Source organism: Schistocerca serialis, chromosome 3 (genome assembly GCF_023864345.2).
Source record: "Schistocerca serialis cubense isolate TAMUIC-IGC-003099 chromosome 3, iqSchSeri2.2, whole genome shotgun sequence".
NCBI lineage: Eukaryota > Metazoa > Arthropoda > Insecta > Orthoptera > Acrididae > Schistocerca > Schistocerca serialis.
This window is the reverse complement of record NC_064640.1, coordinates 1,058,913,303-1,058,985,391: the sequence shown is the minus strand read 5'-3', so window position 1 is coordinate 1,058,985,391 and position 72,089 is coordinate 1,058,913,303. Positions and strand designations below refer to the sequence as shown.

The 72,089-nt window shown below is 45.3% G+C and overlaps 1 protein-coding gene across 1 annotated transcript; it reads left to right on the top strand.

The window, feature by feature from the left end:
* Positions 1-28,699: 28,699 nt before the first annotated feature.
* Positions 28,700-70,350, top strand: LOC126471388 (uncharacterized). Its single transcript, XM_050099512.1, has 3 exons — positions 28,700-28,742; positions 40,206-41,168; positions 70,259-70,350. The coding sequence occupies exons 1-3, from the start codon at positions 28,700-28,702 to the stop codon at positions 70,348-70,350; spliced, it is 1,098 nt and encodes a 365-aa protein (XP_049955469.1).
* The last annotated feature ends 1,739 nt before the right edge of the window (positions 70,351-72,089 follow it).

Genomic DNA, 72,089 nt, shown 5'->3' with positions numbered 1-72,089 from the left:
CAGGTTACACAAAACATTCCCACCTCTGAAGAGAACCTAATGAATACTGCCCCTCTATAATAGTTGCTTCTGACATTTACAACCCGAGGCAAATAAAATGAAGCACTACAAAGTAATTATCTAAATGGGACAGAAATTCATGGATCTGATGTAAATATACAGATAAACAACAATTTTAGAAAAAATTGGATGATTTTTCCCAGAAAAAGAGCTTCACAAATTCATCAAGTCCGTAATGATTTGGTCCAACTCTGGCCCTTTTGCAAGCAATTTTCAGCCTGTTTTTGGCTGTTGTTATTGTTGTGGTCTTCAGTCCTGAGACTGGTTTGATGCAGCTCTCCATGCTACTCTATCCTGTGCAAGCTTCTTCATCTCCCAGTATCTACTGCAACCTACATCCTTCTGAATCTGCTTAGTGTATTCATCTCTTGGTCTCCCTCTACGATTTTTACCCTCCACACTGCCCTCCAATGCTAAATTTGTGATCCCTTGATGCCTCAAAACATGTCCTACCAACCGATCCCTTCTTCTAGTCAAGTTCTGCCTCAAACGTCTCTTCTCCCCAATCCTATTCAATACCTCCTCATTAGTTATGTGATCTACCCACCTAATCTTCAGCATTCTTCTGTAGCACCCCATTTCGAAAGCTTCTATTCTCTTCTTGTCCAAACTAGTTATCGTCCATGTTTCACTTCCATACATGGCTACACTCCATACAAATACTTTCAGAAACGATTTCCTGACACTTAAATCTATACTCGATGTTAACAAATTCCTCTTCTTGAGAAACGCTTTCCTTGTCATTGCCAGTCTACATTTTATATCCTCTCTACTTCGACCATCATCGGTTATTTTACTCCCTAAATAGCAAAACTCCTTTACTACTTTAAGTGTCTCATTTCCTAATCTAATTCCCTCAGCATCACCCGACTTAATTTGACTACATTCCATTATCCTCGTTTTGCTTTTGTTGATGTTCATCTTATATCCTCCTTTCAAGACACTGTCCATTCCGTTCAACTGCTCTTCCAAGTCCTTTGCTGTCTCTGACAGAATTACAATGTCATCGGCAAACCTCAAAGTTTTTACTTCTTCTCCATGAATTTTAATACCTACTCCGAATTTTTCTTTCATTTCATTTACTGCTTGCTCAATATACAGATTGAATAACATCGGGGAGAGGCTACAACGTAGGTTTGCCTTTTCTTAATCTTTCTTCTGAGATAAGTCGTAAGGTCAGTATTGCCTCAAGTGTTCCAACATTTCTACGGAATCCAAACTGATCCTCCCCGAGGTCGGCTTCTAAAAGTTTTTCCATTCGTCTGTAAAGAATTCGCGTTAGTATTTTGCAGCTGTGACTTATTAAACTGATAGTTTGGTAATTTTCACATCTGTCAACACCTGCTTTCTTTGGGATTGGAATTATTATATTCTTCTTGAAGTCAGAGGGTATTTCCCCTGTCTCGTACATCGTGCTCATCAGATGGTAGAGTTTTGTCATGACTGGCTCTCCTGAGGCCATCAGTAGTTCAAATGGAATGTTGTCTACTCCCGGGGCCTTGTTTTGACTCAGGTCTTTCAGTGCTCTGTCAAACTCTTCACGCAGTATCTTATCTCCCATTTTGTCTTCATCTACATCCTCTTCCATTTCCATAATATTGTCCTCAAGTACATCGCCCTTGTATAAACCCTCTATATACTCCTTCCACCTTTCTGCCTTCCCTTCTTTGCTTAGAACTGGGTTTCCATCTGAGGTCTTGATATTCATACAAGTGGTTCTCTTCTCTCCAAAGGTCTCTTTAATTTTCCTGTAGGCAGTATCTATCTTACGCCTAGTGAGACAAGCCTCTACATCCTTACATTTGTCCTCTAGCCATCCCTGCTTAGCCATTTTGCACTTCCTGTCGATCTCGTTTTTGAGACGTTTGTACTCCATTTTGCCTGCTTCATTTACTGCATTTTTATATTTTCTCCTTTCATCAATTAAATTCAATATTTCTTCTGTTACCCAAGGATTTCTATTAGCCCTCGTCTTTTTACCTACTTGATCCTCTGCTGCCTTCACAACTTCATCCCTCAGAGCTACCCATTATTCTTCTACTGTATTTCTTTCCCCCATTCCTGTCAATTGTTACCTGATGCTCTCCCTGAAACTCTCTACAACCTCTGGTTCTTTCAGTTTATCCAGGTCCTATCTCCTTAAATTCCCGCCTTATTGCAATTTCTTCAGTTTCAATCTGCAGTTCATAACCAATAGATTGTGGTCAGAATCCACATCTGCCCCAGGAAATGTCTTAATTTAAAACCTGGTTCCTAAATCTCTGTCTTACCATTATATAATCTATCTGATACCTTTTAGTATCTCCAGGATTCTTCCAGGTATACAACCTTCTTTTATGATTCTTGAACCAAGTGTTGGCTATGATAAAGTTATGCTCTGTGCAAAATTTTACAAGGCGGCTTCCTCTTTCATTCCTTCCCCCCAATCCATATTCACCTACTATGTTTCCTTCTCTCCCTTTTCCTACTGACGAATTCCAGTCACCCATGACTATTAAATTTTCGTCTCCTTTCACTACCTGAATAATTTCTTTTACCTCGTCATACATTTCATCTAATTCTTCATCATCTGCAGAGGTAGTTGGCATATAAACTTGTACTACTGTAGTAGGCATGGGCTTTGTGTCTATCTTGGCCACAATATTGCGTTCACTATGCTGTTTGTAGTAGCTAACCCGCACTCCTATTTTTTTATTCATTATTAAACCTACTCCTGCATTACCCCTATTTGATTTTGTATTTATAACCCTGTAATCACCTGACCAAAAGTCTTGTTCCTCCTGCCACCGAACTTCACTAATTCCCACTATATCTAACTTTAACCTATCCATTTCCCTTTTTAAATTTTCTAACCTACCTGCCCGATTAAGGGATCTGACATTCCACGCTCCGATCTGTAGAACGCCAGTTTTCTTTCTCCTGATAACGACGTCCTCCTGAGTAGTCCCCGCCCGGAGATCCGAATGGGGGACTATTTTACCTACGGAATATTTTACCCAAGAGGACGCCATCATCATTTAATCATACAGTAGAGCTGCATGTCCTCGGGAAAAATTACGGCTGTAGTTTCCCCTTGCTTTCAGCCGTTCGCAGTACCAGCACAGCAAGGCCGTTTTGGTTAATGTTACAAGGCCAGATCAGTCAATCATCCAGACTGTTGCCCCTGCAACTACTGAAATGGCTGCTGCCCCTCTTCAGGAACCACATGTTTGTCTGGCCTCTCAACAGATACCCCTCCGTTGTGGTTGCACCTACGATACAGCCATCTGTATCGCTGAGGCATGCAAGCCTCCCCACCAACGGCAAGGTTCATGGTTCATGGGGGGGGGGGGGGGGGGGGGGGTTTTGGCTGACAGATTCAAATGGGTCAAATGGCTCTGAGCACTATGGGACTTAACATTGGAGGTCATCAGTCCGCTAGAACTAAGAACTACTTATACCTAACTAATCTAAGGACATCACACACATCCATGCCACAGGCAGGATTTGAACCTGTGACCATACCGGTCGCTCGGTTCCAGACTGAAGTGCCTAGAACCATTCGGCCACCATATCCAGCTTGGCTGACAGAGATGTTTAATATCCTCCTGAGGGATACCATGCCAAATTATGGCCAAATGGTGTGCTTTCTCATCAAAATCCCAAGACAGTTCAAGCGCTGTGTCCATAATGCTCCAAACATTCTTCGTCAGAAGAGATCCACTGATATTGCTGGCCAAGGTAACATTTGCCAAGCATGAAGACAAGCAGTAGAACGCCTTGCCATGTAAGAGTGGATATTATTTTGATTCAATGTAAGCCCAGAATGCAATGAATGGCAACAAAATGGGGCATAGAATATAGTTGTCTACCACTGTGCTGAGAGGATGCCATGGATGATAACCAAAGTGGGTCCTGCTATGAATATAAATAGCACATCAGACCACTACTGGTTGTTGGGCTATATGGCTAGTGAAAGTCAGGTTGGTATCTCATTGCTGCCTGCACTGTCTCCTGACATGTCTTCAACCTAGAATCTCATTGACTGGAGAAGAATTTTCTTCAGTGATGAGTACTGCTTTGAAGTGAGCCCCTATGACCAGAGTGTATTATGATACACATGATCTGCAAACACACTGAGTTTGGTTTATATTTCAACACAGACTGCTTCCATTATTTTGAGAAGACTTCCACCAAACAGGCCAAGAATGAATGCCATTCTCTGAGCTTCAACTGTCACCATTAAGCTCTTATAATGGACAGTATCTTCAGGTACATGAATCACACCAAATCATATAAAAAGAAGAAGAAGAAGAAGAAGAAGTAGAAGAAGAAGTAGTAGTAGTAGTAGTAGTAGTAGTAGTAGAAGAAGAAGAAGAAGAAGAAGAAGAGAAACAGCTGCAGTCTCAGTGGGTCCATGGTTAATAATATCAAAAGTGAAACATTGAGGACCTGTCCATCCCACATGGCATACTAAGGGGGAACCTACTGCACAGTCTTCACTTGAAGCCATGCTTGTTTCTGGCTAAACTTAAAGTATCATTTAGAGCTGTGACATGTGTTGCCTTTAATTTCAAGGATTTGGAAACCAATGCTTGTGCACATTCCTCAGATCCCATAACATACAACTGCAAGTGACATTCTGTAGATACCAGTTTGGAGGACATGCCAAAAACTGAGAAGTTACCAACAAATTCCAAGCAATAGTTTGGACACCTTTATGTGCATGAATCCTGTTTACTACAAAAGCAATTGGTGCCACACTAGATCCACTACCCATGTGGGCACAATTTTTCTGGACAAAATTGTCTGAAAAGTATTTTATGAAAAGATATTGACAGCCAAAAGATTCTGTATAATACTCATAACTGCTCATAACTGCTCATAAAAACCTATTTGTGGTATTAGCTTCAAATATCTCTCTCTGAGTAACACTGCAAGTTATCTGAATGTCTAAAAAGACTTGTCAGAACTTGTGCGAGTAGGCACAATACATTTAGACAATTTTTGTTTTGCCAGAAGAAGATACTCTTTGTATGTCAATAGTCACCACTAGTTCATGCTGTGCACTAAGAGGGGTTTTATCTCCTTTTCTTTTAGCGGTTTCAGCTTTTTTAATGATAAAATAAAGAAAGATCTCCTATCTACTTACAGAATGGCAAACATTAAAACAATCAAAAGGGGCCTCAAATACCTGAGCAAGACTAATACAACATGTGTACTGCAGATTAAGATAGCTCACAATCAACTGCTTTAACTCTGAAGTTCACCTCATCAACACACGTAAGGTTGACAAGTCTTTTAAACAGGTTTCAGATGTAGTACTGCTGGTTAAGCTATCGTTCTCTGTCACTGTTCTACAAAACTTGACCACTAATTAGTACAAAGAGAGCACATTAGGGTCAGCACCAACATCCTATTGTTGCTACTGAAGCGTCACTTTAGAATATATTATTCTGTGTGTTGTATTTGAAATTATGATTGGCAGTGATTCATCTGTGTTGTCAGAGGAGCTATACTGGATACATAATTGATAAAATGTGAATGGTTTCAGTACCATGGAGCTGACCATAGAATAACTGTCTCTGGGGCTCTAAGGGAACTTCATGGGAAACAATTAAGATCGACTGCTTGACAACCTGCACTACTGAAGCAAAGTGAGGAACCCTCATCTGTATGAGGAGCCATTGTCTGTATACCTCTGCACTTAAATGTGGTACAGCCAACACAAAGACAAGCAGGCTGGCAGGCAGGCCTTCACATGACAACACTGACTTGAAAGTTTTGCCAGCTCTTGATCAGCATGTTGACTGGTCATGTTGACCTTTGGGGCTGAGATTTAGAAGCACTGCTATCTGGACTGAGAGTCCTTCTAAGAAGACTCAATTGACGCTCAGCACTGCTCACATACTCGCTAAATATCGTATGTCACTGCGGACTAGTGTATTACACACAGAGTTACCAGTGTCCCTACCATCCTGCGACAACTCCTCTGGTGTAAGTCTTTCACCCATGGGAAAGAACAGAGTGAGGCAACTCAGGTAACAGCTATAAATCTCCAAACATATCCGGCTCCTGCCCTACCTAAACTTAACTACACTATGTTCAGTTAGATAGTGATAAGCTGGACCTTAAACCCAACAGCTTCTACTACTTCTCATCTGGTGGCAATAAATTCCTGAATTTAAGTATCTGAAGGTACATCAGTGGGAGAGGGAGATGAGCTATACAACATCAAACAGGACAGTGTTTAATAACTGAGATGCTCCCAACAATGCTCCTTTATACAGGGTGGAGAAAAATTGTGTTGCCAAATTTTATCCCAGGATAGCTGATGCCAGAAGGAACCAAAATTACTGATGTCACACAGGTCAAAAAAATACCATTTTAAAACTATGGAAACTTGGTGCCACTTGTTCCATTTGGCAATGAGATTGCCATGTTGCCATTTGTTATTTGTCTGGCAATGCTATGACAGTCGGTTCACACACACAAATGTCCCTTGCCCATCACTGCTCGAATGCGATATGCATACGTGTCGAATAGGTCTTGCTGTTTGTCTCTACCTCATGTAAGAGGCATTCACATGTAAGCTTCACTTCAGAGCACACACACGTCACCTAGGATTTAGTCATACAGTAAGTATGGTGGCACAGTATTTGTTTGAAGAACGGCAAGATATGGTTTTTGTTTACGAACTAGCTGACGATAATGCACATGAAGCTCAATGGTTGTATGATGAACAGTACCCAGCAAGACATCAGCCACACCTGCAAACATTTACAGCAATTCACCCATGACTTGGTGAAACAGGTTTGTTAGCAGGATATCATGGTGATGCTGGAAGACCTCGAACATTAGGGGATGCAGCATTTGAAGAGACTGTTCTCAAGTGCATTGAGGAAACACCTATGACCTGTACTCGAGCAACCAGACATAACATTGTGGTCACTCATCAGTCTGGGAGGTTTTGAGGAATGATGGCCAGCATCTATTTACTTTACACCTTGCTGAAGACCTAAATCCTGTCACAGACTATGAGCACAGGCTAGAGTTTCGCTGGTGTTTTCTGCGATGTGTTGCACGAGATCCTGACTTCCCTGTTGTCGTGTTGTTTACTGTATGAATGCACCTTCCATTGGGATGGCCTTTGCAACACTCAAAACGTTCATTACTGGGCAAGGGGAAATCCTCACGACATGTACGTCCACACACACCAGGAACAATTTTTGCTCAACATTTGGGCAGGCATTGTGGTTGACCATCTTATTGGGCCGGTACACCAACCTCCTCAACTTGCCATGGCAAATTACCTTCACTTTTTGCACAAAACGCTACCCGGCCTGCTGGAAGGTGTTCCCCTGGAAATTCGGCTATGCATGTGGTTGCAGCACGAGTCGCCTGCACCTAACAGTCATGCTGTGTGTGGACATTTAGATGAACTCTTCAATGACCAGGTAACTGGCAGACATGCTCATAGGACATGGTCCCCGTAGTCTCAGACCTCACACCACCGGTAGTTTCCTGTGGGAATTCTTCAAGGTTGCAGTTCATCCACCCAGGTGCAAATCACCTAGAGACAAAGATGAATTAATGCAGGTCATTCAACATGCCGCAAATCACATTAAGGCATTGCCAGTAAACTTTGAAAGAGTTCAGCAAAACACCTTTCGACACTACCAACCTTGTGTTGCATGCAGGGTCACCAGGTCCAGCACCTGCTTTAAGTAAACAATGTCCTAGTCACAAAAAAGGCCCTTTTCAGGGCTGTCACGATTTGTAAAAGACTTTCTGTATGCTAACTAACAGCTGTTGAAGGGTTTGTTTCCAGTACGTCTTATCATGAAACAACAATGGATGTGTTGGGTTGGTTGGTTCACCTCCAGCCCCCAGAGTGGAAGGCTGGCGCTACCACTGAGTGTGTAGGCTGCCCTGGATACATCACAAATTCTGGCAGGCAAAGCATGCAAGGTCATGCATTGTCCAGAGTATCTGGCAACAGGGCAATCCCGCAGTCAATTGGAGCACATGACACCAAGTTTTCATAGTTTTTAAAGTTGTGTTTTGTTGCCCTACACAGCATTAGTAATTTTCATTCCTACTGGCATCAGCTATCCAGGGTTAAAATTCGTGATACAATTTTACTGCACCCTGTACGTGGATGAGAACCATCACATAGGCCAAATTCAGAAACTGACCCCAAGAACTACCCACCTCAGGGACACCTGGCATGCAGTTGCTGGAGGAGTTTAGTGGCACCTATGGGTCATCTGGATGCCTCAGACCAAGCCCTTTTTAGATAACCTGCTCTTCAGCACGTAGTCTCATCCCACTACCGTTCTAAATTTAGCCATCCATCAGCATGACCTCCCTTTTCCTACGTAATACATTTCACTGAAAGTACAGTGCACACGACTATTACAAAAATATGAGAAAATAGCTGACTAGTTCTTAAATTAAGGAGTGGAATTATTACTACTGGAAATAGACACATATTACTATCGTAGCTTTCAGAACTGTTACACCTTTCCTCAAGTATGGGACTTGCGCAGGTTGGGAAACTTGGAAATGTGGGTTAATCAAATGGGGATAATCTTTTGTGAGAATGAGGAAACGAAAAGAGGGTAAGAAAAGCAAGGGGGACATTGCCAGGGAAAGTGCATCATAGGTAGTACATTAGTAACCAATATGCCTGGTTCACTACAGAGATGATGACAGAGTAAGAAGTAGTAATGGATATGGAGAGACAGAGTAGTGCTTACACAAATGAGGAGAGAAAGAGATACAGAGAGTGGGGAGGGAGAAGAACAATACAGAATATAATGAGCAATAATAAATTTTAAAAATGTGTCAAATATAATTAAAAGATGATAATGCAAATGATGGCTCAATTATGTTAACAGAGGTTAAGCTTTTTAAGATATTGGTATGTGGACATGTGTTGGAGGATAAGTTCCCACCTCCAGCAACCAGGGAAACTTATCAGGTAGGATGATCTCTGTACTCAAAAGACCTCAGTGCCAGTGACTACACATTAGATATTTTTGTTTTTTTTTTGTTTTGGTTTTAGGGCGCAAAACTGCTATGGTCATTAGCGCCCGGTCTGTGACTTAGGAAACAGTAAAAACCGAAAATCGAAACCAGCAGCAATGGGAACGAAACCCAAAAAATTGGAGAAACTAAAAGCAGAAGGAAGGCTTAAAAATCCACTACACAAAGGGCTTGGGTGTCCCCAAAAAAAGATTCAAATGACTGACGTCATTTCACTGGCACTAATAAACTCGAGAACGTGATCGGCCAAGCACGTGTCATCTGCTAAAATTGACGATGTATCAGGCGACAGCTGTAGACAAGCACATGACGGAGTAAAATAGGGGCACTCAATTAAAAGGTGTCTTACCGTCCACAGCTGAGAGCAGTGGGGACAGAGTGGGGGAGGATTGCCGCTTAAAAGATGTCGATGGCTAAGAAGACAGTGCCCTATCCGGAGTCTAGTTAAAATTACCTCCACCCAACGACGCGTTCGGGAGGAAGAGGTCCAAGCACAGGGAAGAGCTTTCACCTTCTGCAATTTATTAGGGAGAAGTGTCGACCAATGTGCATGCCATAAAAGAACAACACGACGACATAAAACACTCCGTAGATCGGCGAAGGGAATCGATTAAATAGCTGGCCGAAGAAGAAAGACTGCAGCCTTGGCTGCTATACTGGCCGCCTCATTTCCACAGATACCAACATGTCCCGGGAGCCAGAGGAACGCCACCGAGACACCCTCCAGGTGGAGCAAACGCAGACAGTCCTGAATCCAGTGGACCAGAGAGTCGACAGGTTAGAGAGCTTGGAGACTGAGGAGAGAGCTGAGTGAATCTGAACAGATAACATACTGTATCCGCTGATGGTGGCAGATATAGTGGACAGCCTGGAGAACAGCGTAGAGCTCCGCAGTATAAACCGAACACTGGTCGGGAAGGCGAAATTGATTTGGGGTGTCGCCAACAACATAGGCACTCCCTACACCTAACGATGTTTTCGAGCCATCAGTGTAAATGAATGTGGCTGGCTTCATTTGTGCACATAGGGCAGCAAATGCCCAATGATAAACAAGTGAAGGGGTAGCATCCTTGGTATATTGACAAAGGTCACGGAGCAGGTAAATCCGGGGACGGAGTCAAGGCGGTGCTGTACCCCAACTTGTCAAGAAGGTTTTAGGAAAGCGGAAGGAAAGAGAATGGAGCAGTTGATGGAAGTGGACTCCTGGTGGTAGTAGGGAGGAGGGGCAGTCTGCATACCCTACATCAAAGGAGGCGTCGAAAAAAAATGTCATGGGCTGGATTAGCAGGCATGGAAGACAGATGGCTAGCATAAAGACTCAGAAGGACTGCTCGCCGATTGGACAGCGGAGGTTCAGCAGTCTCAGCGTAAAGGCTTTCCACAGGGCTGGTGTAAAAAGCTCCAGACACTAAACGTAATCCACGGTGCTGGATAGAGTCGAGACGACGAAGAATAGATGGCCGTGCAGAGGAGTAAACTATTCTTCCATAGTTCAATTTCAAGCCCACTAAGGCGCGATACAGGCAGAGAAAGACCACTCAGTCCGCTCCCCAGGAGGTACCATTCAGGACATGGAGGGTGTTGAGGTATCGCCAACAGGGAGCCGAAAGATAGAAAACGTGGGAGGACCAGCACAGTTTTCTGTCAAACATAAGACCCAAGAATTTAGCGACGTCCGAAAATGGAAGGTTGACAGGTCCTAGATGTAAGGAGGGTAGAAGAAACTCCATACGACGCCAAAAATTAACACAAACGGTCTTACTGGGAGAAAAGCGAAAGCCTGTTTAGATGCTCCAAGAGTGCAGGCGTTCGAGACATCCTTCAAAATGTCGTTCAGGAAGGCTTGTCTGTTGAGAGCTGTAGTAGATCGCAAAATCGCCCACAAAGCGGGTACCCGAGACATCAGGAAGGAGACATTCCATAATACAATTTATGGCAATGGCAAACAGTACAACCATCAGCACGGAGCCCTGGGGTACCCTGTTTTCTTGGGAGAAAATATGGGAGAGAGTAGTGTTCACCCGCACTCTAAATACGCGCTCTGCCATAAATTCGCGAAGAAAAAGGGGCAGACGGCATCGAAAGCCCCAAGAGAACAGTGTGCGGAGAATGCCTATCTTCCAACAGGTATCGTATGCTCTCTCCAGATCAAAAAATATTGCTACTGTTTGGCGTTTCTGGAGAAAACTGTTCTTGATATAAGTGGAGAGAGCAACAAGATGGTCAACTGCAGAAAAATGCTTTCAGAAACCGCATTTGGGCAGGTGTTTAAAGGCTGCGGGCCTCCAGCCACCAAGCTAAACGGCAATTTACCATACGCTCCAAAACCTTACATACACTACTCTCGAGAGAAATGGGGCGATAGCTAGAGGGGAGATGTTAGTCCTTTCCAGGTTTCAGAACAGGAACGACGATAGCTCCCCGCCATCGTCTGGGAAAAGTACTGTCGGTCCAAATTCGATTACAAAGGTGAAGGAGGTAACGCAGACTATGCAGCAACATTTGGACGTGGATACCATCTGGTCCTGGAGCGAGAGGAAGGGAGTGCATGTTGCAGTTCCCGCATGGAGAAAACAGTATTATACCTTTCGCAATTTTGAGAGGAGAAAACAAGAGGTTGCACTTCCGCTGCACATTTCTTTGGGAGAAATGCTGGCGGGTAATTTGAAGAGCTCGAAATCCCAGCATAGTGTTGACCCAATGAGTTAGAAATTGCGACGGGATCCACTAATGTATCATGCGCGACTGTGAGCCCAGAGACCGGTGAGAAAATGGGCGCACCTGATAACCACCGAATCCGACTCCAAACTTCCGAGGAGGGAGTGAAGGTGTTAAATGAGCTAATAAAGAATTTCCAGCTTGCCTTCTTGCTATCGTGAATGACGCGACGGAATCGCGAACGGAACTGCTTATAGCGGACACAGTTGGCCAAAGTAGGATGGTGGCGGAAAACACGAAGAGCACGTCGCCGCTCATGTATTGTGTCACAGCATTCCTCGTTCCACCAAGGAACTGGGGGGCGCTGGTGCAATTCTGAGGTGCGTGGTATTGAACGTTACGCAGCTTTAAGAATAACATCTGTAATGTGTGAGACCTCATCATCGACGCTAGGAAAGTGACGGTCATCGAATGTCGCTAGAGACGAAAAAAGTGTCCAATCGGCTTCGCCAAACTTCCAGCGCCGTGGACGCATATATGGCAGTTGAGGCTGCAGTCTAAGCACACATGGAAAGTGGTCACTCTAGTCCATATCATCAAGGGCGAACCATTCGAAGCGTCGAGCCAGTGGAACAGTACCGACCGAAAGGTCCAAATCAGAGAAATTTGTCATGGAGGCAGTAAAAAATGTAGGGTCCCCAGTGTTGAGGCAAACTAGATCCGCTTGGAGGAAGACGTCTAGCAATAGTGAGCCACGCGGACAAGGATTTTTTTTTTTTTTTTTTTTTTTTGTGGTTTTAAGGCGCAAAACTTCTATGGTCATTAGCGCCCAGCCCGTGACATAGAAAACAGGAAAAAAACGAAATTTAAAATCAGCAGCAATGGGAACAAAATCATAAAATTTGAGTAACTAAAGGCAGAAGGAATGCTTAAAAATCCACTATAGAAAGGGGTTGGTTGTCCCCCAAAAAAAAGCTTCAAATGACTGACGTCATTTCACTGTCACTAATAAACTGTAGAACGCGGTCAGCTGAGCACGTGTCATCTGCTAAAATCGACGATAGATCAGGCGATAGCTGTAGACGGGAGCGTAACGGATTAAAATAGGGGCATTCAATTAAAAGGTGTCTGACCGTCCACAGCTGAGAGCAGTGGGGACAGAGTGGGGGAGGATCACCGCTTAAAAGATGTCGATGACTGAAAAGACAGTGCCCTATCCGGAGTCGAGCTAAAATTACCTCCTCCCGACGACGCGTTCGGGAGGAAGAGGTCCAAGCGCAAGGAAGGGCTTTCACTTCCCGCAATTTATTGTGGGGAAGTGTTGACCAATGCACATGCCATAAATGAGTAACTTGGCGACATAAACCGCTCCGTAGATCGGTAAACGGAAGAGACTGAAGAGCAGGCCGAGGAAGAGAGACTGCAGCCTTGGCCGCTATATCGGCCGCCTCATTTCCACAGATACCAGCGTGTCCCGGGAGCCAGAGGAACGCCACTGAGACGCCCCCCAGGTGGAGCAAGCGCAGACAGTCCTGAATCCGGTGGACCAGAGGGTGCACAGGGTAAAGAGCTTGGAGACTTAGGAGAGAGCTGAGAGAATCTGAGCAGATTACGTACTGTATCCGCTGATGGCGGCGGATGTAGTGGACAGCCTGGAGAACAGCATAAAGCTCCGCAGTATAAACCGAACACTGGTCAGGAAGCCGAAAGTGATTTGGGGTGTCGCCAACAATATAGGCACTCCCTACACCTAACGATGTTTTCGAGCCATCGGTGTAAATAAATGTGGCTTCCGTCATTTGTGCACATAGAGCAGCAAATGCCCGACGGTAAACAAGTGTGGGGGTACCATCCTTGGGAAATTGACATAGGTCTCTGAGCAAGTCGATCCGGGGACGGAGCCAAGGCGGTGCTGTACCCCAAGTTGTCAAGAAGGTTTTAGGAAAGCGGAAGGAAAGAGAATGGAGCAGTTGACGGAAGCAGACTCCCGGGGGTAGTAGGGAGGAGGAGCGGCCTGCATACCCGACATCAAAGGAGGCATCGAAAAAAGGTTATGGGCTGGATTAGCAGGCATGGAAGACAGATGGCTAGCATAACGACTCAGAAGGACTGCCCGCCGATTGGACAGCGGAGATTCAGCAGTCTCAGCATAAAGGCTTTCCACAGGGCTGGTGTAAAAAGCTCCAGACACTAAACGTAATCCACGGTGGTGGATAGAGTCGAGACGCCGAAGAATAGACGGCCGAGCAGAAAGGCGCGATAGAGGCGGAGAAGGACCACTCGGTCCGCTCCCCAAGAGGTACCATTCAGGACACGGAGGGTGTTAAGGGAACGCAGACAGCGAGCCGAAAGATAGGAAACGTGGGAGGACCAGCACAGTTTTCTGTCAAACATAAGACCCAAGAATTTAGCGACGTCGGAAAACGGAAGGTTGACAGGACCTAGATGTAAGGAGGGCGGAAGAAACTCCTTACGTCGCCAAAAATTAACGCAAACGGTCTTACTGGGTGAGAAACGGAAGCCGGTTTCGATGCTCCACGAGTGGAGGCGATCGAGACATCCTTGAAGACGTCTTTCAAGAAGGCTGGTCCGTTGAGAGCTGTAGTAGATCGCAAAATCGTCCACAAAGAGGGAGCCCGAGACATCAGGAAGGAGACAATCCATAATTGGATTAATGGCGATGGCAAACAGTACAACACTCAGCACGGAGCCCTGGGGTACCCCGTTTTCTTGGGAGAAAGTACGGGAGAGAGTAGTGTTCACCCGCACCCTAAATGTGCGCTCTGCCATAAATTCGCGAAGAAAAAGGGGCAGCCGGCCTCTAAAGCCCCAAGAGAACAGTGTGCGGAGGATGCCTGTCCTCCAACAGGTATCGTACGCTCTCTCCAGATCAAAAAATATTGCTACCGTTTGACGTTTCCGGAGAAAATTGTTCATGATATAAGTGGAGAGAGCAACAAGATGGTCAACTGCAGAACGATGCTTTCGGAATCCGCATTGGGCTGGTGTTAAAAGACTGCGGGACTCCAGCCACCAAGCTAAACGGTAATTCACCATACGCTCCAAAACCTTACAGACACTACTCGTGAGAGAAATGGGGCGATAGCTAGAGGGGAGATGTTTGTCCTTTCCAGGTTTCGGAACGGGAACGACAATAGCTTCCCGCCATCGCCTGGGAAAGGTACTGTCGGTCCAAATTCGATTATAAAGGCGAAGGAGGTAACGCAGGCTATGGGTTGATAAATGCAGCAACATTTGGACATGGATACCATCCGGTCCTGGGGCGGAGGAGCGAGAAGAAGAGAGTGCATGTTGGAGTTCGCGCATGGAGAAAACAGTATTGTAGCTTTCGCGATTTTGAGAGGAGAAAGCAAGATGTCGCACTTCCGCTGCACGTTTCTTCGGGAGAAACGCCGGCGGGTAATTTGAAGAGCTCGAAATCTCAGCAAAGTGCTGACCCAATGAGTTAGAAATTGCGACGGGGTCCACTAAGGTATCATGCGCGACAGTGAGCCCAGAGACCGGGGAGAAACTAGGCGCGCCTGAGAACCGTCGAAGCCGACTCCAAACTTCCGAGGAGGGAGTGAAGTTGTTAAATGAGCTAGTAAAGAATATCCAGCTTGCCTTCTTGCTATCGCGGATGACGCGACGGCATCGCGCACGGAGCTGCTTATATCGGATACAGTTGGACAAAGTTGGATGGTGACGGAAAATGCGAAGAGCACGTCGCCGCTCACGTATTGCGTCACGGTATGCCTCGTTCCACCAAGGGACTGGAGGGCGCCGGGGCAATTCGAAGGTGCGTGGTATTGAACGTTCCGCAGCTGTGAGAATAACGTCGGTAAAATGTGTGACCTCATCGTCGACGCTGGGAAAGCGACGGTCATCGAAAGTCGCTAGAGACGAAAAAAGTGTCCAATCGGCTTGGGCAAACTTCCAGCGTCGCGAGCGCATATATGGCAGTTGAGGCTGCAGTCGAAGAACACATGGAAAGTGGTCACTCGAGTGTGTATCATCAAGGGCGAACCATTCGAAGCGCCGAGCTAGCGGAACAGTACCGACCGCAAGGTCCAAATGAGATAAATTTGCCGTGGAGGCAGACAAAAATGTGGGGACCCCAGTGTTGAGGCAGACTAAATCCGCTTGGTGGAAGACGTCTAGCAATAGTGAGCCACGTGGACAAGGATGTGGAGATCCCCAAAGCGGGTGGTGGGCATTGAAGTCCCCAACCAGCAAATAGGGGGGTGGAAGCTGATCAAGAAGATGAAGGAGATCAGCTCGTGCCATTGGTGTGGACGATGGAATTTATACCGTACAAAGAGAGAACGTGTATCCAGAAAGGGAAAGACGGACGGCGACAGCTTGGAAGGAAGTGTTTAAGGGGATTGGGTGATAATGGAGAGTATCATGGAGCAGAATCATGAGTCCTCCATGGGCTGGAGAGCCTTCAACAGAGGGGAGGTCATATCGGACGGACTGAAAATGAGGGAGAACAAAGCGGTCATGGGTACGCAGCTTTGTTTCCTGAAGACAGAAGATGACCGGCGAGTAGGATCGTAAGAGGATCGACAATTCCTCCCGATTGGCGCGAATTCCGCGGATATTCCAGTGGATAATGGACATAGGGTGAACAGAAAATGGAGGAACGTGACCAAGGGTGCTGTCAACTCAACGACTGCTCAGAGCTTGCGACCGACAGCATGGAATGGCATTCAGTCGAAGGCAGAAGATCCTGATCCATAGGTTGGTCAGGAGCAGCTCCTGCCACCAACGATCGGCCAGTTGACCGGCCACCAACAGTGCGCCTCGGCGACACAGAAGATGGCCGAGGGCGATTTCCGCCAGGTGGTGCTGTAGATGGGACACGCCTTGGCGGAGAAGGAGAGGAACTGTGTTTCTTCGTAGCCTTCTTGGAGGTATGTTTAGATGATTGAGGAACCGATGGTTGTGAAGTTGCAGTACGTAAAAACTCTTCACGAGAATGCTCTTTTTTTGAAGACTTGGCGTCTGACTTTTGGGCTCGAGATTTAGCAGAACCCGACGAAGGGTGAGCCATAGAGTGGGCAGGCGAAAGGGGTGAGGTTGAACGGGCGATCTTTGCGCTGGCCGATCTGACGACCGTGGTACTAAAGGTGAAGTCGCAAGTCTGCGTGGCCGCCTCCTTTGTTGGTCGAGGAGAAGCAAGGACAGCGCTGTATTTACCTTTCTGAGGCACGGTGGGCTGTCGACTGGCGAGTAACTTTCGAGCAGCAAAGGTCGACACCTTTTCCTTCACTCTTATTTCCTGGATGAGCTTTTCATCCTTAAAAACGGGGCAATCTCGAGAGGAGGCAGCGTGGTCACCCATACAGTTGATGCAGCGAGGGGATGGAGGTGGACAAGCACCCTCATGGGCATCCTTGCCACAAGTAACACATTTGGCCGGATTGGAACAGGACTGGCTGGTATGATTGAACCGCTGACATCGATAGCAACGCGTAGGGTTTGGGACATAAGGGCGAACGGAAATTATCTCATAGCCTGCTTTGATTTTTGATGGGAGTTGAACTTTGTCAAATGTCAAGAAGACAGTGCGGGTTGGAATGATGTTCGAATCAACCCTTTTCATAACCCGATGAACAGCTGTGACGCCCTGGTCAGACAGGTAATGCTGAATTTCTTCGTCAGACAATCCATCGAGGGAGCGCGTATAGACGACTCCACGCGAGGAATTTAAGGTACGGTGCGGTTCCACCCGGACAGGGAAGGTGTGGAGCAGAGAAGTACGCAGCAATTTTTGAGCCTGGAGGGCACTGTGTGTTTCTAACAACAGGGTGCCGTTCCGTAATCTGGAACAAGACTTTACAGGACCCGCAATTGCGTCGACACCTTTCTGTATAATGAAAGGGTTGACCGTGGAAAAGTCGTGACCTTCGTCAGACCGAGAAACAACAAGGAACTGTGGCAACGATGGAAGAACAGTCTGTGGCTGAGACTCAGTGAACTTACGTTTGTGAGCAGACATAGTGGAAGGTGAGGAAACCATTGCGGAAGAATCCCCCATGATTACCGGCGTCTCCGATGGCGCGCTGCTCCCTTGTGGGGGCCCTCGCCGAGGGCACACTCGCCTTAGGTGACTGTTCACACCTCAGGTCACACCTCCCGACAAACGGACGGAGGGACCAATCGGCACTTTCGGAAGGTATCAGCTCGGGTAATCACCCCTCCCTGGGCCTGGCCGTTACCAGGGGGTACGTACGTGTCCTACCTGTCTACCCGGGGCGGGGAATTACGCGTTACCCCGTCACCGGCTACGCATGGAAGTGCGTGGGTCGGCCTTCAGACACGCACAGGGAGGAAAGAAGAGAAAGGGAAAGGAAAGAAGAGGGGGTCTCAAACGCCGCAGCGGAGAAAAAGGTAAAGAGAAGAGGTAAGGAAAAGAGAAGGACAAAGGAAGGAAGAAGACATACAAGCAAGGAAGAAGACATACAAGCAAGGAAGAAGACATACAAGCAAGGAAGAAGAAGAATGCGGTACATTTACAAGCGTCCGTCTCCGGACGTAGGCGCAAACCATACTCCCAGAGGGGGAGAAAGTGAAGGAAAGAGCCAGAGGCGAGGGGGGGGGCGAAGACGGGGGATGGGGAAGGATGCGGAAAGGGAAGGTATGCAGCCCGGAAAGGAAGGAAGGCCACATTAGCTCGGGGCACCGTGCTCGCTACGCACGTATCCACAAAAGAGTTGTGGATCCCCTGGGGGGGCGGACAAGGATGTGGAGATCCCCAAAGCGGGTGGTGGGCATTGAAGTCCCCAATCAGCGAATAGGGTGGTGGAAGCTGACCAAGAAGATGAAGGAGATCAGATCGTGCCATTGGTGTGGACGATGGAATGTATACAGTACAAAGAGAGAACGTGTATCCAGAAAGGTAAAGACGGACAGTGACAGCTTGGAAGGAAGTGTTTAAGGGGATTGACTGATAATGGAATCATGGAGAAGAATCACGAGTCCTCCATGGGCTGGAGTGCCTTCAACAGAGGGGAGATCAATTTGGATGGAATGAAAAAGGGGGAGAACAAAGCGGTCATGAGGACGTAGCTTTGTTTCCTGAAGACAGAAGATGACCGGCGAGTAGGATCGTAAGAGAATCGACAATTCGTCCTGATTGGCTCGAATGCTGCGGATATTCCAGTGGATAATGCACATAGGGTGAACAGAAAATGGAGGAATGTGACCAAGGTTGCCATCAACTAAGCGACTGCTCAGAGCTTGCGACCAACAACATGGAATGGCATTCACCCGAAGGCAGAATATCCTGATCCATAGGTTGTTCAGGAGCAGCTCCTGCCTCCAGCAATCGGCCGGTTGATCAGCCGCCAGTAGTGCGCCTCGGCGACACAGAAGACGGCCGCGGGCGATTACCACCAGGTGGCGCAGTAGATGAGACATGCCTTGGCAGAGAAGGAGATGAACTGGGTTTCTTTGTTGCCTTCTTGGAATTATGATGTTTAGAAGAAGGAGGAACCGATGGTTGTGAAGTTGGGGTACGTAAAAAATCTTCACGAGTATGCTCGTTTTTTGAAGTCTTGGTGTCTGACTTTTGGGCTCGTGATTTGGCAGAACCCGATGAAGGGTGAGCCATAGAGTGAGCAGGCGAAAGTGGGGAGGTTGAACGGGCGATCCCTGCACTGGCCGATCTGACAACCGTGGAACTAAAGGCGAGATCGCAAGTCTGCGTGGCTGCCTCCTTTGTTGGCTGAGGAGAGGCAAGGACAGTACTGTATTTTCCTGTCAGAGGCACGGTGGGCAGTCGACTGGCGAATAATTTTCGAGCAGCAAAGGTTGACGCCTTTTCCTTCGCCCTGATTTCCTGAATGAGCTTTTCATCTTTAACAATGGGGCAATCTCGAGAGGAAGCAGCGTGGTCACCCATACAGTTGATGCAACGAGGGGATGGAGGTGGACAAGCACCCTCGTGGGCATCCTTGCCACACGTAACACATTTGGCCAGATTGGAACAGTACTGGCTGGTATGACTGAACCGCTGACATCGATAGCAACGCTTAGGGTTTGGGATGTAAGGGCGAACGGAAATTATCTCATAGCCTGCTTTGATTTTCGATGGGAGTTGAACTTTGTCAAATGTCAAGAAGACAGTGCAGGTTGGAATGAGGTTCATGTCAACCCTTTTCATGACTATGAACGGCCGTTACACCCTGGTCAGACAGGTGCGTGAGGGAGCGTGTATAAACGACCCCACATGATGAATTTAAAGTACGGTGCAGTTCCACCCAGACAGGGAAGGTGTGTAGCAGTGAAGTATGCAGCAATTTTTGTGCCTGGAGGGCACTGACTGTTTACTACAACAAGGTGGCATTTCGTAATCTGGAACAAAACTTTACAGGAGCTGCAATTGCATCGACACCTTTCTGAATAATGAAAGGGTTGACCGTGGAGAAGTTGTGACCATCGTCAGACCGAGAAACAACAAGGAACTTTGGCAATGATGGAAGGACTGTCTGTGGCTGAAACTCATTGAACTTACACTTGTGAGCTGACATAGTAGAAGATGGTGAAACCATTGTGAAAGTATCCCCCATGATTACCGGCTTCTCCGATGGAGTGCTCCTTCTTTGTAAGGGCCCTCTCTGAGGGCACTCCCACCTCATGTGATTGTTCACACCTCAGGTCACACCTCCCGACAAACGGATGGAGGGACCAATCAGCACTTTTGGAAGGTATCAGCTCGGTAATCACCCCTCCCTGGGCCTGGCCATTACCAGGGGGTACGTATGTGTCCTACCTGTCTACCCGGGGCGGGGAATTACCCGTTACCCCATCACCGACTACGTATGGAAAAGCATGGGTCGGCCTTCAGACATGCACAGGGAGGGAAAAAGAGAAAGGGAAAGGAAAGAAGAGAGGTCTCAAACACTGCAGTGGAGAAAAGGGCGAAGAGAAGAGGTAAGCAAAAGAGAAGGATAAAGGAAGGACAAATACTTGCAAGTGGAGAAAGCAAAGAATATGTTACAGTTTCGACTTTCCGACTCCGGACATAGGCACAAAACATTCTCCCAGAGGGGGAGAAAGGGAATGAAAGAGGCGATGGAGAGGGGTGAGGGGGGGGGGGGGGCAAGAAGGGGGATGGGGAAGGATGCGGAAAGGGAAGTGTTGCAGCCCGGAAAGGAAGGATGGCCCCATTAGCTCGGGGTCCCGTGCTCACTATGCACGTATCCACAACAGAGTTGTGGACCCCCTGGGGTAACAACAACACATTAGATGTTTGGGTATCTGGTTAGGTACTGGTTTTTATGGAATCCAGAGATGGGAACTCTTCCTCACACACATCTTTGCATCCCAACAACCTTATGAACTTAGCTTCCAGTAACACCTCCCCTTTTATCATCGTCATCATCTCTATTGCATCTCATTATTTGCTTTACTGTTCTAACCTTCTTATTTTCAGCATGCCCTCCCTTTCTCTAACTAAATCTTTTTCATCTTCTCTCCCCCCTCCTCCCCTTCCCTTCCATTTCGTAACTGTATTACTCATTTTTCTTTTTCCTCTTAATCTGTTTCCTTTTTCTAAGCAGAGGACCTCATATCACTAAGTATACACAGAAGGATACAAAATGCAAAATTTACAGCAGTGACACTTTTACGGGTAAATCTGGCCTATCCAGAGGATAAGACAATGAAGAATGCAGGTATTGCATTTTCTATCTACCATAAAGATCACACATTGAGTTGCAGACAAGCACAATGAAGAATGTTACTCATTTTCAGTTTGGCCAAAGTCTTTTTTCAGAAAAGAAAACACACATCAACACAAGCAAGCACACATCACCCACATATAACCACTGTCTCGGACTGCTCCAGCGACAATTCAACACTCACACTGATTGAAAGTAGCAATCCTTAATGGGGCACAAAAGGGGTAGGTATAGCAGGGTACAGGTGTGGTGAGGGAACATCACTGTCTGACAGAGCACGCAGGGTCTAGATGGCAGCAGGACAATGCTGCCTGGCACAGCATCTGAAAGCTGTGGGGCACCAAGTGGGGATAAATTGGGGAGAAAAGGGGAATGGGTAAGGAGAGGAGCAGAGAGGGGAAGAAAGACCGGTGGGTTCATTGGAAGAGAGAAGCACAGAGTGAAGGTGAGGGAACATAAGTAGGGAGGTGATGTGGGACAGATGCAGCAGAAGCTGTTGGGTAGATTGTGTGGGAACAACAGGTTATAGAAGACAAAGGACACAATAATTTTGAAATTGGAGAAAGTATTGAAAGTATAACTACCATCTGTACTGTTCAAGAAAGCTGGTGGAGGAGAGGATGATCCAGATGGACCAGGTTATGATTCAGGTATATAATTGAAACATGTTATATAATTCAGTTTTATTTGCTGTTGACACATCAGTACTGGTAGAAAACAAAAACACAGAAAAGATTCCTGAAAAGGTCATAGAAACCTCGATGTTTGGTTCCATGTAAATGGCTTAAAGATAATATTTCAAAAACAGGGCTGATGCAATTTAAGACAAAACAGTCTCAAATAAATGATATTCACATTATGCGCAGAAGCTAGGAGCTAAATGAAGCAGGAATGCAATTAGACAGAAACATATCATGGTCCTCACACATAGATTATCTAAAAAATAAAGTAAACAGCCCGGCATTTGCTATGACAATCTTAGTCAATGTCACTAGTATAGACACACAAAAAATATTATACCATAGTTACTTTGAGTCAGTAGTGAGATATGATATTGTCTTCTGGGGGAATGCTAGCAACACGACAAGAATATTAGTTTTGCAGAAAAAAATTATCAGAAACATATGTTGTGCAATGCCAAAGGATCTAGTTGGCCATTATTAAGAGATCTTAAGATACTAAGCATTCCCTCATTATATCTATATGGAATAATTATTTTCACAAGTAATAACCCTAAGCTCTTTTTTCAATTTCCAGCATACTTACGACACTAGAACCAAAGAAAGCTTCATGTTGCTGCATATAGGCTTAAACTTTCTGCACAGACTCCACAATATATGGGAATGAAAGTATACAATAAATGGAAAGGCACAAATTTTAGAAATGTCCAAACTGAGGCAGTAAAAAGAGAATAGAATAGCACCCTGGTGCAGGAAAGTTAATACTCTGTTGATGAATTTTTTAATGATCTGACCATCTGAGCAGGATATAATACATAGAATTCAGATTTTATTGTGATTATATAAAAATATTGTACTCCACACATAATTTATCATAGTTATCAGCCTCTTGGGTAAAATATTCCAGACGTAAGACAGTCCCCCATTTAGATCTCCGGGCGGGGACTACTCAAGAGAACGTCGTTATCAGAAGCTAGAAAACTGGCGTTCTATGGATCGGAGCGTGGAAAGCCAGATCCCTTAATTGGGCAGGTAGGTTAGAAGATTTAAAAAAGGATCTGCACAGGTTAAAGTTAGATATAGTGGGAATTAGTGAAGTTCGGTGGCAGGACGAACAAGACTTCTGGTCTGGTGAATACAGGGTTATAAATACAAAATAGGGGTAATGCAGGAGTCAGTTTAATAATGAATAGAAAAACAGGAGTGCGAGTAAGCTACAACAAACAGCATAGTGAATGCATTGTTTTGTGGCCAAGACAGACACGAAGCCCATGCCCACTACAGTAGTACAATTTTATATGCCAACTAACTCTGCAGATGATGAAGAAATTGAAGAAATATATGATGAAATAAAAGAAATTATTCATATAGTGAAGGGTGACGAAAATTTAATAGTCATGGGTGACTGGAATTCGGTGGTAGGAAAAGGGAGAGAAGGAAATGTAATAGGTGAATATGGATTGGGGCTAAGAAATCAAAGAGGCAGGCGCCTGGTAGAATTTTGCACAGAGCACAACTTAATCGTAGCTAACACTTGGTTCAAGAATCATAAAAGAAGGTTGTATACATGGAAGAAGCCTGGAGATACTGACAGGTTTCAGCTAACCCAGTTCTAAGCAGAGAAGGGAAAGCAGAAAGGTGGAGGGAGTATATAGAGGGCCTATATAAGGGCAATGTACTTGAGGACAATATTATAGAAATGGAAGAGGATGTAGATGAAGATGAAATGGGAGATATGATACAGCGTGAAGAGTTTGACAGAGCACTGAAAGACCTGAGTCGAAACAAGGCCCCGGGAGTAGACAACATTCCATTTGAACTACTGATGGCCTTGGGAGAGCCAGTCATGACAAAACTCTACCATCTGGTGAGCAAGATGTATGAGACAGGCGAAATACCCTCCGACTTCAAGAAGAATATAGCAATTCTGATCCCAAAGGAAGCAGGTGAAAATTACTGAACAATCAGTTTAATAAATCACGGATGCAAAATACTAACGCGTATTCTCTACAGACGAATGGAAAAACTGGTAGAAGCTGATCTCGGGGAAGATCAGTTTGGATTCTGTTGAAATATTGGAACACGTGAGGCAATACTGACCCTATGACTTATCTTAAAAATTCCGATTAGGTATTAAAATCCATGGAGAAGAAACAAAAACATTGAGGTTTGCCGATGACATTGTAATTCTGTCAGAGACAGCAAAGGACTTGGCAGAGCAGTTGAACGGAATGGAGAGGGTCATGAAAGGAGGGTATAAGATGAACATCAACAGAAGCAAAATGAGGATAATGGAATGTAGTCGAATTAAGTCGGGAGATGCTGAGGGAATTAGATTAGGAAATGGGACACTTAAAGTAGTGAAGGAGTTTTGCTATTTGGGTGGCAAAATAACTGATGATGGTCAAAGTAGAGGGGATATCAAATGTAGACTGGCAATGGCAAGTTAACATCGAGTATTGATTTAAGTGTCAGGAAGTCGTTTCTGAAAGTATTTGTATGGGGCATAGCCATGTATGGTAGTGAAACATGGACGATAACTAGTTTAGACAAGAAGAGAACAGAAGCTTTCGAAATGTGGTGGTGCAGAAGAATACTGAAGATTAGATGGGTAGATCATATAACTAATGAGGAGGTATTGAATAGGACTGGGGAGAAGAGATGTTTGTAGCACAACTTAACTAGAAGAAGGGATCGGTTGGTAGGACATGTTCTGAGGCATCAAGGGATCACCAATTTAGTATTGGAGGGCAGCATGGAGGGTAAAAAGCGTAGAGGGAGACTAAGAGATGAATGCACTAAACAGATTCAGAAGGATGTAAGTTGTAGTTTGTAGTAGGTACTGGGAGATGATGAAGCTTGCACAGAATAGAGTAGCATGGAGAGCTGTATCAAACCAGTCTCAGGACTGAAGACTTCAACAACAACAACAACAACAACAACAACATCAGCTGATGAGTCTCCTGAACATAAAATCAATGATTTAACTTGTGCATTATGAGACAATAAGATTCAGATTCTGATTACAAAGCTGTTTCCACATGTGGCCTATCCTCTGATAGGTTGGAATAATCCTGTGACAAGACTGGGACTGGAAGCACTGTTTTGGTGGATTGGACAGGTTTTGCACATATGTCTCCAATGGAGATAATATGTGGAGAGTTGAGGGATTGGAAGTATCAAAGGGATGAACTAGGATGTTGTGTGGGCATGGAATAATACTTTGGGAGGGATGGGAAGAACCTCTGTTAAGATGTCCCTTGTTTCAGGACACAATGATATAGTGTCAAAGCCCTATCAAAGGATGCCCTGAAATGAGATATTCTTACTTCCTACCAAATATACTTCCCACCCATCCTAAAATGGTGTTCCATTGCCCACCCTACCTCTGCAATATCTTAGACCATCGCTATGCCTTCCCCCCAATCCGAAATCGTTGCCACAGCGATCATAACCCTGCGGGAGGCCTAGGTCCCGGTGCCAAACCTGCCCTATCCAAGCACCAAGCACTTCTGATTCCAGTCCTGACGGCTTATGATGCCTGCCCGCCCGCCAGCCGCTGCCCCCCCCCCCCCTCCCCCCCCCCCTGCCCCCTCCATTGGAGTGCAGCCCCAAGTGCAAATAGCCATATTACATACCAGCTCTGATGCAATCTTTGCTCAGATTTTTATATTGTTAAGATTACCAACTAGCTGTCAACCAAGATGAATGGCCACTGTCAAACTGTGACAGAGAGCTATGTCTACCATCCTGTGGAAAATCATACAGCTCAACTCTGAGGTATACTTGTTTGAATCTTCAGTGTGGAGAAAATTTTCAATGTTAGTGTCTGGCCAGCAAGGACAGAAGAGCTGGTGGCATGAATGTTATGCACACCCATATTTGTGCTAAATTCCTGCATTAAATTCCAAACACTGCCACCACCAGCACCACCACCATGCAACACAAACATGACACTATACATGCTTTCATTACACTCACCTACATACTATAAATCCAATACTGACACAGATCCCACCTACCAATGAAGATAGATGCCAGTATGATGGAGGAAAAACACCCTTTCATACAGGTAACTGAATCCACTCCATGAGATATCTCAGCCAACAATGCAATATGACATTCTCATTTAAATCTCATGGCAATCCATGAATTTTGGGCAGGCATTGTTTAAAAATTTGGTTGACTAACAAAAGCTTCACAACCCATTTATTCTTATGAAGTCTGTTGTGCAGAGTTAGGTACAATTTTTAGAAGAGTACTACTACTCATGAATAGTTTGCTAGTAAGAAGAATGTCCTCCACTACCTACAATTTAACCTTAATCCACCACAGAAAGAAAAAAGTATGCATCCATAAAAGTGTTTTATCATCTCTTTTATGAATTAAAGATACTGGTAAAAAATGAATGTTTTAAAACAAAGTGAAATAATTTCTACTCAAATACTTCTATTCCATAGGTGAAATTCTGAAGTAATAGTATCTGGGGGTGGTCAGTAGGGATACATTTATGACATTTTGTTAATAATTTAAAAAATTCCAGCATGTAGCCACAATTCCAAAACAAAAATGCATCTCATTTCAAATTTACTGACACATACATCATGGCAAGCTCTCAGAAAACTGATCCACATAAGCAAATATAACCAAACTGAGCTTTGCACAAGTTTCTCCTCACAACACACAGGTCCTCTCAGTCTGATCTGTGTGAGTTGCCCCATTTTTGCAATCTTCCCTAGCCAATCTCTCCTTCCCCAAGGAAGAAGAAACATACAGTTCCAAACCCTACGTTTTTCGAGTATGGTATTACTAGCAGTACTAATACTACAGTATGCTGTCAGAAAATCATACAGTGGATAAGCTAACTATATAAATCAAACCCCAATGTGTCATTCGCAGTTGATACATCAGTCGAAAATTGCTGGGGAGCCATATCTGCAGCCATCTTACACCAGCACAGAAGAGACCTGAAATTTTCATCACCACCTTGAAAAAATAAAATTATGTAACAGTTATTTGATTGTTTGTAGGCAAACCTCTGCATTCCTGATAAACAGGAACAGTGTGGCATTTTCTGCACTTAGAGGAGGACAATTACCCTACAATCCAAAATGAAGTGGAAGTGTAAGGTAACAATTCATCACTCAATAGTTAAATGCCTCTGACACTTTGCGTCATTAAACAAAAGAATTATCTGGGCAACCACAGCCATGAGAAACCATATTGAGAAATGAAACCATATCAGCTGTAAAATCCTTCTATTCTTTGGAACTACCAATTTTGCAACACTTACAGCTGCATCTTTGGGTGCAAAACTGTATATAAGCAGAAAAAGAATCCTGTAGAAAATAAATAATCCCAAAGCTAAGATCAAACTGTAATGAAGCATATACTGAGGATGTCGTCAATTCACAATTTAAATAATTATTATAGGAAGACGTAGCATTCATTGTCAGTCCCATTAAATAGATTATTCCCAAAAATGCGTGTGTCCTAGAAGTAATAAAATATGGTGGAAAACACTTGCATAATAGCAGCGAAGACGATAAAAACATTAAGGAGGAATTTACATAACACCATAGTGGATAAGGATATTTAAGAGGCACTCGCCGATGTTACCACATGAATGTTCACACACTTTAATATGCCACCTAGGTAACAACCTATTGGCTAAAAACTTTGACTGCTATAATATTAGTATGTCAAGGAATGTATGCTATGTATGGGGTCCCATTAAAACCTAGAATACAACATGATACTATAATAAGCAGGTGTACTCCATCTCCTGAATGTTGAGCAAGCAACCCAGATGACTTTCACACACCATGAAAATTAGAATGATGGAAAGAGAGAATACTAACTTTTATGCAACAACAACATCAAGTAAAGTAAATCATTCCCAGGAACAGAGCTATTTGCTGCAAATGTGAAAGTTAAACTGTACCCAGAAACATGATAATATGCTACATATTTGCAACTTATTTTCCTGTTTTGAGGTATGATTTAGTTTACTTATTTTCATTCCAGCACTACACATTGAAATATTCTCTCTCTCTCTCTCTATATACACACACACACACACACACACACACACACACACACACACACACACACACACACACACACACACACACACACACACAACTGTCAAATGTTTTAGCCTACAGTCTGCCACCCAGATAACATTCACCTCCACACACTGATATTCAGTGAGTGCCTCTTACATTTCCCCTTGTCCATTATAACATTACATAAATTCATCCTCATTGTTTCTTAATCTTTCTTCATAGGTTTTAGTACTTTTACAGCAGACACACTTTTGTGGGTAATTATTTCATTGGACTAACAATGCAAGCTGAGTCATGACTCTTCCAGTGATTACGTGTTTCGATTCCAGGGACTACATGTTTCATTACAGCTTCATCATAGCTTTCAGAATATTGGTTTTCTACACGATTGATTGTCCACTTATATACAGATTTGTACCTGAAATGCAGCTGTAAGTGCTCTGAAATTGGTAGTGCCTAATATTTTTACAGCTGAAGCAATTTTGTTTCTCAACTTGCTAAAACATGTTCAAAGATGAAGAATGGTGTAGCAGCCCATCTGCCTGAAGGACCACAAAGTGAGTAACCTGGTGCTCAACAATTGATGCAATAGTGGAAAAAATGGAAATCACTAAGAGGTCAGTTTCCAAAATGTTGCATGATGTTATGAATACGACAACAACTGACATCGACAGGATGTGTCTACTACTCACACCCACTTGAGAAACCCACTGAAACTGAAGCAGCAGTGTATGTATTGATTCTGTGTTTGGCTAACTCAGATGGCTTCTTTAGCCATTTAATCACAGTTAATGAGACAGCACACATTTACATACATCTACTTACACAACACCACTAAAGCAGGCAAAGATCCCAACATCATCAGATAATTTGGTGCTGTGTGTTCTTTGGAACAATCTGTTGTACCAACAGACTATAATGTTAAGGGGAAAATCTCCACAGCAATGTACTGGAAAAATCTCCAGGTGAGATAATTAGAGGAGGCTGTCAACGTGAAGTGTCACAAGAGGCAGTGTGAAGGCATATTTTTGATCCACGACAGTGTCCCAGCTCATTCTGTACAGGACAGACATGCTGCTTCTTTCGCCTATAAATTCTTGCCACACACATTCTCCATCCAGTGATATTTTCCTCTGACAAAGAATCCATTGGGTGGCAGCCATTTTCCAAATGAAATTTAAATTTTTAATGTGGAACACTTTCTGAACAATCAAAAGGCAGGCTTCTACAACCGAGATATCTGTCATCATCTGTAACTGGCATCATCCTATTCTAACCTCTTCATGCGCCATCTTGAGGAATCTTTCCTAAAAACCCAGACTCCTAAACCCCTCACCTGGTTCAGTTTCATTGATGACATCTATGCTATCTGGATTGAAGGTGAGGACACACTATTCACATTCCTCCAGAACCTCAACAACTTCTCCCCCATTTACTTCACCTGGTCTTGCTCAACACAACAAGCCACCTTCCTAGATGTTGACCTCCACCTCAGAGGTGGCTGCATCAGCACCTCCATCCATATCAAACCTACAAACCACCAGAAATACCTGAACTTCAACAGCTGCCACCCATTCCATACCAAGAAGTCCCTTCCATACAGCCTAGCCACCCGTGGTCATTGCATCTGCAGTGACAAGCAGTCCCTCTCTAAATATACCGAGGGTCTCACTGAAGCCGTCACTGGCCATAATTGTCTTCCCAACCTTGTACAAAAACAAATTTCCCGTGTCTTATCTTTCCAGTCTTCCACCATCTCCCGAAGTCCCACAGTCCAGCCACAGAGGAGCATTCTCTTCTTAATGCAGTAAAATCTGGGACTAGAGCAACTGAATTACATTCTTTGCCAGGGTTTTCATTACCTCTTGTCATGCCCTGAAATGAGAAATGTACTGCCCACTATCCTTCCCACCCCTCCTACAGTGTACTTCCACCTTCCACCGAGCCTACACAACATACTCGTCAATCCTCACACAACCCCTGCTCCCAGTCCCTTACCCTCATGGCTCATACCCCTGTAATAGACGTAGATGCAAGACCTGTCCCATATATTCTCCTACCACCACCTATTCCAGTCCTGTAATTAACGTCAACTATGCCATCAAAGGCTGAACTATCTGTGAAACCAGTCATGTGATTTACAAGCTAAGCTGCAACCACTGTGCTGCATTCTATGTAGGCATGACAACCAACAAGCTGTCTGTCCACATGAATCGCCACCAAAAAACTGTGGCCAAAAAGTAAGTGGACCACCCTGTTGCTAAACACTGCCAAATATGATATCCCTCATCTCAATTACTGCGTCACAGCCTGTGCCATATGGATCCTTCCCACCAACGCCAGCTTTTCTCAATTGCACAGGTGGGAACTTTCCCTGCAATATACCCTATGTGCCCATGACCCTCCTGGCCTCAACCTTCACTAGTCACTGTCCTCATCCATCCAACCCCCTCCCTGTTCCCCATTCCAGCACTACAGAGCCATCATTTCACTGCCACACGCAGTATTTTAATTTATTTTTATTTCTCTCCTTTCCACTACTTACCCCCCTCCCACCTTCTCTCTTGCCCTCCACCCAAACTGCAACACTTCACTGTCCATCACCCCCACCATACTATCCCCACCCCAGCCTCTTTCTTACTTACACACCCAGTCGTCACTCCCATCAAGTACTGGTGATGCTGCTCGCAGTGTGGTTCCAGTTCTCTGAGACTGTGTGTGTGTGTGTGTGTGTACTGCTGACAAAGGCTTAAATGGCTGAAAGCTATAATTGTGCGACTCTTTTTGTTGTGCCTATCACGAGTTATCATCTCTGCTATATGGTGAGACACATACATCAGGAACGGTTTTTTTTTTTTTTTGTGGTTTTAGGGCACACAATTTCAATGGTCATTAGCGCCCTGACAACGTTAAGAATGCACTGTGAGGCACAAGTTTAAAACAACAACTAAAAGGGAAAACATGATAAAAGACTGACAGGCATAGGATTAAAAAACAGCATCATCAAATGTCCTTAGAGAGGTTGGTCAAATTGATAAAACGAAGAACACGAGCAACTGCTTGTGGGTCATCCGCTAAAATGGCATCGAAAGTACTTGGCAGGTTAAGATCTAGACGCAGTGTGTTAAAATCTGGACAGGACATTAAAATGTGTCGAACCGTCAGCAAGTGCCCACATGGGAAGAACGATGCCGGCGCAGCCGTCAGCAGATGGCGATGGCTGACCCGGCAGTGTCCAATTCTTAACCGGGCCAAAACTACCTCCTCCCACTGAGAAGGGCGTGAGGAGGACGTCCAAGCCACGGGAAGAGGTTTTATGGCCCGAAGCTTGTTGTCTGTAAGTGCAGCCCAATCGGCATGCCACAGCGATAAAATGCGCTGACAAATGACCCTGCTATAATCGGACGAAGGGACACAACAAGAGGCTGTCCGAGGCTGGAGGACCGCAGCCTTGGCCGCGGCATCTGCAGCTACGTTCCCGGGGATACCGACATGGCCAGGAACCCACATAAAGCTAACCGGAGAACCGACGTCCACCAGCTGCTGAAGAGAGCATTGGATCCGGTGTACAAAACGGTGAACCGGGTACGGATCACTGAGGCTCTGGATGGCGCTCAGGGAGTCGGAGCAGATGACATAAGCAGAATGTCGGTGGCGGCAGATGTAAAGAACAGCCTGGTAGAGGGCAAAGAGCTCAGCTGTGAAGACCGAACAAAGTCCATGGAGCTGGTATTTGAAACTTAGTGCCCCGACCCCGTCATTGGTCTTAGAGCCATCTGTATAAATGAAAGTCATGTTGATGAACTTCGAACGAAGTTCCAAAAAACGGGAGTGGTAGACCGAACCGGGGGTAACCTTTTTCGGGAGCGAGCTGAGGTCAAGGTGAACGCGGACCTGAGCCTGGAGCCAAGGTGGCGTGTGACTCTCGCCCACTCGAAAGGTTGCAGGGAGTGAAAAATTAAGGTGTTGAAGGAGGCGACGAAAGCGAACTCCAGGTGGTAACAGGGCAGAGACATACAACCCGTATTGACGGTCGAGAGAGTCGTCAAAAAAGGAACAATAAGACGGATGGTCGGGCATTGACAGTAGCCGACAGGCATACCGACAAAGCAGTATATCGCGCCGGTAGGTGAGTGGCAATTCGCCAGCGTCAGCATGAAGACTCTCTACGGGACTAGTATAAAATGCTCCAATCGCAAGTCGTAAACCCCGATGTTGTATGGAGTTGAGGCGGCGTAAGATGGATGGCCGTGCAGAGGAGTATACGAAGCTCCCATAATCCAGCTTGGAGCGGACGATCGACCGATATAGACGAAGTAGGACGGTTCGATCCGCTCCCCACGACATACCACTGAGAACACTGAGGACATTTAAAGAACGGATACAACGGGCGGCCAAATATGACACATGTGGAGACCAGCTAAGTTTCCTGTCAAATGTAAGGCCTAAAAATTTGGTTGTCTCCACGATTGGGAGAGCAACGGGACCGAGTCGTAAGGACGGTGGGAGAAACTCTTTGTAGCGCCAGAAGTTAATACAGACCGTCTTCTCGGCAGAAAAACGGAAGCCATTGGCGACACTCCAGGAGTAAAGACGGTCAAGAGAATGCTGAAGACAGTGCTCCAGGACACGTGTACACTGCGCGCTGCAATAGATGGTAAAATCGTCCACGAAAAGGGAGCCTGATACATCAGCTGGGAGGCAATCCATTATTGGATTGATCGTGATGGCGAAGAGAGCAACGCTCAAAACTGAGCCCTGTGGCACCCCATTCTCCTGGCGAAAGGTGTCTCACAGTACAGAACCCACACATACCCTGAACTGTCGATCCATTAAAAAGGAACGAATAAAAAGAGGGAGGCGACCGCGAAGGCCCCATGTACGCATGGTGCGGAGAATACCCGCCCTCCAACAGGTGTCGTAAGCCTTCTCCAAATCGAAGAACACAGCCGCGGTCGGGCGCTTCCGCAAGAAGTTATTCATAATGAAGGTCGACAAGGTAACCAGATGGTCAACAGCAGAGCGGCGCCTACGAAATCCACATTGTACATTGGTAAGTAGGCGTCGAGACTCGAGCAGCCAAACCAATCGAGAGCTAACCATTCGCTCCATCACTTTACAGACACAGCTGGTAAGCGAGATAGGTCGATAACTGGAAGGCAAGTGCTTGTCCTTCCCCGGCTTAGGAATCGGGACAACAATAGACTCGTGCCAGCATGCGGGAACATGTCCCTCAATCCAGATGCGATTGTATGTACGAAGAAGAAAACCTTTACCCGCAGGAGAAAGGTTCTTCGGCATCTGAATATGAATAGAATCAGGCCCTGGAGCAGAGGACCGTGATTGGCCAAGTGCATTTTCGAGTTCCCACATGATGAATGGGGCATTATAACTTTCACAATTCGAGGAGCGGAAGTTAGGTGGCCTAGCCTCCTCTGCCTGTTTGCGGGGGAGGAAGGCAGGGTGGTAATGAGCGGAGCTCGAAACCTCTGCGAAAAAGCGGCCGAAGGCATTGGAGACAGCCTCCGGGGCCACAAGGACGTCATTTGCGACCTTCAAGCCAGAAACTGGGGAGTGGGCCTTAGTGCCAGATAGCCGGCGCAGGCTACCCCAGACAACAGAAGAAGGAGTAAAACTGTTGAAGGTGCTTGTGAAAGCAGCCCAGCTGGCTTTCTTGCTTTCTGTAATAATACGACAACACTGAGCACGTAATCGTTTATAATTGATACAATTCGCCACTGTAGGGTGGCGTTTAAAGGTGCGTAAAGCACGTCGACGAGCACGTAAAGCATCTCTACATGCTGCGGACCACCAGGGGACCGGTACGCGACGTGGAGAAGAAGTAGGGTGAGGGATGGAATATTCAGCAGCAGCGAGAATGACTTCCGTGAGGTGGGCAACCTGACGATCGCAGCTTGGGAAGGTTTGATCCTTAAAGGTCGCCCTGGAAGAGAAGAGCCCCCAGTCTGCCTTGGAGATGGTCCAACTAGAGGAGCACGGAGAGGGGGTATGCTGCAGGAGATGGATAACACACGGGAAGAGGTCGCTCGAATATGTATCAGAAAGTGCATACCACTCAAACCAGCGTGCAAGTTGGGGAGTACATATAGAGAGGTCTAAATGGGAATAGGTGTGAGATGTGTCCGAAAGAAAAGTAGGGGCGCCAGTATTGAGGCAGACAAGATTGAGCTGATTGAAAAGGTCTGCTAACAAGGAGCCCCTCGGGCAGGATGCTGGAGAGCCCCAAAGGGGATGGTGGGCATTGAAGTCTCCAGTTAACAAAAATGGTGCAGGTAGCTGAGAAATAAGTTGCATCATGTCTGCCCTGGTAACGGCAGATGACGATGGAGTGTAAACGGTACAAAAGGAAAACGTAAAAGTGGGGAGAGTAATGCGGATGGCAACTGCCTGCAGGCCGGTGTGCAACGTGATGGGATCGTAGTAAATATCATCCCGGGCCAGCAACATAACCCCTCCATTAGCTGGGATATCTACCATAGGGGGTAGGTCAAAATGCACAGAGGTGTAGTGTGCCAAGGCAATTTGATCGCATGGGCGTAGCTTCGTTTCCTGGAGGGCTACGACGAGCGGACGGTGCAAGCGGAGCAGCAACTTCAGGTCCTCTTGGTTGGAGCGAATGCTGCGAATATTCCAGTGAATAAGTGCCATCGTAAGAAAAGGAAGATGAAAGAAGGGGTCACCTCGAAGGCCGCTGAGGGCCTGGCTTCGAGCGAGCACTGCCGCCGCGATCAGTAGGCGGACAGTCATCGTCCATTGGGTCGATAGGTTCATCGTCCATCTCGGGAGGATGGCCGGGAGGGGGAGCTTCCTCCGCCGGTGAACGGCCAGATGTTCGGCTACCAGCGGTGTGGCCAGGCGAAACGGATGACGGCCTGGGGCAGCAACCGCTGGGTGGCGCAGGAGAAGAAATGCGCCGTGGCGGAGAAGGAGAACTGTGCTTCCTATGAGCCTTTTTGGAAGGACGTTTGGTGGAAGTACTGGTCGAAGGCTGGGAGGTCGAGGTACGTAGACAGTCTGCATGGGAGGGTTATTTCTTGAAGGCCCGTGCATCTGACTTCGGGGTCTTCGTCTTAGCAGAAGCTGATGAAGGGGCTGGTGTCTGTGGGGTGATGGGAGGAAGAGGAGGCGTCAACCGCGCGATCTTAGCACTGGCCGAACGGACGACCGTGGTGCTGAAGGTCAGATCAGATGTCTGGGTTGCTACCTCCCTGGTAGTTCGAGGAGAGGCGAGGACAGTACTGTATTTCCCCGCTGGGAGCAGCGCGGGCTTCCTACTAGCCAATAGCTTGCGAGCAGCCGAGGTGGACACTTTCTCTTTGAGCCGAATTTCTTGGATACAGCGTTCTTCCTTATAGACAGGACAGTCGCGGGAGGATGCGGCATGGTCACCCTGACAGTTAACACAACGAGGAGACGGAGGTGGACAGTCACCCTCATGGGCATCCCTGCCACAAGTGACACATTTAGCCGCATTGGAACAAGACTGTCGAGTGTGATTGAAACGCTGACACTGGTAGCAGCGCGTAGGTGTCGGGACATAGGGGCGAACAGAAATAACCTCGTAGCCCGCCTTGATGCGCGATGGCAGCTTAACACTATCGAAGGTCAAGAAAAGTGTCCGGGTCGGTACAAGGTCATTGTTGACCTTTTTCATGACCCTATGGACAGCCGTCACGCCCTGCTCAGCGAGGAAAGATTGAATCTCCTCGTCAGTCAATCCGTCGAGGGAGCTAGTATAGACTACACCACGAGACGAATTCAAAGTTCGGTGGGCCTCCACCCGGACAGGGAACGTGTACAGGAGTGTGGCCCGAAGCAGTTTGTGCGCCTGAAAGGCACTCTCAGTTTCCAGTAATAAGGTACCGTTACGCAACCTGGTACAAGATTTGACAGATCTGGCTATGGCATATACGCCCTTCTGGATAACGAAAGGGTTGACAGAGGAAAAATCCTTTCCGTCCTCAGATCGAGAAACGACGAGGAACTGTGGGGCAGGTGGTAGTACTTTTGTCACTGGTGGCTGGTCACGTTTCCGTTTTTGGGCAGAAGTCGAAAGCGATGGAGTAGAATCCATTGCGAAGGAATCCCCCATGATTGCCAGCGTCTCCGATGGTGTGCTCCTTCCTTGTGGGGACCCTCTCAGAGGGCACTCCCGCCTTAGGTGAATGTTTACAAATCAGGTCACACCTCCCGAGAAACAGACGGAGGGACCAATCGGCATGGTCAGAAGGTATCAGCTCAGGCAATCACCCCTCCCCGGGCCTGGCCTTTACCAGGTGGTACGCACGTGCCTTACATGTCTACCCAGGGCGGGGACTTACGCGTTACCCCGTCACCGGCTACGTGTGCGAACGCGTGGGTCGGCCTTCAGGCACGCACAGGGAGGAAGGAAGAAGAGGAAAAAGAAGACAGACAGGGAGAAAGAGGACAGACTGTCTCAAAAGCCGAGGCGGATACCAGAGAAGGCAAGGAGAAGAAGGCAATGAGAAGGCAAGGAGAAGAAGGCAATGAGAAGAAGGCAATGAGAAGGCAAGGGAAATAGTAATGAAGACAGTGAGGTGGAGAAGAGCAAAGAAAGGAATCAACAAAAGGAAGGAAGAAACGAGAAGTGAAAAACCAAAAAGACCACAATAATAGGTCGTGTAACCGTCCGTCTCCAGACGCAGGCGCTAACTACCCCCGTGAGGGGGATGGACTTCTTTTAGTCGCCTCTTACGACAGGCAGGAATACCTCGGGCCTATTCTAATCCCCGGACCCGCAGGGGGGACATCAGGAATGTGTACATAAAATATAAAAAATCGATAATCCAATATATAATTGCTGTGAAACTAAGAAAATTCCAATCACTATTTGATCATCTCTTGTGCAGTCAGTACGCTGCTGCCTCATGGGATTAATCCCAATTTCTTATTTTAAAAGACAGCTACATGGTGATATAATTAACCTTTTAAATACTTACGATTATTATCATCACGCAAACAGCCGAGCAGATGGCAAGTGTTGCCATCGGTGAGCCTGACGTGACTGCCGCTCTGGCCCTGGCCGACTCTAGCCTTCACTGCTGCTGTTGTGTATCTCGTTATGGTGCCTTGGAAATACCTAATGAACACAGAAAATTAATTAGATCTGTAAATTACTTTACATTAAACTGCATGCAATAAAAGAAAATAATTTAAGAAAATTTCACTAAAATTTAATAGTTACAAATTTTGGTTTGATGACTGCAGCAGTTTCAAATCTCCTGCTTTAGGGTACACAAACAGTAGAAAAAATTACCTCTGACCTATTGGTCAAGAAGGACCCCAAGGCACAGACAATGTTCCCTTCTGAATGGAGGAGGTCATACTCTCAAATGGTACACCTTCAGATATGGATTCATTATCAAACTTTTATCTGCGAAGTCCCCTCCTCAACTCTTAGGAGCCCATTATAGGAATTTTAGAACACCTCTGCATAATGTGTGGTTAATGTTATAAATGTAAACAAGCCGACAGTAAAATATCAGTACAACTTTGTTTTGGATTTCCAGATCCTGCATTTTCCCAATATTTTCATTATTTTCCATCGGTACCATCATAAACCCTATTCTATCCCTTTCATTAAAATTTTTGCGCTTTTCAACCACTACCACAACCTTGAACATCAATTTTCAAACTGATTTACATGGTAACTAAATTGTGTTATTGCTCTATCTCACATTGTAGGGTAATCCATAGCAAAACTATACAATTTATTTCAGAATCTAAGTCACTTTGGGGTTATTTTGCATTTTCGAGCTGCTTTCAAAATGGTTTCACAATGTTTGATCACCTGACTGTTGGAGAGACTGTAATACCTCAAGTGTAGTTTACCTAGTAACTAATATTGTAATCTGGTCAGGTTTTCACACCAGTGACTGATTTTAGAATCATAAAAATGAATCTACTGCAGAATTTTCCATAAGATGCTTCAGGCACTTTTCATTGGTTTGCGCTTTTGAAAAATGTGTGCAGCCTGTGTGAATATTATGAGTTCCACATATTTACATGATGTATAATACTTCATAGATGTTTGGAAGAAATTATTCATTCTGCAGTTACAGAGAGCTACTGCAAGTAAAATTACTAAATTTTTAAAATATATTACATAACATGGGACCTATCTGTTCACACATAACCATTCGTGCAGTATCTTTTACCTTAAAACAGGAGGTGGTCTTTTACTATGGTGAAATTTGCAGACAAACAGAGTTTACTTGATGTCTGAATAATTATCTCTGTCTTGAAAATGGAAATTTGTGTTAGCTGCCAATAGCTTCAATTTCAAAATATTTTTAACTTTTAACCAACTTTTGACAGTACTATTCCCTAAAATGATATCACTTACCCATTGTTTGTGTGTAGTAGATTAATAATGTAATATAGGCTATTAAATACAGTATTGAGAATATTTTCCCTACGACAACACTTTTAAATTTTAATAGGATATTTGTTCCTAAGTACATTACCACATGACACATTGGGACAGTTTTTCAAATTTGGGGCAATCTTACTTCTCTGGAGTAATATTTGTAATTTTAGAATAAGATTGCAACACACAAAGTGAATGCAATAATCCTAAAGTGTACTGCTCTACTCGAAACTGAAAAATAAATAAATAAATAAAACATCAAAAACAGTATTGAAATTAGTTTTTCCCCTTAAAGGCAAGTCCTGTGACATTGAAAAATGATACACCAGAAGCATGTGATTAGTTTCTAATAATTACACAATATTATGATTTATGAGTTATTATACAGTGTTTGTGTGGTTTTTCATAACATTAATGAAATTATTTGTCTTTTTGACTGCATCTTAATGCCATTTGGAACTCCCATGCAGTTTTGCAGAATTGTGAAACTTTTTGAAACTTGTGAATGGATGGCTTATCATCGTGATGGATGAAAAAGCATGCACAACTCAGACAGCACAAATTTATGTACTTTACAATAAACAACCCATTCATATCATGACAGCCACACCAGTCCGAATGTGCAGGGCTTGGATGTGAATGCATGTGCAAGAAATCAGATGCAGGTATCACTAGTGGAGTGCGGAGTGTGACTGGGCATTTTGGCCTGATCTGCTTTCACATCTGGCCAATTGGCCTCCACTTCTGGCCTTATCTACTTTCATGTCCAGGAAATTCACCTCCACTGTCGTAAGTAGTACTTTGCAATCTAACGGCATAAGTGCCCAAAGTGTCACAAGCTATTTCTAAACTCTGGCACCTAAGGTTTCCGGGTAGGAGCTCTGGCATGTGCAGTTATCTTAATTATCATGTAACTAACTTGAAATTTTGTAGGGCTCCGTATATGTTCCTTGATTAATTAATTAATACAAAACAGAGTGGTGTCAAATCTAAGAATATCTTAATTCTGTCTATCATGCGTAAATGCAAATTAATCTTGCATCCATTCCACAGACTGACGGATCATTGGACAGAACTGCAAAAAGGAATTGGAATATAAATGGTCCTTTTCTACCTAATAATATATGGTTAGTCATATTATGGCCATCTGACTGTACAAAAATGAATCCCTTAATGACTTCATCAACTCAACCAGGTGGACTGTGTTGAAAACAAATATATATTCTCCGCATACTTTTCAAACTAGATGTATCAGCTACTAAAAGAAATAGCAACAGGAACTGAAGGAGTGACATTTGAAGGATATAATGACACAGCATTACCACTAACTGATGAGCTTTTTGTTTTGTGGTACAAAAACAACTAGGGTCATATGCGCCCATGTCAAAACACTAGGACATGAAGACAAAGAGAGGACTTAAATATGACTGCACGTTAGTCTCAGTCAATGCACGAGAAGACAGCTAAAAAACAGGGATGTGGAGAAAGGTCTATAAAATACACCACAGACAGAGAACTGGAGGTCCAGAACCAAAAATTAAATGGCCTTTGCCATATTGCTACAACGGATAAAAAGTGCAACATGGTCAATGGCTGTTAACTCTAACAGCAAACACCGATAAGGAAGGGGGCCTGGGCAAGGGGAGGGGCCGGGGCAAGGGAGGGGGCCGGGGCAAGGGAGGGGGCCGGGGCAAGGGAGGGGGCCGGGGCAAGGGAGGGGGCCGGGGCAAGGGAGGGGGCCGGGGCAAGGGAGGGGGCCGGGGCAAGGGAGGGGGCCGGGGCAAGGGAGGGGGCCGGGGCAAGGGAGGGGGCCGGGGCAAGGGAGGGGGCCGGGGCAAGGGAGGGGGCCGGGGCAAGGGAGGGGGCCGGGGCAAGGGAGGGGGCCGGGGCAAGGGAGGGGGCCGGGGCAAGGGAGGGGGCCGGGGCAAGGGAGGGGGCCGGGGCAAGGGAGGGGGCCGGGGCAAGGGAGGGGGCCGGGGCAAGGGAGGGGGCCGGGGCAAGGGAGGGGGCCGGGGCAAGGGAGGGGGCCGGGGCAAGGGAGGGGGCCGGGGCAAGGGAGGGGGCCGGGGCAAGGGAGGGGGCCGGGGCAAGGGAGGGGGCCGGGGCAAGGGAGGGGGCCGGGGCAAGGGAGGGGGCCGGGGCAAGGGAGGGGGCCGGGGCAAGGGAGGGGGCCGGGGCAAGGGAGGGGGCCGGGGCAAGGGAGGGGGCCGGGGCAAGGGAGGGGGCCGGGGCAAGGGAGGGGGCCGGGGCAAGGGAGGGGGCCGGGGCAAGGGAGGGGGCCGGGGCAAGGGAGGGGGCCGGGGCAAGGGAGGGGGCCGGGGCAAGGGAGGGGGCCGGGGCAAGGGAGGGGGCCGGGGCAAGGGAGGGGGCCGGGGCAAGGGAGGGGGCCGGGGCAAGGGAGGGGGCCGGGGCAAGGGAGGGGGCCGGGGCAAGGGAGGGGGCCGGGGCAAGGGAGGGGGCCGGGGCAAGGGAGGGGGCCGGGGCAAGGGAGGGGGCCGGGGCAAGGGAGGGGGCCGGGGCAAGGGAGGGGGCCGGGGCAAGGGAGGGGGCCGGGGCAAGGGAGGGGGCCGGGGCAAGGGAGGGGGCCGGGAGGGGGAGGGGGAGGGGAGGGGGAAGGGAGGGGGAAGGGAGGGGGAAGGGAGGGGGAAGGGAGGGGGAGGGGAGGGGGAGGGGAGGGGGAAGGGAGGGGGAAGGGAGGGGGGAGGGGGAAGGGAGGGGGAGGGGAGGGGGAAGGGAGGTGGAGGGGAGGGGGAAGGGAGGTGGAGGGGAGGGGGAAGGGAGGGGGAGGGGGAAGGGAGGGGGAGGGGAGGGGGAAGGGAGGGGGAGGGGAGGGGGAGGGAGGAGTAGGGGCGGGGGAAGTGGAGGGGGTGGGGGGGAAGGGGAGGGGGACGGGGCGGGTGAAGTGGAGGGGGAGGGGGCGGGGGAAGTGGAGGGGGAGGGGGCGGGGGAAGTGGTGGCGGTGGGGGAAGCGGAGGGGGAGGGAGAGGGGCGGGGGAAGCGGAGGGGGAGGGGCGGGGGAAGCGGAAGGGGTGGGGGCGGGGGAAGCGGAAGGGGTGGGGGCGGGGGAAGGGGAAAGGGTGGGGGCGGGGGAAGCGGAAGGGGTGGGGGCGGGGGAAGGGGAAAGGGTGGGGGCGGGGGCGGGGGAAGGGGAAAGGGTGGGGGCGGGGGAAGGGGAAGGGGTGGGTGTGGGGGCGGGGTCAGGGGAAGGGCAGGGGGTGGTGGCGGGGGAAGGGGAAGGGCCGGGGGAGGGGAGTGGAGGGGGCGGGGGGAGGGGAGGGGTGGGGGTGGGGGGAGGGGAGGGGGCGGGTAAGGGGAGGGGAGGGGGCGGGTTAAGGGTAGGGGAGGGGAGGGGGCGGGTTAAGGGTAGGGGAGGGGAGGGGGCGGGTTAAGGGTAGGGGAGGGGAGGGGGCGGGTTAAGGGGAGGGGAGGGGAGGGGGCGGGTTAAGGGGAGGGGAGGGGGAAGGGGGGAGGGGGGAGGGGGAAGGGGGAAGGGGAGGGGAAGGGGCGGGGAGGGGGCATTAAAACAAATAGGTAATAAATATGAGAGCTCAAACCAATCAATCATGAAGATGCAATTTTGTTTCCTGAAGGCAGATAAGTGGGTGCTCGCTGTAAATTCTGTTAGATTGAAAACCACAACATTCTATTGGAGGAGATTCATGACAAGGAAAAAAATGAACAGGATGCCACATCAGTGGCTGCTGAGCCCTATCCTTTGAAGACTACAGGGCACAGACGCAGGATCATCCTGCTCCTTGACATCTACAGAAGCATCAGCATTTTTCTACTGTCTGCCTGTGGACTCCAGGGCAGAATAATGCTTGTTGTTGTGCACTGGCAACACAGAGGTTGGCTGTGGGAGGATATCACATGGTGACAACTTAAGGAGAAAACTCTTTTGCCTTTGTTTGACTTCTTCTAACCTTTTCAGTTAGGAGATGATGGTTCGAGTTGGTTGGCTGGGGAGTTGTAGGAAGTCTATGCAGCAGTATTCCTTCTGTCCTTTCTGGCCTGCTGGTTGTGTAGCTGGTAACTATGCCCCATGAGGAGATTGTCTGGCGGTGTTTTGCACAGCCAGAGGGGGAGAACTACCATGAAGCTGGGTGCTTTCACAGTAGTAAATTTTGAGGTTGCATGTCTGCTTGGTCATGTCCTTCATGGAGTGAAATGTCGCAACAACAGTACTGTAGATACCAGGAAGTAGAACACGGGGTTTCCGACTAGTCAACAACTTACAAGTGACCGGGTAAGGCCCTTTCTCCTTCACCTGGATCTCCTGGTCAGCCTACTCATTGAGATACATGGTACAAATGCAGGAGACAGCAGCAGGGTCAACATTGCAGCTGATGCAGCAGGGAGGAGGCTATCAATCATCCTCATGAGCATCCCTACCACAGGTTGCACATTTGGCTGGGACACTGGTAGCATCACATCGGGTTTGGAATTTATGTTCTGACTGTGATAACTTCATAACCTGTTTTGATCTTTGATGGAAGAACCACTATGAAAAGTGGGAAACAGGGTGGGTGTGGGGATGGGATCTCTCCCCCCAACACCAGCTTTTCTGTACCGCAATACATCCTATGTTCCCACAACACTACTTGCGCCAAACTTCATTAGTCACAGTCCTTATCCATCTATCCCTTCCATATTCCCATTCCAGAACTACACAGCTGTCAATCCACCACGACACCCAGTCGTTTCATTTCTCTCCTGTTTCGCTACACGTGTGTGTGTCTAGTGTTGACAAAGACCTTAATGGCCGAAAACTTTAATTGTGATAGTCTTTTTGTTGTGCCTATCTGTGTGTCTGCATGTCTGCCATATGGTGAGAGGCAACTTTCCTTCTCATAATAAGCTCAAACATTTGACTTCCTTATCTCAATCCTCACATGTTTCTTTCATTTCATGTTGCTTTCCAACATTATGCTCAGATATTTAAGTGATATGACTGTGTCAAGCAGGACACTACTAATGCTGTTTCCAAACATTACAGGTTTGTTTTTCCTAGTCATCTGCAGTGACTCACATTTTTAGAATCAACTGCCATTCATCGCACCAATTAGAAATTACGTCCAAGTCATCTTGCATCATCCTGTCCATCCTTGATGACTTGCAGCCTATGCACAATGAGCCTTTATGTTGACCAAGCAGTTAAGGAAACCCCACAGATATTTGGAGTAGGAATTCTATTTCAGGATTAGAAATAATGGTGATATAATTCTGTCAGAGACAGTGAGGGACTGAAAGTGAAGTTGAATGGGATGGACAATCTTGAAAGGAGGGTAAAAGATGAAAGTCAACAAACGTGAAACAAGGTTAATAGAAAGTACTCTAATTTTGTCATGTGATGCTGAGGATAAGGGCACTCTCAAGATTTACCAGTATCTCCAACACTGGAACACTAACTTTGTCAGGCTAAGAATCCTCTAATATGGAACATACATTCTGTGCACACAAATGCTAAGAGTGTACTCAAAGTACGCACAACATGCAGTTCAACAGAGGACTAAGACTGCCCCACATTAGGAAAACAGACATGTCCACATGCAAGCCAAACACAAATGGCTCGGAGAAAAGAAGTCCAAATCAGTGTTCATGAATAGCTATATGTTTTTCTAAGGTCACCATAAATATGTCCTCCAGAGACTACATAACACAACTCAGCAAATTCATATGAGTGCGGATGAGATGGTCCTTTGCAGCACTTTCATCTGCTGTTGCTTTCAGGCCACTTGAAATCATGTTGACATACATATTTATCAATCCATGCCTTCCTCAGCTGTGCCTAGCAACCTCACTGGATGTATTTATGATTACACTGATTGATCCATCTTACATCCAGTAGAATTATAAGGAACTTCATTTAATAATTGGAGAAAGAGATTCATCATAGATATTGGTCTAACCTACAGTCAAAGGCAACAAACCTGGTTGTGTGTGACTGTTTCATGATGATTACAAACATGGGACTCTACACCTAACTTTTTTCTCTACTGTATATTTATCATGTCTTCCATGGCTTTTATCAAGCAGTAAGAATCTTTCCTTTCTATTTGTTAATGTTTATGACTAACACTAATGATATTCCAATGAGTCTGCTGCATCTCATTTTAACAAAGTTCATTGTGGCACATACCCACTTATTTCAGGCAACAAGCCAAACTGTTTGTTAACCTGAACTACCATTTTGTGATTTCTGTATTTATTTCCTTTTACTTGTTACTTCTTACCCTTTCCCAGTTTTCATCATGTTTTCCTTCATCAACCTATCCAATTCAACCCACAGCTGCGTGGGAGAGCATCATCAAGTACTTTATCATTACTTGTGACAAAACTCACAAACTGATCCATAATCATTACACGTCTTACTGAAGAGGTGAGTATATTACACCAATAACTACATTTACAAAGAAAAAATTTTTGAGTAGCAGAAAAAACACACAAACTGCCATTCAGGTAACATTACAACATTGTGAAGACAAGCACTAAACAGGAATTTGGAAATGCCGTGCAAACATCATTATCTACATGTAGACATGTTTTCATATCTAGGAATACAAATACCAATGTCAGTAAGAATATACAATCAGCAAAGTACCTGCAACCTCAGTAATACAGTGCTGTGATCAACATACTAGACTAGACACTCAGTAAAGATGACAGCAGTTCTCTCTCTCCCTGGCTATCAAGACATAGGTATTCTATAACTTCCCCTAAATCACTCTAGGCAAGTACAACCCTGACTTTCTTACCCGTCCTCTCTCATTCCAAGATAGAGTTCAATTTCAAATGGCTCAGGATATTCAACCCTCATCTTCTTTCATTCCTTTCTCCTTCCCTTACTTCTTATCTTAAATGAATATCCACCTCTAACAATACACTACTACTTTTAGCAGTGACTCGCATATCACAGTTTCACACTTAAGCATTTTTGTGTGTGACGATTCCTAAATGGTTAAATGAAGAGACTAGATCTTTGCACAGTTCTGGCCAGTCTTTACATAAGTATACCACCCTAGAAAAGTCCATAAATCATTGCTCATTGAACTCAATAAACTCTTTTTAATAATGGAAGCAGCCAAACCACTATGGAAATTACAGCAGCAAAATACTAAAGTCACCAGAGGCCTGTTGAGCTCTACAAAAATTGTGTCCCAGTGGTGAGTTTCAAAACCAGAAAGAATCTGCCCAAATGTGGCATGTAATTCACTGTCAGGTTTCAAATAAAATGTCCTTGACAAAGTGTAATACATACCCCAAGTCTCTTCCAGTTAGCATATTTTCACAATCACTGTTAATATGCTGTGCAACACCGCTGTGAATGAAACACCATTCCAAGGAGACTTAATAGAGGATAGACCCCTTTTTGAAAGTCTGTTCCAGAAGAAACTATTTGCTTTTTACTTCTCTTTATCTTCTATCCAATTATCTTATAACCATGTATTGATTACTAGACATACTCAAATCTGTTTTGAAAGTTGGCTCAATCCTTCACATCCAATGAAAAACAGGTACCTGACAATATTTCACTAAATATGTGTAATACTACTCATTTATATAAGGATCACCACTAGTGGAGTTAAATCATTGAATCACATGAAAAACACATTACATGGAAGTGCTCAACCTGAGGGATTTTTTTTTTTACACTTTTGGCCACAATAGTTTATAATGCTATTCAATGACACTTAATTCTTGCATAGGCGTTGCTACAGTTTTAAAATGTGTTTCATTTTAGAATGCATTAAACCGTCTGTATCCTTGATAAATAAAATATGAAATTACTATTTTGTTGTAAACCACACATTAGATTCTATTTATTTAGAATTGTGTAACTATATCCTCTTCAGTCATTTGTATAGATTTTTGGGCGGTTCGAAACTGGAAAATTTTTAATATTTTGAATCGTATTTTTCATCACCTTCCTTATGATAATTGCATATCAACTGCAAGCTGAATGTTACGCTTCAAAACACAATGATTTCACCCTGAGGGTGTGCCCACCCCCCCCCCCCCCCCCTGGCCCACAGACGTGTGTCCACCATTATGTACTTACGAATACCACAAGGGCATCAATGTTATGAACACGATACAGTATACAAACAGTTTGTTGATACGCAAATAGTTACATGTTCCACCAGGGGGCGCCAGCAAAATGTCTGTGCAGTGCTGACACCAGGTAACAGAGGTCACTGCTATCAAGGAAACACATTCCAACTGCATGTGATGTTATGTACATGTTTCTATCTGCTGGAAATGTCCTGGCTAAATCTCATAGCCACAAATCTCAATTAGAAAAGACCAGCCTTGATGCTCCATTCTACACCACACTGTCACTGCACTGCATCATGGTATACTAAACAGTATCATCCTCCCCCCCCCCCCCCCCCCCCTCTTTCTTACCACCGCACTCCACCACCACAACCTGTGGACACCATTCCTAATAGCCACTCAGCATGAAGCACCCTAAAAGCACTAGGGTGGAGGACACGGAGCGACAAAGGACATGTGCTGAAACCTACAGACAAGTATAAAACACACTATCATGGATAAAACATAAAACTAAAGCTGCTGTGGAGGCGTTGTCGCCCAACACCAAAGGCAGGATGCTGGGAAAGTTAAAAGTCTGCCACAGAGGGGCTAAAAGTGGGCAGCTCACTAATAGGTGGACAACCATCACTTGGGAGCCACAGTGACACTGAGGTGGGTCTTCACAATGGGGTATTTAACCATGCCTTTGCCACGTATGGCCAATACGGAGCTGGCAGAGGACAACTGCTTCCCTGTGAGAGGCCTGGATGAAAAACTTCCACACATTCATAGTCTCCTTAATGACATGCAGTTTGTTTCGCATGCTGTTATGCCATTCCATCTCCCAAAGGAGGAAAACACTGTGGTGTAAGAAATAACGCAGGTCAGCTTCAGAGGTGCCTATCCCCAGAAGTGGTTTCTGCATTGCCTGTTTGTCCAGCCTCTTGGCATTGACATTGCCAGGGATCCCAACGTGTCCAGGGGTCCACATTAACACCATGGAATGGCGGGACTGTTCCAGGACATAGATGGAGTCCCGAATGGACGCTACCAGAGGGTGGTGAAGGTAGCACTGGTCGATAGCTTGTAGGCTGCTCAATGAGTCAGTACACAGGAGAAATGACTCGCCAGGGCATGAGCGGAAATGCTCAAGAGCCCGAGATATGGCCGCCAGCTCTGCAGTGAAATCACTAAAGCAAACTGGCAAGGAATGCTGCTCAACATGTCCTCCATGAACATATGCAAAGCCTACATGACCATCAGCCATTGAGCCGTCTGTGTGAAACACTTCAGAGGCCCGGAACACATCAAGAATCGAGGAGATGTAACTGCGGAGAGTGGCAGGGTTAACGGAGTCCTTAGGGCCATGCAAAAGGGCTACACGAAGCTGCGGCCAGGTGTACACCGTGGAGGCATATGTGAACAGACTGCAAGTAGAGGTGGTAAAGGGAAGGACTCCAGTTTGGAGAGAAGGGACTGCACGCGAACTGCTATTGTTAGCCCTAACATGGGCCGCCGATGCAGGAGATGGAATGCCACCGGCGGGAAAAGAAGATGGTTATTTGGATTGTCAGGAGAAACAATGAATCTGTGCTACATCGAGCAGTTTCACACGTCTGATCTGCAGTGGAGGGAAATCAGCCTCCACCAGTACGCCGGTCACCAGACCCGTCCTAAAAGCCCCTGTCACTAATCAAACCCCACAGTGGTGCACAGGGTTGAGTAAATGCAATGCTGAAGGCACTACCAAACCATAAACCACACTCCCATAGTCAATTCGGGATGGGAAAAGGGCTCTGTAGAGCTGCAGCAGTGTACAGCGATCTGCAACCCAATTGGTGTTGCTCAGGCAACGGAGAGCACTGAGGTGCTGCCAGCACTTCTGGTTATGCTGACGAAGATGAGGGAGCCAAGTCAATTGAGTGTCGAAAACCAGCCCTAGGAATTGATATGTCTCCACTAAGGTGAGTGGATCATCATTAAGCTAAAGTGTGGGTTCCGGATGAATGGTACTATGCTGACAGAACTGCACGAGAGAGAACTTTGCAGCTGAAAACTGGAAGTCATGTGATAGAGCCCATGACGGCGCCTTGTAGATGGCTAACTGGAGGTGCCACTCAGCAACAACAGTACTGGAGCAGGAATACGAAATGCACAAGTCATCTGCATCCAGAGAAGGTTAGACGGAGGTTCCCACAGCCGCTGCTAGATCATAAATGGGCACTAAAAATAGAGACACTCAATACAGAGCCCTGTGGGACTCAATTCTCCTGGATATGGGTGAAACAATGGGAGTCACCAACTTGGACATGGAAAGTACGGAGCGAAAGGAAGCGTGGGATAAAAATTGAGAGTGGTCCCCAGAGATACCACTCATTCAATGTGGCAAGGATATGAGGTCACCAAGTCATATCATAAGCTTTACGTCAGTCAAAAAAGACAGTAAGCAGAAGTTTCCATCTGGAAAAGGTTGTTCAGATGGCAGACTCGATGGACACGAGATTATCAGTGGTAGAGCGAACATGGCGGAAGCCACACTGACATGGAGCCAGCAAGCCACATGACTCCAGTACCCAACCCAACTGCTGACATACCGTACGCTCCAGCAGCTTACAAAGAACGTTGGTGGCTATCCACATTAAGCTGGTTTTTACAGGGTTTGAGCACTAGAATGATGGCACTCTCCTGCCATTGTGGTGGAAAGATGCCGTCACACCACATACGGTTGAAGATTACAAGGATTTGTTGTTTGTGGTTGGATGATAAATGTTTAATCATCTGGCTGTGGATGCGATCAGGCCTAGGAGCCATGTCGGGGATATGTGCAAGGGCACTGGGGAGCTCCCACTCTGTAAATGGAGCGTTATCAGATTCACTGCAGCGTTTAGTGCATGAGAGGACGTTCCCTTCCAGCTGATGATTGAGTGCGCAAAAGGCTGGCGGGAAATTTTCCGATTGACAATCCCGAGCAAAGTGATCACCAAAGTGTTTGGAAATCGCATTTGCGTTGGTACATAACTCGCCATTTATGGTAACCACAGGGATAGCTGTTAGGGCCTGGTACCTGAAAAAACGTTTGATCTTTAACCTGACTTGGGAAGGTGACGTGTGGCACCCAACAGTGGAGACGAATCACTCCCAACACTCCTTCTTCCTTTGTTTGATAAGGCAGCGAACACGGGCACAGAGCCATTTAAAGGCTATGAGGTGCTCCAGGAAAGTGTGCCACTTCCACAGCTGTAGAGATCACTGAAGCTTCTTAATTGTTTCAGTGACTTCCGTCGACCTCCAAGGGAAACATTGCTGCCGCAGAAACATTTATGCTAGTCACCTGCTTAACCATCAGTTCCATGTTACGGTGTAGGGGAGATAAAGCAATGACAGCAGAGGTTAAAGTTCCCCAGTCTGCTCTGCTCAAAGCCTATCTGGGCACGCATCAATGTGCCTGGCGCTGGGGCAGTGACAGGAAGATGGGGAAGTGGTCGCTACTACACAGGTCGTGATGTGCTCTCCAGTGGATAGATGGGTGAAGTCCTGCGCTGCAAATTGATAAATCAATGGCCGAGTAACTACCACAAGCCACACTGAAATGTGTAGCGGCCGCAGTATTTAAGAGGCAGAGGTCGAATTGCAGCAGTAAAGTTTCAACATCTCTGCCATGGCCAGTAGGCATGGTACCACTCCACAAGAGGTTATGGGCATTAAAATCCTCCAGAAGTAGGAAAGGTTTAGGGAGTTGATCAAGCATTCCAGCTAATACATTCAGGGGTACTGCGCAATCTGGAGTAAGATTTACACTGCAGAAAGTTATTTCCTGCGCCGTCCTTATTCTGACAGCCACATCTTCAAGAGCTATTTGAAGCACATATTCAATACACACCGAATTTAGGAAACATACGCAAACTCCACCTAACTCTCTATTATAGTTGCTACGGTTCCTGTAATATCCCTTATAGCCATGGAGGGCATGAATCCGCATTGCTGGGAACCTGGTTTCCTGGGGGGCAATGTATATAGCAGGTGTAAAGCTTAACAGTAGTTGTAGCTAAGCCAGGCATTGGAAAAAAACACCGCAATTCCACCGGAGGATGACATCGTGAGACTGCGAAGGCATGGAACATTCAATGCTGCCACAGATTCATTGCCTGATTAGTCTATATCCTTTGTGTCTGTGGGCCTGGTGAGATCAAGGGCCTCAGCGGACGTCAAAATCTCCACTTCATCATCAGCTGCAGAGCTTGTAGGTAGCAGTTGTGTTGGTGCCCCTGCCATTTCCTTGGTCTTAGGCATTTTCTTTTTGGATTTCTCTCGCTGCTCCTTGGGTTTCCCTGGCTGGGAAGACTTCACTGGCTCAGTCTCTGGGACTGAGGATGAGCGTGAAGCCGTACTACCAGCTGCTTTTGGGATCTTCAGCGACTTGCAGGTGTCATCTTTCCCACTAGAAGAAACCTCAGAAGGGAGTGACACAAGGGACCCCTTCCTAGTGCTAGAAGCCAAAGAAGACTTACGCTTCTCTGGATTAGAAGTGGGGACATATGTCGCTGATGGCTGGGGAGGGAGGGGGGAGGTATTGGTCCTTAAGTAGTTCGCACATGAGCAACAGTGAGGGCAATGACCCCTACCATCAAGGGGGCAGGTGTAGTCTTCCAGCTCTGAGAGGTGACCTGGGTTTGTGGAGCTGATGGTGCCAAAACTACTGTAACGGCAGTGTAAGATGTTGTCATACACACAGAATGCAGGTGCTCGATTTGTATCTTAGCCTCAGATGATGGTTAGTCTGTTCAGGGCCTTGTACTCCACGATTTTCCTTTCTGTCTGGAGAATCCAGCAGTCAGGTGAGCTAGGCAAATGGTGCTCTCCACAGTTGATGCAGATGGGAAATGGGGGCATGGAGTATTGGGACGTGATGTACTTCTGGAATCTCGGCATGTGGCGCAGGAAGACATATGGGCAATCTTCCAGTACTTAAAGCACCACACTGGGGGAGGGATATAGTGTTTACATCACGCCTGTAGACCATCACCTTCACCTTCTCGGGTAATGTATTACCATCAAAGGCCAAGATGAAGGCACCACTGGCAACCTGATTATCCTTCAGACCCCGGTGGACACACCGGATGAAATGTACACTCACCACTCTAAATTGGCGCGCAGCTCATCGACGGACTGCAAAAGAAGGTCTCTGTGAAATATGATACCCTGGACCATATTTAAGCTCTTATTGGGTGTGACATTTACAGATATATCCCGCAGCTTGTCACAAGCGAGTAATTCCCATGAGGATGATGTTTTAATCAAGACTGACCCAGGTCTCATTTTGGACAAGCCCTCCACCTCCCCGAACTTGTCCTCTAAATGCTCAACAATAAACTGAGGCTTCATCGTCGTGAAAGGTTCCCACCAGCTCTCAAACATACAAGGTACTGGGGCAAATAAGATCTTCTGCCTTCCTTAGCCTGACATTCCTCCCATGGTGTGGCCAGTGAGGTGAACAATTTTCTGTCATACTTCTGTGCGTTGAATTGAGCTAGTGATCGCTTAGAGGCTGCTGGTGTTTCACCACCAGCAATAGACGATGGACTACACTTCATCGCGTGTCATCTGCCATGATGCCACCCACTCCGACAGGGGCCCTACCCACAGCCACCACCCACCCTCAGCAAAAGCCACCTGACAGGATGGACATTGCCGGGAGTCCTGATGCCCCACGCGGATGGACATCTACTCCTTGGAATACATGGGGAGTTAACGGTGCAGGCATCAGCAGAGTGATCCCTGTGTGGTCAGGGGGCTACTACCAACAGGGTACATGGCAACCACAGCACAACATATTGGCTACCATGTTGGATATCAGGTGCAAAGAAGTCCATGGTCATTGTCGATGCAGAAATCGACACTGCATAGTGAATAGTGTCCTTGCCCAGGGGATGGAGAATGGGCATGACTGCAATGCAACGACAAGAAAGTGGGCTAAAGATGTCAATGCACAATGGACACCATGCACTTTGTAAGGTGCCCTTCCCAAGTTGGCTCACTCTTCAGGAAAATTTTGAAGATTGGAGGTCAGATCTTACAGGGGACCATCACATAAAGGCAGGAATACCTCTGGCCTATTCCAATCCCCAGACCCACAGGGGCGAAAAATCATAAGAGTGAGCAAAATATAATACAGAAAGCTAGGTGGTAGTTTGTTTAGGAACTATGTTGTTCAAGTGCCTCTAATGCAGTTAAATTTTTACATCATTGTTTGCAATGATATGGAGACAAATGGTGGATTATATACCTGTATTAATAGGCAATGGTATTGCACATAAACAATGTAGATTTGAAAAGTTCCAGTTGCAAGAGAGCACTTGCATGGCCATCATCAGGTCCATTTGTTCTGTTTCAGTGATGAACCAGTGATTGTTGACTTTTGAAGTTGAGTAGTGCCAGTTATTGTAAAACCTATAATATTACAAAATCTGTAAAATCAGACTTCTATTTTTATTATTGGTTTAAATGCAAACAGATTAGAGGGTACACTGGAATTCCAGATCAACAGAAACTTCCCCTTGATGAAAAGAAGTTTTCAAAAAGTCACAATGCTCAGGAAAATTAGAAATATTTTTACTTTTCCTTTCCACCCTGAAAATCTGTAACTAATTATTCAAACATTTTCATTCCAATACCCAAATTATTATTTTAACTGCTGGCATCTCTCTTCATTATGCAACCATAGCATCCTGTGAGGCTCCTTTTGAAGAGAGATTAAGGCTGTGATTAAGATTGTTATCAAGTCAATTGTACTTTGGTCTGCAGAACATCACAGTTTCTTGTGATCTTCCTTAACAGTGCAGCTAATAAGGAAAATGGGCTGGAGGGAAGAAGAGAAACAGCAAGCGTTTGTAAATACATATTTGTATGTAACGAGAAAAGTTAATTTTAAAAAAGTGATAAATGAAGAATGGTCATAATCAGGTGTAACATTGCTTCAGCTATACCTGCGTCCTTCGAAGTGGAGGTTGCCTGCCTCCAATACAGGGAACCAGTCAACCAGTGTTATTTCTTCTTCCTGAAATAAATTTGTTCTGTTTAGGTTCTATAACAACAAATAAGCAAATTTACAAAAGTTACATAATATTATAATATATCATATTTGAAGCAATTTGCCAATAATTGCATCGGTTCAAAAACTTATCAACACTTTGTGTGTTTATGCAGTACTTCATAACAGACAACTGTCATTTGTGAAAAGACTGAAGATCTATTAATATTGATTGTCTGGTCATCACCATATAATGTAATGAGGGTCATAACACATTTTCCTTGCCGGAAGCTAGTACTTACTTCCGTACCTACCTTTTTTGCGTTAAGGCACAGACCTGACTGTGTTCATAAGCACCCATGTCATAACCTTAGAACACCTTTATCCGAAAGATGTTAAGAGCAACTGTATGTTAAGCTCAATCAACAGAAGGAAAGAGCTAAAATCAAGAACTACTACTTGAAGAAACATCAATAAAATATGCCGTAGTAGCAGCAGAGATCCCTAAACAAACATTAAATGTCCTTTGCAAAATTGCTATCATTTATATAAACAATCTGCACGTTGCATGCCAAAATAATCAGTAACTCAGGTGGAAAACATACAATTAAACATAAGCAGTTCAGAAAAGGATATCGGATCAGAAAATAGCAAACCATCAAGTTATTATTATGACCAACGCAAAGTGGTGGGAGATCACCACTCAACAAATGGTGATGGCTAAAGAGACAGTGCCCAATAAACAACCTAGTTAAAATGATCATCTTGCAGTGAAAGAGCCAAGAGGTGGCCAGCCGAACCGTTGGGAGAGGTTAAGTCAATGGAGCTTGTTCCAGTAAAGAGAAAACCAGTGGTGATGCAAAAGTGACACCATCTACCAACAGACAGCAACAAGAAGATCATCTGAATCAATGGAAGAGCTGGCAGGTTGAGGTAGGACTTCAGTCTTGTCACACATGAGAACAATGTGACGAGGAACCCACAAGAAAATCATAGTGGCTCCCTCAAAAACAACAACTGTAAGCTTCCTTGGACTCTTCCAGCACAATGAGGATCTGAAGGCTTGTGAGAGAATTGGAGCATATGACACAATTAAAAGGTGTATATTGTGAGATGTGCTAGGTGGTCCGAAAGAGCACAAAGAGCTCTGCTTTAAAAATCTAGCAGTTTGCAAGAAGATCGTACCAAAAATGGTCAGTGCCAACGATAAGGCACACCAAACACCATGGACTGCGAGTCGTCAGTCTACATAAATATGCTACCACTAAATTGGGTGCAAAGGTTGAGGAGCTAACAGCAATAGATCAAATCCATTTGCCTCCCGAGGAAAATACTTTGAAGTCCAAGATAAACACGGGCAGCTACATGAAGCGAAAGTGGTGAAGGGCTCACACCAAACAGGAATGTGGCAGACTGCACGAAGCTAAGCTGTTGGAGCAGTAGCCAAAAGCGAACTCTGGAAGGTAATACGAGAAAAATGTGGCCTGTACTGGCAGTTGAAGGAGGCATCAAAATAAAGGGCACAAGATGGGTGGCTGGGCACAACACAACAAATGGCAATCATATCCACTGAGGAGAAGATCATGCCCGTAGGACAGTTCCAGTTAGGCAGCTTCTGCATAGAAGCTCTCAACCAGACTAGTGTAAAGGTTGCCAGTGGCCCAACATACTCCACAACAGTAGACTGTGTTATGACCATGAATAAATGAAACCCATATAGTCTAGTTTCAAATGGACATGGGATTGGTATAAATGGAAGATGTAACAATAGTGGAAGAAACCCACTGTGACACTAGAAATTCATACAAACTGTTTTTTTCAATAGAAAAGCAAAAACAATTTTTGATCCTGCACAAGTAGAGGATCAAGACATTACCAAGGATGCCACACAAGGATACAAGTCCATGGAGAACTGCTTAAGATAGCTAAGTCATTGACCAATAAGGAAGTTGGATATGCCTGTGGGAAAACAGATCATGGAAGTGTTAATGGGGACAGCAAAGATGGTCAGTTGGATCTACATCTACATCTACATCTACATCCATACTCGGCAAGCCACCTGACGGTGTGTGGCAGAGGGTACTTTGAGTACCTCTATCGGTTCTCCCTTCTATTCCAGTCTCATATTGTTCGTGGAAAAAAGGATTGGTTGGTTGGTTTAGAAGCAGGAGAAGGAACCAAACTACAAGGTCATCGGTCACTTGGTCCTAATAAAATAATGCCCCAAGTGTGAGGATAAAATGGACAAAACATATAACACAAAACAGAAAGAAAGAAAAAGCCAAAACAGTGAAGAGGCGGCAACGAATACTAAGAGAAAAAAAAGGGTACAGAAAAGAAACAGAAATACGCTAGAAACAAAAGACAGTAAAACATGAAAGCAGATTACAGTGGCTGACCAACCACAAGAATAAAAAGGGAAAGCCAGCCACTCTGTAATACATTAAAACCTCCACCCTAAAAGCACTAGGGTGGAGGACACAGACCAACAAAATACATGCACTCAAACCTACACTGAATTATGAAACACACTCTCACGAATATAACGTAAACAAAAACTGCAGTGGAGGCATTCTCGCCCAACAACAAAGGCAGGGTACTGGAAAAGTTAAAAGTCTTTCACAGAGGGGCTAAAAGTGGGCAGTACAGCAAGAGGTGGGCAAATGTCATTTGGGAGCAACAGCAACACTGAGGTGGGTTCTCGAGACGGTGTAGGTGACCATGTGTTAGCCACATATGGCCAGTGCTGAGCCGGCAGAAGACAGCCGATTCCCTGCAAGAGGCTTGCATGGAACACTTCCACACATTTATAGTCTCCTTAATGACATGCAGTTTGTTGTACATGCTGTTATGCCATTCCGTCTCAAAATGCCGGAAAACCCTGTGATGTAAGGCATAACGTATTTCAGCTTTGGAGAAGCCTATCTCCAGAAGAAGTTCCTACATTGCCTGCCAGCATGTCAGCAAGTTCGTTGCCCAGGATTCCAACATGTACTGCAGTCTACACAAACACTATCAAACAGCGGGTCTGTTCCAAGGCATAGATGGACTGCTGAATGGATGTTACCAGAGGGTGGTGAGGGTAGCACTGGACGATAGCCTGTAGACTGCTCAATGAGTCAGTACACAGGAGAACTGACTCGCCAGGGCATGAGTGGATGTACTCAAGAGCATGAGATGTGGCCACCAGCCCTGCAGTGAAAACACTGCAGCCAACTGGCAAGGAGTGCTGCTCAATATGTCTTACATCATCAGATGCAATGCATACGTGTCCATCAGCCACTGCGCCGTCAGTGAAAACCACTTCACAGCCACGAAACACGACAAGAATCGAGAGGAAGTGACAGCAGAGAGTGGTGGGGTTAATGGAACACTTAGGGTCACGCAAAAGGTCCACACGAAGCTGCGGCCAAGACATACACCAAGGAGGCATACATGAACAGTCCGCAAGTAGAGGTGGTAAAGGGAAGGACTCCTGTTCAAAGAGAAGAAACCGTATGCGAACTGCTATCGTAAACCCTGATCTGGGCCACTGATGTGGGAGATGGACTGCAATAGGAGACGGTAATTTGGATGCTCAGGGGAATTATTAATGTGTTCTGCATAACTGGTGAGCAGTTGCACGTGTGATCTGCAGTGGATGGAAACCAGCCTCCACCAGTGCACTAGTCACCGAGTCGTCCTAAGGGATCCCGTCACTATTCAAACCCTACAGTGGTGCACAAGGCCACGTAAGTGCAATGCTGAAGGCACTGTCGAACTATAAACCACTCTCCTATTATGAATTCAGGATTGGACAAGGACTCTGCAGAGCTGCAGCCGTGTACAGCGATCTGTACCCCAATTTGTGTTGCTCAGGCAATGGAGGGCATTGAGGTGATGCCAGCACTTCTGCTTAAGCTGATGAAGATGAGGGAGCCAAGTCAATTGAGCGTCAATAACCAGTCCTAGGAATTGATATGTCTCCACTACAGTGAGTGGATCATCATTAAGGAAAAGTGCAGGTTCTGGATGTATGGTATGACACCGACAGAAGTGCATGACATATGACTATGCTGCTGAAAACTGGAAGCCATTAGCAAGAGAGCATGGCTGTGCATTATGTGGTTCACTGGAGGCGCCACTCAGCAATAACATTAGTGGAGCAGCAATATGAAATGCAGAAGTCATCCGCATACCGAGAATGTGAGATGGAGGGCCGACAGCCGCTGCTAGACCATTAATGACCACTAAAACTGTCCGCCCCAGTAGCTGAGTGGTCAGCGTGACGGATTGCCGTCCTCTGGGCCCGGGTTCGATTCCCGGCTGGGTCGGAGATTTTCTCCGCTCAGGGACTGGGTGTTGTGTTGTGTTCATCATCATTTCATCCCCCTCCGGCGTGCAGGTCGCCCAATGTGGCGCCGAATGTAATAAGACCTGTGATATGGCGGCCGGACCTGCCCCGCGAGGGGCCTCCCGGCCAATGACGCCAAACGCTCATCATCATCATCATCAACCACTAAAACTAGAGAGTCACTCAATACAGAGCCCTGCAGGACTCCATTCTCCTGGATATGGATGGATCTATGGGAGTCACCAACTTGGACATCAAAAGTACGGAACGATAGGAAGTTTGGGATAAAAATCGGGAGTGATCCCCGGAGACTGCACTCAGACATGGCAAGGATATGACATTGCCAAGTCATGTCGTATGCTTTACAGAAGTCAATAAGGACAGTAATCAAGTGTTGCTGTCTGGAAAAGGCTGTTCGGATGGCAGACTCAATGAAAACAAGATTATCCGTGCTAGAGCGACACTGGCAGAAGCCACCCTGACATGGAGCCAGCAAGCCACGTGACTCCAGGAAGCAACCAGGACCCAACCCAACTGCCGACAAACCATAAATTCCAGCAGCTCACAAACAACGTTGGTGAGGCTGATGGGCCGATAGCTATCCACATCAAGAGGGTTTTTACTGGCTATGAGGACCGAAATAATGGTGCACTCCCGCCAATGCGATGGAAAGATGCCATTGCACCAGGGCCACTGAAGATGACAAGCTTTTAGTCAGATGAGAGATGTTTAATCATCTGGCTGTGGATGCGATCAGGCCCAGAAGCTCTGTTGAGACAATGCGCAAGGGCACTCACTGAGGAGCTCACACTCTGTAAATTGGGCGTTACAGGATTCACTACAGCCTGTAGTGAATGAGAGGAAGTTCCCCTCCAGCTGATGTTTGCATGTGTGAAAAGCTGGAATGATAGTTGCTCGGCACAGAACCTGCGAACCACGCTTGCATCAGTACATAACTAGTAATTTATAGGAACATCGGGGACAGCTGGTGGGGCGTGTCACCCGAAAAGAGGTTTGATCTCTGCCCCCATTTGTGAAGGTGCCGTGTGACTCACAATGGTGGAGACATATCTCTCCCAACACTCCTTCTTCCATTGTTTGATAAGGTAGCAAACATGTGCACAAAGCCATTTAAATGCTGTGAGGTGCTCCAGGGCAGTGTGCCACTTCTGCAGCTGTAGAGATCACTGATGCTTCTTAATTGTTTCAGCGACTTCCGTCGACCTCCAAGGGACTGCCTTATGCCTCAGGCACCCTAAAGAGTGAGGGACCACATTTTCTGTTGCAGAAACATTTGTGCTAGTCACCTGCTTAACCATCAATTCCATGTTATGGTGTAGGGGAGATACAGCAATGAAAGCAGAGGTTAAAGTTCCCCAGTCCGCTCTGCTCAAAGCCCATCTGGGCACGCATCCATGTGCCTGATGCTGGGGCAGTGACAGGAAGATGGGGAAGTGGTCGCTACTACACAGTGGATAGATGGGAGAAGTCCTGGGCTGCAAATTGATAAATGAGTGGGCGAGTAACTACAATGAGCCACACTGAAATGTGTTGCGGCCCCAGTATTTAAGAGGCAGAGGTCGAATTGTGGCAGTAAAGTTTCAACATCTCTGCCATGGCCAGTAGGCATGGTAACACTCCACAAGGGGTTATCAGCATTAAAATCCTCCAGAAGTAGGAAAGGTTTAGGGAGTTGACGAAGCATTCCAGCTAATACATTCGGGGGTACTGCACCATCTGGAGTAAGATATACACTGCAGAAAGTTATTTCCTGCACCATCCTTATTCTGACAGTCACAGCTTCAAGAGCTATTTGAAGCACATGTTCAATACACACCGAATTTAGGACACAAACGCAAACTCCACCTGTCCCTCGATTACAGTCGCTACGGTTCCTGTAATATCCCTTATAGCTGAGACGGGCAGGGATCCGCATTTCTGAGAACCAGAGTTCTTGGAGGGCAATACAGATAGCAGGTGAAAGCTTAACAGTTGCTGTACCTCAGCCAGGCGATGGAGAAAACTGCCGCAATTCCACAGGAGGATGACATCATGAGACTGGGAAGGCATGGAACATTCAATGAGGCAGTTTACATCTCAGTCACCTGCTACCACTGATTTATTGCCTGAACAGTCTATGTCCATTGTGTCTGAGTGTCTGGCGATCTCTAGGTCCTCAGTGGATGCCAAAATGCTGACCCCATCCTCAGTCACAGAACTTGTAGGTAGCGGTGGTGTGGGTGCCACTGCAATTTCCTTCACCTTAGGCGATTTCTTTTTTGATTTCTCTCGCTGTTGCTTGAGTTTCCCTGGCTCAGAGTACTTCACTGGCTCAGTCTCTGGGACTGAGGATGAGGGTGAAGCCCTATGACCAGCTGCTTTGGGGCTCTTAAGCCATTGGCAGGTGTCATCTTTCCCACCAGACGATACCTGAGAAGGTAGTGACACAAGGGACCCCTTCATAGCGAGAGAAGTCAAAGAAGATTTATGAGTCTCCAGATTAGAAGTGGCGGTGGACGTTTCTGGAGGGGGGGGGGGGGGGGGGGGGAGCGTGGGGTGTTGCTGTTGCTCCCAAAGTAGGTGGTTGGGTGGTGCAGGAGCAACAGGTAGGGAAATGGCCCGTACCATCAAGGGGGCAGGTGTAGTCTTCTGACTCTGAGATGTGACATGGGTTGGCGGAGCTGATGGTGCCACAACTGTTGTAGCAGCAGCGTAAGAACTGACACACAAAGGATGCAGGCATTCAAATTTTCTCGTAGCTTCAGTTTAAGTCAGTCCTTTCTTTTTCGAGAATCCTGCAGTCAGGCAAGTAAGGCAAATGGTGCTCTCCACATTTGACACAGATGGGAGGCGGGGCACATGGAGTATTGGGATGTGACTGGTGTCCAAAATCTCGACATGTGACACTGGAAGTACGGTGGGAAGACATATGGCCAAACTTCCTGCACTTAAAGCACTGCATTGGTGGAGGTATACAAGGCTTTACATCACACTGGTAGATCATCACCTCGACCTTCTATGGCAATGTATCACCCTCACACTCCAAGATGAAGGCAGTGCTGGCAACCTCATTATCGTTCAGAACCTTGTGGACATGCCGGATGAAATGTACACCTAACTGCTCTAAATTGGCGTGCACCTCATCATCGGACAGCAAAAGAAGGGCTCTGTGAAATATGATACCCTGAACCATATTTAAGCTATTATGGGGCATGATGGTTACAGAAACAGCCCCCAGCTTGTCACAGGCGAGTTATTCCCGTGACAGGGCAGATGATGATGATTTAATCAAGCCTGACGCAGATCTCATTTTGACAAGCCCTCCACCTCCCCAAACTTGTCCTCTAAATGCTCAACAAAAAACTGAGGCTTCATCGTCATGAAAGATTCCCCATCAGGTCTTGAACATACAAGGTACTGGGGCAAATAAGGTCCGCTTCCAGCCTTACCCAGACGTTCCTCCCATGGTGTGGCCAGCGATGGTAATGATTTGAGCTTGTACTTCTGTGATTTGTATTGAACTCGTGATCTTTTAAAGACTGCTGGTGTTCCACTACCAGCATGACATGGAGTATGCTTCGTCACATGTTTCCAGCCCTGATGCCACCCACACCGACCAGGGGCTCCCCCACAGGTGCCGCACAGCCGCAGCAAAGGCTACCTGGCAGGATGGCCATGGTTGGGAGCCCTGGTGCCCCAGGGGGATGGGCATCTACCCCTTGGCATATGTGTGGAGTTAATGGTGCAGGCATCAGCAGAGTGATCCCTTTGTGGTCAGGGGGCTACAACCAACACGCCACAATGCAGCCCCACCAGAACCGACTGCCTACCATGCTGGATATCAAATGCAAAGATGTGTGTGGTCTTCTTCGATGCCCAAATCAACACTGTATAATGTATGGTAGAAAACTCACCCAGGAAGGTGTCCTCGACCTGGAGATCTACATCTACATACACACTCCACAATCCACCATATGGCGTGTGGAGGGTACCTTGTACCACAACCAGCATCTTCTCTCCCTGTTCCACTCCCAAACAGAATGAGGGAAAAATTACTGCTATATGCCTCTGTACGAGCCCTAATCTCTCTCATCTTATCTTAGTGGTCTTTCCGCGAAATGTAGGATGGCAGCAGTAAAATTGTACTACAGTCAGCCTCAAATGCTGGTTCTCTAAATTTCCTGAGTAGCGATTCATGAAGAAAACAACTCATTTCCTCTAGAGACTCCCACCCGAGTTCCTGGAGCATTTCTGTAACACTCGCATGATGATCAAACCTACCAGTAACAAATCTAGCAGCCTGCCTCTGAATTGCTTCTATGTCCTCCCTCAATCTGACCTGATAGGTATCCCAAACCCTCGAGCAGTACTCAAGAATAGGTTGTATTAGCATTTTATAAGCGGTCTCCTCTACAGATGCACCACAGCAGTATAATTTTTACATGGCTGTATTTTTTATCCAGTAATTCACTTCCTCTCCTAAAGAGCTATTCAAAAATGTATCACATTATACCATTCATTGAAACACAAAGTTATTAATTACGTAACACAACAATGACTTTGTGCCCAGGATCACAAACTCTTCCACTTCCTGGAGTTGTCAGAAAACAAATGAAAACCAAGTAAACACATAACATAAGCTTTGACTCTTCTGTACCATTGCTCAGGAGAAGAACATTCAGAGGTGCTCAAAGTGGTGACCCTGGACACCGATACACTGGCACACTCATTGAATGGAAGAATTACTTACTGCTTCCAGTGTTTGTGCTAAAGAGAATTACAAGCAAGCTCAATACGTTCCTGGCTATTCTCTGGAGTTGTTGGAATATAGCCATAGACAACATCCTTAATGCATCACCAAAGAAAATGTCAGGACGATTTAAATCAGGAGACCTAGCATGCCAAGTAACTGTTCCTCCTCGACCAATCCATCTGGCAAGATACCTTCGATTCAGAACACTATGTGGATGCAAGACATTATGTGCTAGACATCCATCATGTTCATACCACATAAGCATTCTGGTCCTTAGCAGCACTTCATCCAGAAGTGGAGGAAGAATTCATCTCAAGAAGCTGGTATACGCTGTTCCATTTAGACTACCGTTAATGAAATAAGGGCCAATAATTGTAGTACCAAGCATCCCACACCAGATATTAACTCTACATTGACACTGACGTTCCCCCTATCTAAGCCATTGGGGGTTGATGCTGGACCAATAATGCATGTTCCCTGTATTTACATGTCCTTTTTTTGAGAAGGAACATTCATCGGTAAATAGAATATTGGAGAAAGAGTTTGGTTTGTTGATGATTTGCTGCTGTGCCCACTGACAGAAGTGTACATGATTCTGGAAATCATTCCCATGTAGTTCCTGACGTAGGTGTGCATGGTAAGGATGGAAATTGTGATGTGTAAGAATATGATGTACACTGGTTTTAGGAATGCCAATATTGTGTTCAAGCTGTCATGTGCGCACATGGAAATTCATAGCAATAAAAGTGAGAACAGTGACTTAGGCAGCTTCCTATGTGGAAGTTCAATGATGATTGCATTGTTGTGGGTCGAATCTTCCCATTTCCTGAAGCATCGCAACAAAACGAGAAAATATACGCCAGGAAGGTGGGTTCTTATCAGGATATCACTATCTGTACAGTTCCACTGCCTGTGTAGCATTTCACCTACCTTCAATGACAATGACAACAATAAAAGAAATGTTACGACAATGCAGTCTGTATGAAGGATAGCCTTTACTGTATGTGTACTCTACACATCAGTATTTAAAAGGATTAAAGTACCATACTAAATGTACCCTTATAAAAGAACAGTATTGCAATTATTGTTCTGCTAACTTACACTCCCCATAGGTGAGTAGCATTTCTAACTTCTCTTTGTTGGTGTACAATCTACTCGCAAAACTCCAACAGCAGTGGTTGACAGAATGACGGGTGTGAATTTTACTTATTTTTACATTTGTCCTCTTGTCAATGTCAGCACGTGGATGTGTTCCATTACCATGAGTATCTCCACTAAGCACTGGGAGTGACATCATCAGTTTTGTGTTATGTAATTACATAATTTTGTGTTTCAGTGAATGGTAAATTGTGATACATTTTTGAATAGGTCTTCAGGAGAAAAAATTTAGTACTGAATAAAATATACAGTGTGCCATTTAAAAGAGTCATTCCGCTGTTCATATCTTTGTAAAAAACAAAGCTACAACACAGGCAATCATGCTAATTGATGTCCCTCTGACAGCTAAAGAACATTTACTTTAAACATTTTGTAATTTGCATCTGGACAAACAGTTACTCGAACTGGTCAAGATAAATGGGACACCCTGTATACAGCATCAATAACTTTTTATCCACTTCATGCAGCTATTCTACTTGTCCATAACTATGCCAAAATGACCAAGAGGTAGGATGGGTTATGGAAATAGGAAGGTTCCTGGTGTCAGTGACATGTTGCTACAGTTGCTCTCAAAATTTGCAACATTTGCAGGAGGTCAACACTTCAGCATGTTGTTACTGTAGTTGCTGCAGCAGTTTCTGCTGCTGCTGCTGCAGCTGCTGCAGCGACCATAATTACATAAACTGGTTCCCCAAGATGATGCAACTGGATCAATGGATGCACAAGACACATTTGTCACCAGTTTTACAACTCATTCTCAAGGTGCAGGTTCAGATGCATTAAGTCAAAAACTAGGGGACAACATGACGCCCAATCCAGCGTATAACAAGTGGCCAACAGGAAGAATTCAAGCTTTTTGAAGAACTGAAACAATTGAAATGACACACTAGCCAGAAATGTGAGCATCAGATGTAATATGCCAAGAGACGAAATCAAGAGTGTTACCCAAAACAGGCAAACATATATGAGTGGTAGAACATCAGCAGGCCTGGCTTCTAAGCAACCACACTCCCAACAGTATTAAGTCAATGGTTACCCTCTCTTCACACCTCATAAACCAGAGGCTTTTCCAACATACATGATTAAATCATGCCCTGTCAGCAGACACTGTTACTGCAACCACTTTGTTGGCTGCTAGCATCATTGGTTCTGAACTGTGAAGGGGTTAGGCAACTCAAGGAAAATGACTAATGAACCAAGGTTGAGGCAATGTAGGGTACAATGTAGGGAAGTTTGCTCCTCAGCAGTTCAGAAAAGCTGGTGTTAGTATCAATAATGCAGATGGCACAGGCTGTGAAGCAGTCATTTCATGGAAGAACATTGTGTCAGGCAACATGCCCGACAATGGGGTGGTCTACCTGTCTCTCAGCAACAGTTTCTCAGTGGCCATTCGTATGGAAATACAGCTTCTCAGTTGTCATGCCCATGTAGAATGCATCAGAGTGGTGGCAGCTTAGCTTGTAAATCATGTGACTTGTCGCATAGGTAGCCTTGCCTCTTGATGAGGTAGGTGATTTTGTGATTGGTCTGGTCTAGGTGGTGGTGGTGGTGGTGGTGGTGGTGGTGGTGGTGGCGGTGGTGGATGTATGGGCCAGGATTTGCATCATGGTCTATTACAGGGATATGGGAAAACATACAAGGGAATATGAGCAGGCGTTTTAAAGGGATGAATGAATATATTGTGTAGGTTCAGTGGACAGCAGCATGACACTGTTTGAGGAGTGGGAACGATAGTGGGTAGGTCATTCCTCATTTCAGGCCACAACAAGAGGTAGTTGAAACCCTAGCAGAGAATATGATTCAGATTCTACAGTCCTGGGTCATAATGAGTCATGAGGGTAATGCTCCTCTGCAGCTCGGCAGTGGGACTTTAGGAGATGATGGGTGACAGGAGAAATCTCCTGGGACTCATCTCTCCAGTCATCCCATCACCCCCAGTTAGCCCCACCATCTGGCCACAGAGGAGTGTTCTCCATGTTACTACCACCCAGGAATGGATCAACTGAATCATATTCTCCAACAAGATTTATGAACGTGGCCTGAAATGAGAGATGTCCTACCCACTATCCCTCCTACACTTACCACAGTGGTATTCTGCCACCCACTAAAACTACACAATAACTTCGTCCATCGCTACACAACCCCTGTTCCCAACCCCTTGTCTGATGGCTCATATTCCTATAACAGACCAAGATGTCCCATACATCCTTCTCCTCCACCACCATCACCAGTACTGTCAGAAGCATCAACTATCCCATAAAATGCAGGGCTACCTGTGAAACAAGCCATGTCATATACAATCTAAGCTGCAAACACTGTGCTGCATTCTACTTGGGCAAGACCACAGACAAGCTGTCTGTCTGCATGAATGGTCACCAACAAAGTGTCCTGAAAAAACAACAGGGCCTCACAGTGGTTGAAAGCACTGTCCAAAATTGTGTCTTAATGACTGCATCCACCGATGTGCTTCCTACCAACATCAGCTTTTTAGAACTGTAGAGATAGGATATATTGCAGGGTGGGTTCCTATGTTCCCATAAACCTCCTGGTGCATCCTGCACCTACTTAACTGTTTCCCTGTTCCCAGTCCAGCATCACACAACCTTATATTCCACAAAAGCATCCATAGTCTGCAGTGTAGTGCATGGTAGGGTGTAGTTTCCATTCTAAGAATTGTTCGGGATTTTTTCATATTCCATTCATGTATAGATCTTGGAAAGAATAACTTCTTAATTCATCTTCCTCAAAATCTATGAATGATATAAATATGGGTTTGCTTTTCTTCAAGCTATTTGGATGGGCAAATTCTAAAGTTAGAACTGATATTTCTGTAGAACAAAAACTAACCTTACAGAGATAATGTTCTATCTGTTTATAGATTCAGTATGATTTTGCACTTTTAATCTACATTTCATAACAAATTCTGGTCCACTATCACATCTGTCCCTCAAAATGTCAGTTTAAAATGTAGTGTAAAAATTCAATTTCACCATTAGATAAATTGGAAATTTTCAGTGTTCCCAGATACAACAATTTTTTATGGTAACTAACATTTCTTCTTTTTCTTCTTCTTATTATTATTATTGTTCATTTTTTAACCTATTCCAGGATTACCCCTACTTAATTTTGTGTTGACAGCACTGAAATGCCCTGACCAGATATCCTATTCTTCCTTCCACAGTGCTTTAATAATTCTCACTACATATATCTTTCCATTACAAAGGAAAATACAGAAGAAATGCTTCGGTTTCCTTTTCACGCCACTGCAAAGATGAGTGATGTAGATATTAGTGTCATGTTCATTGAGAAACAGCTAAAATCAGTGACATTGAACAAGGATTAAGGGCATGAAGAAATCCTTGTAATATCCTATATTCAATTTATACCTCAGTCAAATCCTGTTTTCGCTGTAATACATTACACTGTAGATATCTTGAGCTAACTGTGCCCAGTGATTGGAAAGAAGCACAGGACATACCTATCTACAAAAAGGATACCAGAAGTGTTTAACAAAACTACCACACTATCTCATTGACGTCCATGCATTACAGAACCTCAGAACAGACTCTGAACTCAATATTTCAACAGAATTACATACTAGATGCATACCCACAAAGATTCTGATCATGCATGCTGTGAAATTTTGGGTGAAGGATGTAGGGACAAATGATTACCACAGGTTGAGGTCAGGATGATTTCTGGAGCAGTGAATGTGTTTTAAGGATAGCACCCAGATTCACAGTTCAGAAATGCTTGTGGTGGTGGTGGTGGTGGTGGTGGAGGTGGGGACAAACCAGGTGGCCTGGGCTGTGAAGCAGCCATTGAAACTTGGTAGGTTATGTTCATCTGCATGCTGTGCATGGTGCTCCATTTTGCTCTTGGCGATGTGTCATGTTTATGATAAGCATCAATCTATCCTTTCTGTAACTGTTGACTTTTTTTTCGTCATCAGTTTTCTGACTGGCCTGATGTGGCCCACCATGAATTCCTCTTCTGATCCAAAATCTTAATCTCAGAGTAACAGTTGCAACCTATGTATCAATTATTTATGGGATGTATTCTATCTTCCTATCTCCTCATTCCTTAGCTTACAGGCCCACATAATTTTCAACATTCATCTGCAGCACAATCTCAAATGCGATTCTTTTGTTCTGGTTCTTCTGCAGCCCATGTTTCACTATCATACAAGGCTGTGCTCCAAACATACTTTCTCAGAATTTTCTTCCTCAAATGAAGGGCTATGTTTGATACCAGTAGACTCCTCTTGGCCAGAGAACACCTTTCAGCCAGAGCTAGTCTCCTTTTGATATCCTTTTGCTTCATTATTGGTTGTTTTGCTGTCTAGGTAGTAGAATTACTTAACTTCATCAACCTTGTGACCATCAATTTCACTCTGAAGTTTCTCACTATTTTCATGTCTGCTACTTTTCATTAATTTCATCTTTCCTTAGATTTACTCTCAATTCATATTCTGCACTCATTAGATTGATCACTGATATACTTTTACCTTCAGTTTTAATCAGATTCCTGAATTTTCATCATTGCTGCTATGCTGTACAGATTGAACAGTAGGGGTGAAAGACCACATACCTGTCTTACACTGTATTTAATCAAAGCCATTTGTTCATGGTTTAATCACTTATTATTCCCTCTCAGCTCTTGTAAATATCCTATTACCACTCTCTTGCTATAGCTTACCCCTAATTTCCTCAAAATTTCAAATATTTTGCACCATTTTACCTCGTTGAACACATCTTCCAGGTCAACAAATCATATGAATGTGTCTTCATTTTTCTTTAGTCTTGCTTCCATTATGAACATCAGAATTGCCTCCCTTGTGCATTTACCTTTCCTATAGTCAAACTGATCACAATTAATAAATCTTCAATTTTCTTACCCATTCTTATTTTTGTCAATAAGTTGGATGCATGACCTGTTAAGCTGATTGTGTGATAATTCTCACACTTCTCAACTCTGAGTCTTTGGAATTGCATGGATGATGTTTCTCCAAAAGTCAGACGTTTTTTGCTGGACGCATACATTCTACACACCAACGTGAATTATTGTTTTGTTGCCACTTCCCCCAATGATTTTAGATATTCTGATGGAATGTTATCTACCCATTGTGCCTTATTTCATCTTAAGTCTTCCAAAACTCTTTTAAATTCTGATTCTATTACTGGATCCTCTATCTTTTCTAACTAGACTCCTGCTTCTTCTACCACATCTGGCAAATCTACCCCTTCATAAAGGCCTTCAAAATAGTTTTTCCACCTATCTACCCTCTTCCCTGAATTTATCAGTGGCCTTCCCATTGCATTCTTAATGTTACCACCCTCACTTTTAATTTCAGCAAACATTGTTTTGACTTTCCTACACACTGAATTAGTCCTTCTGACCATCATTTCTTTTTCGATTTCTTCACATTTTTCATGCAGTTATTTCATCTTAGCTTCCCTGTTGCTATTTATTTCATCCCTCAGCAACTTATTTTTGTCTTCCCAAATTTTCCTGAATAGTTTTGTGCTTCCTTCTTTTATTGATCAACTGAAGTAATTCTTCTGTCACCAATGGTTTCTTCACCGTTACCATCTTTGTACCTGTGTTTTCCTTTAAACTTCTGTGATTGTACTTTTTAGAGACATATGTTCCTCTTCAACTGTTCTGCCAAATGAGCTATTTCTTATTGCTTTATCCAGAGCCTTGAAGAACTTCAAGCATATCTCATTCCTTAGCATGTTTGCACCCCACTTCTTTGTGTATTGAGTCTTCATAATTAATCTCTTGAACGTCAGCCTACACTTCACAACAGTTGACATTATGAAGTAAGTAACTTCTAGGCCAGTAGATTCCAAATCTTTAGTTAAGGTATTCAAGGAAATGCTTCTGTGATGCTAGACAATCAATTTATTCCTCTGTAAAGGGGAAGAAATGTAATTTATGAACTTCATAGTTTTTCTGGTGTAAATTACAAAGAGTTGTTCATGAAGTTGCCCTTATTGAATCTAATACAAAATTCAGTAAGCATTTTCAGACAGAAATAATCAAACAAGCAAAACCTATGAAAATTTCCAAATGACATTGAAATATTCAACTATCATTTTACAGATAACCCACATAATCGAGACAAATATATGTTCTTTATCTTCAGAACATAATGAATCTTTAAATTTGCTGCTGCTTTCTCTTGCATACCATTAAGTCCTGGTCAGTTATCCAAGCAGGTAACCTCATTAGGCTGCGAAGTTTTGTTCCTGTGCTTGGGAAATATTTTGTCTTTGTTGTGAACCGTAACATTTTGTTGGTATTCCTTTTTTTGCTAACAAAAAATTCAAAATCACTTTTGTCCTCAATCAGATAATAAGATAGAGGGATCATGGGTGAAATTTGTGGCAATTGGATGCACTGTAAATCCTGAAGGTGTAAATCTAGATTTGGGAATTGCTTGAGGTTTTGAAGGAAAAATTCCTGTTTCTTTGAAAGAGTCAGCTCAGCTGGTGTCATTTCTTTCAGCCAGGCACTTCCAAAAATCACACCTGTGACTGTTTTAACTCTTCCAGTTGTCCAGTACTTAAGTCAGCAATGTCCCAGAATATTCAAATTGTTTGAAAATACCCTTGTCAAGTAGCAAACATTCACATTTTTAATTCCTTTAGAAGCAATTTAGAATCTGTAGTTTCCTTGAGCAGCAGAGAGAATAAGAGGCATCAAAGATGTCGTTTACCTCCATTAACAATGAGGTAGGTTTTGTGAGGATAACGGCTATCACTGAGTCTTATCTGTTACTTGAAAACAAGTGTCATCAGGTAAATTGATATGATTTTCGTCTTTATACATCTTTCCTCTGAACAGAATCATGGGAGAAATACTTTTAACTACAGCATGTACATGTTCAACTACTGTTGCATTTTCAGTTTGTACATGAGCAATAATCTAACGTCCTCATATTACAGCAAATGTATGAAGCAAGTGTCGCTAAGGTTTTACTAGACTGACTTTTCCCCATTCAGTTACTCACTAGCTTCATACAACTAATAATTTTGCATATTCAGTAACTGTGTTCTAGTAACAAAGAAATGAGTTTTTGAGGCATACATAATGACAGATTTCTTACAAATTACTTTGGATATCTAAAGAACTCACATTCTTTGAAGCTGGAAAATTGTAGCACTCTAGGTGGGCGGGTGGGGGTGGGGAGGGGGCTGGGGGGGGGGGGGGGGGAAGGGCGCAAAAAATCGCAGCTTAAATACATTACTAGTGCCTCAAGCACATGCTAGCAAGAGATTCAATAAAAGCTGTGACCTTCCACGTCTCACTCATACTTTCAGAATTGAGCAGTGGGTTTCATTTGAAACTGGAAAATAAATTTCTTTATGCCACATTCATTCATAATAATAAATTATTTACAGTAAGCAAGTTGTAATCAATGGAAACTAAAATAGTGACACTGGATGGAGTGACTCATTTTTTGTGACCCTAAGCATAAGACAGGTTATCCAGATGTGAACCATTGATTTTCAACAACATTACGCACACATTTTTGTCCCATACAAAGGAGACAGCTCTTAGTAGTATTGTAACAGCCATCTCTCTACAATTTATTTTGTACATTGAAACAACAACTAAACATAGTGAAAGAAGCAGTATCAAAATTCATAAACACGGCCACAATAACAATGGAGCAAACTGAGAGCCAAATGGAGGATGAGAAGTAGATAAAAATTTGTGAGAAGAAATTGAAGAGGAAGAGGAGGCATTTCATTTCTGTTCATGTAACAAGACACTGGCTGAAAAATTTAAGAATGATGAAGTTACACATTTCATTGGATACAGTAGTCAAACAACATTTTCCCAAAATATATTTTTACAGAATCTCCATTTACTACCGTATCATAATGCAAACAGATGAACAATTATTGTAAACAGCAAGACACGTCAGTACATTCATATGTAAATATTTAAACAATGAAGTAATCCAGGACATAATAATGATAATAATAATAATATGATATCGGTAAACTGCTACTTTCCACAGAGTGGAGGTAAGTTGTACACAGGCACAACAAAAAAACTACCAAACATGTGAACTTCAGACAAACAGCTCACCTGTGAATGACCATTGTCTCTGACCTCAGAGGTGGACTGTGAGCAACTGCACATGATGGGTGAAGCAGTCTGGGTGGTGAAG

Coding starts and splice junctions, on each gene's coding strand:
- LOC126471388 (XM_050099512.1), top strand. CDS start 28,700: ATGAAGAATGGTGTAGCAGCCCATCTGCCTGAAGGACCACAAA. Junction 28,743..40,205: donor TCTGCCTGAAGGACCACAAA/GTGAGTAACCTG, acceptor TAACTCTAACAG/CAAACACCGATAAGGAAGGG. Junction 41,169..70,258: donor GGGCAAGGGAGGGGGCCGGG/GCAAGGGAGGGG, acceptor GTCCTCAATCAG/ATAATAAGATAGAGGGATCA.